The sequence below is a fragment of the Pyrgilauda ruficollis genome, unplaced genomic scaffold (assembly GCF_017590135.1).
Source record: "Pyrgilauda ruficollis isolate IOZ18807 unplaced genomic scaffold, ASM1759013v1 scaffold3, whole genome shotgun sequence".
Lineage (NCBI taxonomy): Eukaryota > Metazoa > Chordata > Aves > Passeriformes > Passeridae > Pyrgilauda > Pyrgilauda ruficollis.
The window spans coordinates 10074903-10135850 of record NW_024524377.1 but is presented as its reverse complement, the minus strand read 5'-3'; the positions used below and the strand labels follow the sequence as shown (position 1 = coordinate 10135850).

General features: G+C 40.4%; 1 protein-coding gene across 5 annotated transcripts; it reads left to right on the top strand.

Moving 5' to 3' along the window:
• The first annotated feature begins 1808 nt into the window (after positions 1-1808).
• On the top strand, positions 1809-45929 carry RALB (RAS like proto-oncogene B). 5 transcript variants are annotated; one of them, XM_041473050.1, is made up of 6 exons: positions 1809-1933; positions 19851-19947; positions 37574-37730; positions 38840-39048; positions 41743-41920; positions 44028-45929. In XM_041473050.1, exons 3-6 carry the CDS (start codon positions 37617-37619, stop codon positions 44145-44147), a joined length of 621 nt encoding a protein of 206 aa, XP_041328984.1. In that variant the 5' UTR covers positions 1809-1933; positions 19851-19947; positions 37574-37616; the 3' UTR covers positions 44148-45929. The 5 variants fall into 5 exon arrangements, with proteins under 5 accessions (XP_041328984.1, XP_041328985.1, XP_041328982.1 ...); XM_041473048.1 differs by lacking the exons at positions 1809-1933; positions 19851-19947 and adding exons at positions 21241-21424; positions 35669-35852; XM_041473049.1 differs by lacking the exons at positions 1809-1933; positions 19851-19947 and adding exons at positions 21241-21424; positions 22079-22156.
• Positions 45930-60948: the final 15019 nt, after the last annotated feature.

The window sequence follows — 60948 nt, the reverse complement described above, 5'->3', positions numbered from 1 at the left end:
AGCAGCAAGCGTTGCTCTGAGGTGGCTCAGTTGTAATAGGTCTCTTAGGCTAGTCCTACTAATGATGAAAACATAGTTTTCTAACTTTGTAATTTTTATTTATTTAAACTTTTCACTGGAAAAGGTAGGAAAGATGAATTAGAAAAGTAATTTTCTTTCATTGGCCATTCAGGATTTTTAAGCTGTTACTTTTAAAATTATCTACAACAGTTTCCTTGTTTTTAGAATAAGTGCATGATATCATATCCTGAGCCCTTCCCTTTTCTTGTAACTTTCTGAGGCACTAGGAGGAGTCCAGCTACAGTCATCCTGTGGATTGGCCTGTAAAACTGCAGTGGAGCTCCTTCTGCCACCTCCTGACTGCCTGATTCATACTCCTTAAGAAACTGCTGCTCTAGGACGAAGGATCCTTTAAGCACAGTGAGTATCAGCTGAGAAAGCAACCAATTTATCCAGCTTGTAAAGTTGCATCAGAGAGCAATCATTGCTCTGTGTATTTACGTTTATGTGCAGTTTGGGACACAAAAGTAACAGGAAAACTTGCTGACAGTATTTGACACTGAAGTGGAGAAGGGAGTTCCCTGGCCCAGCTGGGGTGAGAAAAGGAACAGCAGCGACATGGGAGGCTCTCAGGGTGCAGAGATGGGATTAAGGTGTGGGCTAGGTGTAGAAAAGCTACTTGTATTGTGCCAGGCAACATACCTATTTTTTATGGACAGAGAGACAGGAAAAAACCAGCTGCTAAAATGTATGTACAAGTAGCTGTGCCCAAGCACATGGTATTGTATTAATGCTGGATGACAAGCACCTCTTGTTTATTCTTAATCTGGTTTCATATAAGGAATGTAGTAGTACTAACTAGTAATAAGCAAAATGAAAGCAGAATAAAAGAAATAGTTGTCTTCAGTAATCTTCACTCATCCCTAAAGCATGCAGGCCAAATACACATTCAAAGTGAGTCATTGACTCTTTTTAGTATAACTATAACCTGTGGTGGTGTTACTGCTGCCTTTTTCCATCTTGGTCTGTAGCTCTGAAATGCAGAGCTAAAGGCTCTGCTACCATTGGTGGAGAGACTAAGGTTTTGTCTAGATGTCTCTGGTGTGATAATTTAGTAGAAACTAGTTAAATATATAAATAATAAATTTATGGTCGTGATTTATTATTATATTTAACATACGTATGAGTAAGGTAGTATGATCCATGTTTCACAGCGTAAAAACTGTTATAATGAAAGTAAATAAATGATGTGCATTTATAGCTGCCAAATGAACTTGTAGAACTTTTTATTAACCAAGAAAACTGCTTTTAAAAGAATAGAGCATCTGAATTTTCCTGTGTCTGTTGTTCTCATAGAAGACCAAGCACTAACTTCATTTCGAGGTTGTGAAGGACTTATGACCATGATTTACATAAAGGCCTCGATCTAGGATTAGATGAAACCAACAGAAAGCAGCAATGATATTTCTGTGAATGCTTAAGATAACAATAACTGTCTTCAAAAAAGTCCTTGGTGATGTGAGCAACTATTCAGGAAATGCGTAACCTCTGCATGTGTCATTGATGACATTACTTTGTGTTTTTACTTTGCTCACTGGTTTTGATGAGCTCCTTCACGGGGTCACAGCACAGTGTTAGTAAAAAGCATTGCTTTTTGTTGTCTGCTAAACTGCACTGTGAGGAAAAACTCTTTGGTTAAAAAATTGCTGATGTGTAGTTAGTTTTATGATAGAGCAAACCGGACATTTTCTATAACATGGCTATGATAAGAGTAGCAGGAGGCTAAAGATGTGCTGTGTGCTGCTCAGCCTCATTAGCATGGAGATTGCTGTACCGGAGATGACCATCAGAACACCTCCTCCAGGCTTCTGCCTCCTGCAGTGACCTGATCCAGCTCAGTCCAGAGAGATCAGCTGTCAAACAGGCTTTCCAGGTGATGTTTTTACATGCCTACCAATTAGTACTTTTACATGTCTACCAGTTAATAAATGTTTGTGCCATGCAATGTGAGGGGTTTGTAACTCTTTCATTTAATAGAATATCACAGTGGATGTTTTGTTTCCATACGAATGTTTGTTTCTTGAATTCACTGAGAACTTGGTTCCAACAAAGTTGTGTGGCCATGAGTTGAGTAAAAATTATATTTTAGAAAAACATTATTTCCTTTCTCTGAATTTAAATCACTGCCATTCACTTCCATTAGATGTAAACTTGCTTACACATCATAGAAAAAACTCAACTTAGTATTTCAGTTGTGTGATCTACTGAAGAATAATGATATATTTTTATTCCTACTTAGAGTTTGGTCTGTCTAGTTTGTGGCAATGATTTTTTTTTCCAACTTATAAACTTATTTCAAGGGCTTGACTCATAGCTTTAGAACTGTAGAATATGTGATGTAGTCAGGCCACTAGGTTGGCCACTTGCCCTAGATGAAACCATGCTGAATATCTCAAATCTCCTCCCTGTCCCACATGTCCTTTCCTGATTTCTTACACCTGGGTATTGAGAGCTCTTGCTCTATGGAAAATGTCTAAGTCTGCCAGCTCTGTTTTGTTCCTTTTTCTCTGAGGAGAGTTTATTGGGGGCTCCTTTTGCTAACTCCTTGAAGAGCTGGATTTTTTTTTTCCCTTTACTAGAGCTCAAGGGCCTGACTTTACTCTTCACCTAACCCTTATCCCTGGGGACTGCAAACTCCACTAGTGTGTGATCACGGCAGCCCAGGCTGCTGCCAATATTGAGCTCACCAATTAGCTCACTTGTGTTGCTGACCAACAGGTCCAGTAGTTAATTATTGTGTTGTCATGCTTTAGAAATCCAAAGAAAATAATGAATCAAATGAAAGAGATGTGTATTTTCCTTTACAGAAACTATCTGATTCTGCTCTTGTATCCTGTTTATATATGTCTTCAAAAATAAATTTTCCGGCACCTTGCATTCAAGAAATGTTAGGTACAGAGCAAATGTTTAATTAAGTAATCCCACACAGCACTTGTGAGGCAGGCTCCTTCATTTTACAGGTGAGACAGAGTGTGACAGTAAATTAAGTGGCTTGCTTAATATCACACAGTGAGTCAGTGCTAATGCTGAAAATAGACTTTGTCTTCTGGTTCTTTTCCCTGTATTTAATCATCAAAGTAGACTTAACTCTAAAGTTGAACGAACTCCTTAGTCTACTAAAATAATTGTTCTAAATTTCATGTTGCAGTTAGTATGTTTTAATCACCTAAACGATACTGAAATATTTACAAAAGTTTTCCATGCTTAGGACCCTTTTGTCTTTCTTGTTCAGGTTTTGCTTCAGGTTATCAGCTCAATATGTTTTGTTTATAGTGATCCTGAACTTCAAAAACATAATCAAGCAGATCTCCACAAAAAAAAAAAAAAAAAAAAAAAAAAAAAAAAAAAAAAAAAAAAAGGCACTTTGAAAATGCACTTAGAGCAATCAGAGCAATCTCCTTGAGTCAATGTTACTTTTTTCATACTCTCATGAGTTTAGGGCTGTTCCACTTAATAATACCCATAGTTTTAATTAATGGAGCACGCTAAAGTTACTGGCCCACAGAAAGCGAAAGATAGACTGCTGGTTATGCTGTCATGACTAAATGAAAATGTATCCTGAAGCAAAAAAGAGCAAGAGCATGTTAAGAAATATGAGCTTAGAAGTGTAGAACTGAACTACATGCTGGGTCATCTCTGAATAAACTGGTAGAGAAAGAGATGCCATCCTTGCAGACCTGTTTAAGTGAACAGTACCTGTGTTCAGGCTAATGAAATGCTCCAGCAGCTTTAGAGCTTTCCTGAGCACTGTCCACAGATTTGTTTATACTGATAGGACATATATAAATTTTTCCAATCCTTGCCGTGTTACCTGTTTAATAGTGTTCTTCAGTATAGGATAGAGTAAATGGCCCAGAAAATATGTACATAGACATAAGACTTAAAGAGGCTCAGGAAAGAGGAATGAGGGAATAATATTACTGTGGCTTGCTCCCTATCAAACCTGAGTACAGACATAGCTGTCTGTTACACAGCCTTATACAATACTTTGTATCATACAATATTTTTAGTGTGGGTGAGACAATCAGCAAAGGCTGTGGTCAGCTCCAAGATTTTTGTAAAGACTTTTGCCACATGTAATGAATTTACATTTTACATTGTGATGTAGACAGCTGTACAACTTAATTGAAATTTGACAACAAAATACCTCAAAAATTCAACTGCTTCATTGCTGAATGCAAATAAAGCTTCTTGGTGGCAGAATCAGTCAGTAAGCATTGGCATGCTATATTTATAGAAACAACTCTGAAGTAATTTAACCTGTTGTACTTGTAAAGAAGATTGTCACATCTTGCCTACTGAATTACAGGCTAGACAGAATGTTTCAGGTAAGATGACAAGGAGAGATATTCCAGGACATTCTGCTTCCTCTTTGAGGTCAATACATCCAGTTTACCATGTAGTTTTCCTTTGGGGTTTATCTTCTTCTTAAAATGTTAACTATGAGCATATTTTGCACTTTGCCACTTGGACTGTGTAATCAGTGATTTGCAAGACAGCGCTGTGTCTGTGTACCACTATCAGGGACAGAGATGCTGCCTTTCAAAGGCTTTTTGAAAAGCAGGCCAGAGTTGTTCAGTACAAATTGGGTAAAGACAGTTTTGTGACTTTTATAGACTTTGAAACCAAACCCAAGAAAGCAATGCAAATAACTGACTTTTTTTGGTAGCTCTTCATTTATGTCTCCTTTTATCTGTAGGTCCTATTATTAACCTGTTAAGTGAAATGGTAATAGTGTTTGAGAAGTTGAAAACTTTAATCAAACATTAGACAATATTTTTAAGAATCAGAGTTCAAAATAAAATGCCCAGGTGTTCTCTTCCTGATTGGGAATAGGGAAAAAGTCTGGTCTGTGTGTCTGACCAAAACTAGCCAAACCAGTAGAAATTAAATACATGAACATTCAGTTCATGGGTAGAGATTCATTTTCATTAACAATTCAGCTAATAAGTATGAAGAATGAGTCAGCTTGAGAAAAGCAGAAATTACTTGTGGACAATCTGAATGAGAATGGGGGATGCATAATACGTTATCACGTTTGAGAGGAGTTCTGACAAAATAGGGGCCTTGAATTTTGGATGCAGAGAGTTATACTTGCTTAATCTGTTACTGAAGAGAATAGATACAAGCCAGCTCCAATGATTAAGTAGATACGGTGCTTTTTTACATAATTAACATTATTTAAGTTCTTACTTTCAGAGAAGACCTCACTGTGTCCTGCCTATCTTAAGTACTTGGATTATTGGTCACTGGTTCCTGGCAGGTCTATTGCAGCCTTGTTCTGTTGATTCAGCGCAGAAAGAAAACATTTGAAGGATGTCAGTTCTTCAAGTAGTGGGGATTATAGGCATGGGAACAGTACGTGTTTGTGAAAGGTATAGGCTGTCAGACTTCATTTCCCATGATGGCAAGAGGGAAACTGAGGTACAGCCACAGTGCGGCTCTGAAGAGTTGATATAGTTAATATAGTTAATGTGTTATTATTTAGATTTGATTCACAGAATTGAGAAAGCACTTGTGGTAATATGGTGCTTAGACATAAGAGCCAGAAAATGAAAGGGAAAAGAAAGTGAAAAGAAATGCCTAATGAGGGAGTTGGCCAGTTTATTTTCCAAGCTCTTTCACAGGCCAAAGCACAGTGAAAGGGGCAAAGCTAGGCAATACAATTTAAGAAAAAAATCCAATATGAGTTATCTTAAACTCTATTAATTATAAAATATGCCATTAGCAATGCAGACAAGGTAGATTTTTTCTAACATTCCTTATTATGTGTTAACATGGTACCATAAAGGTCCAAGAACCTTGGATCAATCAACAATCACAATACCCTGTTTCTTGCTGGAACTAGGTACGGCGAGACAAGTACAAGCCGAACTTGTAAATATGCAGAAAACCTTCTCTGTTCAATAAAACAGGTGGTTTCTGCTGAAACTAGTTTTGCTTGAGGACTAATTTGTAGTTCCAAGTGTCTTTCAGTGCTGACAGCTGAAGAAGGGAGCTTGGGGCCAGATTGTAATAATGTTCACTCCTTGATCTAATGGGCGGATGTGTTTAATTAACCTTTGTTTCTGCAGAAGCAAACATTCTGGCAAGCTGTAGGAATGCTAAAGAAGGGAAATCTAAACTGCAATGAACCTAGGCATATTCTATATATCTAGTACTAGATAAAGAATGTTAATGTAGATAAATACCGTTTCCTAGGAGATAGATATGTATAAGCAATTTCTGTAAGAAATTTAACATGGATCCCCCTGTAGGACTACCCCTCATTAATTTCACAATTTCCAGCTATGATCCCCTGCCCTTGGGACACTTGTCTCTTGTGTCTGGCACAGTTCTTCAATAGGTGGTTACAAAAGCACATATTTAAAGTGAAAATATTCTGCTTAGTATCTCTTGGATAGAGTTAGACCTGACGGTTGCTTGTTCCATGTCCTCCAGTGACTTTTCCAGATACCAGAGCTTGGACTGACCCTTCCCAGAGCTTCCTGTAAAGTGCAGATCTTAAGGTTTATAGCTAATTCTTCAGAAGGCTTATGGCAAGTCTAATGCAAAGCAGATATCCTTTGCATTAAATTGCTGAAGGCACTGTTTTTTGCTTGAAAAACTAAAGCACTGTAGATTACAATCATACAAGCACAGCAAACTCCCTGGCCACAATGTCCCTAATCTTACACTAAAAAATCACCAGCTTTGTATGAGTATTTGGAAAGAATGCAAATCAGAGCTTATTGTCTCTGACCTTCATCAGCTCTGCTGCCACAATAGCATCATTGTTTCCTATCTCCTCCCCTTAATAAGCAACACCCTCCATTCCTCTCACTTCCTTTCCATCCTAAATCTTTCCATCTGAGAGGCTTTTTAAAGCTCTGCTCTGTCATCTGGTTTTGCTACTACTGTGATCTAAATGCCAAGCATCTTCAGTCCATCTTAGTCTCAGTCAGCCAAGTCTCTGTTTTCACTTAAAAGGCATCTTATGAGCTTTAATGTTGGAAATTCCTTCTACTCCTGTAGTCTAACAAACAAGGTATATTCCAGCTGAAAGAAACATTTATGTTGCAGCATTATTCTTACTAAAACTATGCTGCAGCAACACAGTATTAACCACAATCATAAACAGTGCTTTTCCCACCTCAGCACTGTGACACAACTCTTTCCTTCATAATACTGTGCAAAAATCTCTACATTGTCACAGTACATAAGGACGAGTGCTAAGGGTGCAGTTAAATTACTAATTTACTAATCCCATGCTTTATCCACTGGGTTTCTGTTCCAGAATGAAGTGTTGTGACAACAAATGAGGTAACCAAGGAAAAATCAAACTGGCTACAATTGTCAGGATTATGAGTTCAATATAATTCTTCAGCCTGTTCATACTGGTCTCTGTTTGTTTGTTTCTAGTAAGGACTGATGACTTCAAAAGCCACAAACTGTGTGTGAAGTTCTTGGGTGATGACAATTTCCATTGTAATGTTGCCCAGTGTCTGAGACTATCCTGGTAGGACTGAGAACCCTGCTTGTGAGCAGTGTCCTATTGCAAAGAGAAGGTTTGCACTAAGACTGAGGATGGAGTAAGAGTCTTTATGTCTAGATATAAAGAGTGATCTCCAAAAGCTCTTAACACTGAGCATGGTCAGTGGATGCAGTCAGGCTGACACAGATGAATTTTGGAGATTCTTGACCAGTATGGTTCAAAATGCAGCCCTCTGGCCCAGTCTGGTCTGCAGGATCTTCTGTCTTGTTTGAAACACCTCTTCTATGGAAATTCCAGCTAGAAAGCTGCTGCCTCTCCCAAAGAGAAGGAAAGGAGTGAGGATTATTCTCAGGATGAGGTGCTGCCTACCTCAAAGAGAAAGAAAGAAGTGAGGATTATTCTCAGGATGAGCTGCTGTCTCATCCCAAAGAGAAGGAATTGTGGGAAAGGATAGCACCCTAATACAGAGAAGTTGTTGCTGCAATTCTGTCTGAATAATTTTGAGTGCTTGGACATGCAAAAGAAACACTCCTAGATAGCCTGCTGCCTTATCTCTTTGCTGAGCAGGTAAGAACAGCAGCACCTCTCCACCACTACTGTTCTCATTTGCTATTTGTTGGGGAGTGGGGAGGAGGGATGGGACACAGAGTAGGGAGCAAGGGACAGTAATTTTCTCCTGCAGCCTGTCATTCCACCCAGCCTTCCCCTCAAGCCTGATTTACTGCCCAAGTATGACAGTGTCAATGGTAGGAGGTATGAAATCACAGTCCCGAACTGCTATTCATTGTCATCTCAGTCAAGCTAGCAGGGTACCTCTCCAGATTTTGATCAATGGCAGTTAATTATTTTTCCTCTTTGGAAGTGATATACACTTCTTTCTTTTGTTAGCATGTCTGATAATGACAGGGGATTTTTCTGAAGGTAATCTTGGAACAAAACAGCAGCTCCAGGCACTCTGTAAGAAGCCAAATACAAGGGAAGGGTGGAGCAAAGTTGCTATTTGATAATAAGAATAATCTACAAGAAAGTTTCCTTATCTCTCTTCAATGCTTGTTTTTCAGAAAGTAACTGTGATGAAAAGGCAGCAACTATTCTTCTCTGAATGTAAAATCTTTTCTGATAAGATTTCTGGAAGAACTTGCATTCAAAGCTATCTTCATTCAAATCCTTCCTAAGATGCATTTCTTCCATAACATGTTTCTATGCTAATCCACTAGGCGTTGCTATTTACATCTTTAAAAGAAACACAGGACTTAATCTGGACCAATTGTAGAGTAAGAATGACTAAGTGCATGCACGTCCCATAGGAAAACAGTCTCTGGAAAGAATCTATTGCCTCCTGGCAGTAGTTTTTTATATTGTGGTTTTATTACTTATTGTTGATTATAATCTCCACAAGGAAGGGGCATTTGTCTTTAAGCATCATTTATGCCTTTTACGGCAACATTTATGTCTGTAACTTTCTGAAATCACAGAATATTCTGAGTTGGAAGGGACCCATAAAGATCACTGAGTCCAACTTTTAAGTGAATGGCCATATGGAGATCAAATCCATGATCTTGTTATTGGCAGCATACTCTGACCAGCTGTGCTAAAAGAAAAGATCAAGAAGGAAACAAGAAGTAATTTTACAATACAAATTAGCTCCATCTTGAATAGCTGTCAAATTTAACTCTGCCATCTCAGTGTATATCCAGATTTGGTGCTAAAGTCACTGGAATGGAATATGGTCATAACTCTTGAAACAGAGAGGACTGAATGGGAGAGGAGACCAGTAATACTGCAGCTAATAGATTCTTTCCCAGTATCTCAGACTATGCAGACATTAAATAAGGCTTAGTCAGCAGGACAAGATGAGTCTGTGCTGCCTCGTGTTGTAGGCTGCTAATATAGCTCAGAAGTGCATATCTGCTATGTAACAGTGTAAAAAGGTTCCCAAACCAGGCACTATTCTAGTGAGGTCACAACATCTTGAAATTACATTTGGTCACATATTTAGGCTAGTATTTATTTGGGGTTGCATTAAATTCTTGCTCTAGCAGAACAGTAGCATTTTTTTCAGTGAAAATTCTGGGAAACTTCTGTGATTTACTCTGTGAAAAATTACATGGAGAGACTATTTCCTCTGAGTCATCACTAGGAAAAATCCATTATTACAGAGGTGAAACATGTAATTGTGATAGCTAGAATTGAAAGAAAATAACTACAACTGTAGGTATTTTGAACATACTCAATTTTTATGTAGGTATATTGAACATACCCAAATCAGTTGATACAGCATATTTCAAACCCAAAGGTGTCAAAACTATTGCTTTCCAAAATTGTAATTATTCTATATGTCCAAAATTTTACATTGCTATAATAATTATCATAATAAAGTTTATCATAATAAAGATTGGTCCTTCACAACCAAAATACTCACTACTAGATAAAATATGGTGGTTATTTATACAGCAGAGGAGAAGAAAGAAATAAGATTACTGCATCCACCAGAAATGTATGGACCTTCTATTTTTTAGCAGCATGTGGATATCTGCTCTGTATTCTGGCAAGGAAGCCCTGACAGAAGTGGCATAGGATGTTGTAGAGTTAGCAAGCTTGGAGCCAGGAAGGAAGGCAATATTTCCTGACACTCGTTAGCAATCTCAGAGGAAGGACAGCATCCTGCCTAGTCATGCTAAATCAGCTAAAGAGGCCCTACTAACACAGCAAATCCTTACCCATCCTTGTTGAAGCAGAAGGATATCCAGATTTGGGTAGGAAAAAGAAGCCATGATTTTGGATGTGACTGTGCAAAGTACCCATTAAACTTTACTCTCCTACACTGTGACTTTTTAATTTGCTCAAGGGAGCTATGAAATGAACAGCATGAGGGCTTACCTGTCTTTGGTTTGTCTCCCTTTATCAAGCTTTAACAAGCACACTTGGTCAGGTTTCCCCTTTTTGTGCTATACCTTGGCTTAAATATTCATGCCATGTCCCATTCAAATTCTCAGCAGAGAACTTTCATTCTTTCAGCAGCACAGCTACTACAGGCCATCTGATAATTTGTGAAATTCAAATATGTTTAGTGTGACTAAGTAGCAGAGTTTGAATAACAATGGTTTGTCTTTATACACAGAACTTCCATATCCTCTAAGCCAAGGTGAGTCCTCAGAGTTCAGCCTCTTGTGCCCTAATAGTCCTTCACTTCTTGTCTAGCAATTGCCAGTTCCACAGCAGTTTTTGTAATATTAATGTTTCAAGAAGCCGCCACAGTCAATCACACAGTTTATTGTTTTAACTGTTTAAAAGTGGATTTGGTTGTCTTTTTAGATAGCTGGTCACAAATGGCAGCTTAAATGGCAGATTTAAAGCTTTCAGCCTCATGAGGTGGTTCCACACAAAGTTATTATTAGCAACTTTAAATTCCAAAAATCTTTGTTAAATAATATAAATTTAAATTGGTATGTACTCAAACCATTGTAAATAACAACTTATACAGACTAGAATACATTTTTTTTAAAAAACTAACACTAAAAAAGCAAAACAAAAACCTTAGGAAAAACACACAAAGAGGAAAGGTGATATTAGGTGATTATATCTAAAATCTCAGACTATGTTTCATTACTATTACCATTTATCAAGGACTTTGAAGCTAGTTCTCATATTTTGTCCCTTTGAATTGGACTGTTACATGCTCAACTGTTGTCTTCTTACCTAAACTATCTCTCTTAAAAGTTTCTTTGTCCACATTATTTCTGGTTGGATTTGAATCAGCAAAGCAGAACATTTCCTGTCCTTGGTGGGATGAACCCACACTGGATATGAGGAGACTGTGTCAGCACTAACAGGATGCAGAGCAGGAAACACTGCATTTTATTAACAGGAACTAGAATAAGAGTGGCAAAGTTCTGGCACAATTAGAATGAAATGGAGCAAGAGCTGGAACTAAAACTTTTTTTATATAACTAAAATAAGGCTGCCAGCAGACTGGTTTGGTAGATTTGGAAAACATCAGAAGCATATGAGAAAAAGGTTCAGCTCAAAACCTAGGGCTTGAATGAGAGCTCTGGCTGCCCAAATAACTGGAGCTATGTCTCTGGCAGGCTGGAAAAGTCTTCTCTAGTGAGTTGAGAATACAAATGAGTTATGTCCTGGAGCAACGAGCCATTGACATTCTCCTGAAAAATGAATAGTCAAAAGTTTGGAATTAACAGAAATGAAGTTAGAATTAATATTAGTCAATAAGAATAAAAACAGACTCAAAATCTCCTCCTGGAACACAAAGCATGCTTCTCAGAGAACTAATAGTGCACATGGACCAAAATACAAATAGGAAATAGCTCTGTGGTGTGGATCTAAAATAAAATCAGGAATAGCCACAAGTGTGGTGCCTTCTGATCTATCATAGCTCTGTCTGCTGCTCAGCACTTTCTAATCTGGACTAGCATGCTTTCACACCTCTTCTAGCAGCAAATTTAGAGTCTCTCCATGATCCAGCCCTGTGGGACAGTTTTGAAATTTGCTAGATGGAGAAGGAACATACATCTTAAAAAGAAGACAGATGTTTTATTGGTCAGCTTTAAAGGCTGGTCTTCCTGCTAATTATGGCTATATACTGAAAGAAGTTTCTAAAGAGAGAGGTGAGCATGGTCCTCCATTAGCTGACTGGAAAAACACAAAAAGTATTTTTTCTTCTGTAGCCAAAAGAAACTTCTATTTAGCTTGAGGGAGATGGAAACAATCTTTTTAGAGAAATAAATTTTACAGCCTTTTTCATTGTTGATTTGTGACCTTGAGATCTGTAAAATCAGGCAGTATCCTCCTTTATGACAGCTGCTTTTATAACAACTGACATGGTAAGAGGGCAACCCTTTTATTAAAAGGCCTTTTATTTTAGAAGAGAGAAGGTAAAAGTTGCTGCTGAAGTTGCTTGATGCTGTAGATGTGGCAACCAAGGACAAATCATGGCAATCGCACCTTGTTTTTACACTTATGGCTTTTGGGAACTGACAGGAAAGATTATTTTTGATTTATACCCATTTCTGAGAAGCAGACATGATAATTATCAGGTAGTTCACCTGAGTCGTGCAGCAGCTATGTCAGAAGCCAACAGGTAAATTACATGTCATAAGGATCTTGTGTGTGGAGTCACCTCATGAGGACAGCTTTAAACCAAACTGGAAAATTCTGGTGATCAGATAGAGTGTTTCCCACACTGTCATCAAGCTGTTGAATAAATCTCATTTGCTTTTAACTGGAATGGACTCCTGGGTCTGAGGTCTCCTAAGGCCCTCTGGAATTGTATTATGATGATTCCTAACTTTTAATGGTGATAATCAATTCTTCTAGCACAGGTAAAATTCTAAGTGAACCTTTTACTTCTGTTTGAAAAATAGTTCTCCATCAGAAGTTTTGATTTTCTTTCATGCTGAAATCTTTACCTGCTTCTACTGTTTAATTGCCTTGTTTGCATGACAAGAACTAAGAAATTAAACTTCCATAAGATATGTAGAACCTTAATGGCAGAAAAGCTAACTATGGATTAGTAAAACTGAAAACTTTTGTAAAATCACAGCTCCCTCTGGGCAAGAAATTATAAGAATTGTAAAGATGAGCTCAATTTAATGAAGTATTAAAGATGAGTCCTGAAGTTTAAGGATATTTTAACTGCAAGCAGAATAGTGCTGCAACTCTTTCTTCCATGTTTCAAACTGTATTTAGAAATGGTAGCTTAGACCTATCTTCATTGATATACAACAAAGCAAGAAAGTGGAAAAGGAATTGAGCTTTACCATCTTTTCCGGAATGAAAGTTTTCTAAGTTATCCCAAGAAAACCCTTGGAGAGGTATAAGAAAAGCCACAAGAAAACTGTTTCTGAGCTAAGAAGTCAAAGAAGCCCAGCTGATCCAAACAAAGGATTCTTTACATGCTAAAGAGAGGGATTCAGCAGGTGGTCACATTGCTTAGGCTCTGTGAAAGGAAACTGAAAAGGCAGAACTACATCAAGCTGAATCTAGCATGGACGTGACATGACTGTTGCATTTTGCATCTGACATGATGGATATCTGCAGCCACAATGGCCAAATCCATGGCACTTTTGCTTTCCAAAGAGCATGAAGGACTGTTTTTTTTTGGAAAGAACTGAAGGAAGATTCCACATTAATTTTAATGCAGTGTGCACTGCTTCTAGAGAATGGAAAAATAAAATTATGGGCCATCTCTCCACATTATGTGACCATTTCTCTAGTGATTAAATCTCTATCAATTGACATTTAGCATTTTGCAGGTGTTTTCACAGACAGGAATTAGGGGAAAACAGGCCTTGTATATCTTATGACCTGGTTATCATTCCATTTAAAATGTTAGTGAACTATTGCATAGAAAATGGAAAGCCTAAAAAAATTGCAAGAGTTATAAAAGGAATAACTGTAGTTATGTGAGCCAGATCAAACCCATTCATTTTCTGCTACTGAAAATCTAATCATGAAAAACAGACTAAAGGTCTGTTGTTGCCCTTCAAGAAATCCAGCTTAAAGATGAAATTCATGCCTGAGTGCAGCGAATCAATTTTGAAAAGTCAGAGTTTGATTTATTGTTCTCTGAAAGGTTGTGTAAAGCTTCTTACTAGAGATCTCAAAGTTACACAAAGGTGTTTTGTATGATTAAAGGCAATCACAGTTCTCAAGGACTTTTAGAAGATGCAGATATAGGTTTATTTTTTACTGTAAGTTTTAGGTTTTCTTTCTGAATAGATGGAACTTTTTTGCATTAATTTGTTCAGCATTTGCATTACAGACACACTGATTCAGCAGTAGTACAGGTGCAGATTTGCAGTAAATTATATACACAGATTCTGCTCTCATCTATTAAAATATCAAAACAAGAAAACAAGATTTGAGAAAGCCAAGATATGACACTATTCAACAAACTGTAGTTATCAAAAATGTCTGAAGAAGCCATTCTTTGGCCATTCTGCTCTAGGCAAATCTGTAACACAACTTGCAAGGTCTTAAAACATGGTCCTGCAATGGAAGGGGAAAGCCAGACTAAATTAAAGCAAATATTCACTGTTTCCCAGTAAACAGCTCCTTTTAGGCTGCAAATATGAGATGAATTTGGGATTTCAGATATTTATTTTGAGGAGATTAGCCTAGGTAGAAGAGTGGGTGGATTTGCTTGTGACTACATAATGCAGTTCTCTTGTGCTACAAATCCAGTGTAGCTTCAATGAATTTTGGGCACAAACAGTATTTCTGACCCTTAAACACTATTTTAGTTTTGCAAAATCACAACAGCTTCAACTTTTAAATTAGAAATGTATATATACCCACATAGATATGCATCCTCCTCCTTCCTCCTTATATTTCCCCTTTGCTTGCTCACATTATACACAGTATCAGAAGTCTCAACTCAGAACTTCCTGGCTCTTGGCAATTTTTTTAGCCTTCATTTTACTGCAGTGCTCCTGTTTTATTTTTTATAGTATTCCAGAAATAAATCATAATGAAATAACAAAACTTGAGGATTGAAGAGAAGCTTATGCCATGGTTGTGAACTGAGAGAGTCCAGTACTTATTTTTTTGGCCAAGGTACATTACTTTTGTAGACTGAGGACCCCACAAACCAGCACAGCTCCTCCCAAGCATTTCCAAAGGAACAGGAGATTTACTATAAGTTGTATCAGAAGACAGAATGTAGGGTTGGGGTTTTTTTCGTCTTTTATTAATTACAATGTATTTATTAATGAGTTAGCAAACTGAATATTCATTGAACCTATTAATATATTGAATCACAATTTGCTACTAATGACATAATTAGCTTCTAGCAAATAGTTTTTTCTAAACAGTTAATCTCTGACTCTTCTGACAGATCCTAAGTGTGTGTTACTGTTCACTGAAAAGATAAAAAACAATTCAAAAGCCCAAATGTTGCAGCACACAATGCATGCTTATTTTGAAATTGCTTTCCTTAATCCTCTGATGTAAAGCATATTGTACTCTTACCAATTTAACACTGAGAAAAAGGAGGGGCTCTTTGTAGACTGTATTAGTAGGCTTTGTGGACTGTAGACTTATCAACCACAAGTAACATGTCTTTTCTAGAAAAGACTGCTGTATAAACTAACACATGAACACTCAGCTCAGTAGTGAAAATTTCTCAAATGCAGCAACATTATCATATGACTGTATAATGTGCTGAACAAGCTCTCTAATTGAGGACAATGTAATGCTATAACAATACAATACTTACATTTATGTATTCATAGCTACACAAGCTTCCTCATAAACTTCACTGGTGGAATAAGTTCCTACAGGTTTACTATCCAGTTTACCCACTTTTTAAAGGCTTTCATATCTGTGTTTCAATACAGGAACTAACAAACAGTGAAGTGTTATATGGTGTTAATTTAGGGAGTAGTATCTGTAGCAAAGTGCAGCTGAAGAGGAATTTTTGTAGACAAAATTTGTAGCCACTTGTTTCACCATCCAAACCACTTCATGCAGAACTTCCAGAAGATATTTCCCATTCAAGTTCCCATTTAGACCTTCTTTAATTAGACATTTCCCAGCACAACAGTGCAAAGTGACATTGTAGGTGCAAGAAAAGTCTGATGATTTTTAGTCAAGTTGTATCAGAGTTTATTCTAGTAGTGCCATTCTCGAATAGGTAAAATACTGTCACAACAAAAAACAGTGTTACAAAATTCAGTTGCCAGGGTCTCTCTGCTAAGCTGTGAGATTGCTTTAGAAAAAAAAATTATATTGCCACTTAAATGGTGAAGGGGTATCAAAGCTTCCAAATATTTGCAAAAGATGTTGTGATTAAACATGGAATAGGGAAAACTGCACTCATAGTAATGAAGATAGTAGACTAAAAATTAAGGGCTCTCATGGTCAGAATATTTTTACATTAAACAGTCTGGTTTAATTATCTGGTTTAATTTTCAGAAAGACATTTAACCTCATTCTAAGTTACATTAAGTTAATTAGAGATTATAGACAGAAGTAAGTTCTTAAAAATAATATAATTTCACTTGAAAATTCTTTTTCTTTCTGAAGTATTGCTCCCACACTGCTAGAATGCTGGCTGTTATAAAAGCCAGTAATTTTCATTATTAATGTAATATATTTGTCAATATTTTAATCTGAAAAATTTGATTTAAAAGTAAGGGGGACAAGATCTGTTACCACAAATTTTTTTCAAGTATGCTCAAACTACCTTCCAACAATGGCTGTTCAACAAGGTAGTACTGTTCAACTCAGGGAGGTAAATCCTCAACTGTGTTAGCTGCTTATTATTCTAAAAAAAATCTCCTGCCTTATCCATTTTTGTAATACTTCATGTTTTTACCAAACTGGCTTCAGTGTGATCTGTAAGACACTAAGGCACACTTTCTACTCTACATTTAACAGGCAAAGCTTCATTTAATGTATCAGCAGTACACTTCAGGAAACATTGGCCAGCTGGAGAGAGCCCAAAGGGGAAGGAGAGTGACTGGCAGTTAGGAAATGTGACCTACAAAAAACAACTGCAAAATCAGGTGTTATTTGAAAGAGGAAAAGAACTAGAAAGAGTGAAACAAGTAATGATTTTTGAATATTTATCATACATGTGCAAAAAAGGGGAAAACAATAATCTCATGGCTATGTCCAGTATGGAACTAATTAATATGCTTAATCTGCAGAACGTGACAGGTAAGGTAAATGTTGTTGGGTTTTTTCTTATGATAAAGTAGTTCAGTACTTTAAACAAACTGCTAAGATAATACCACAATCTTAGCTGCATTTTAAAAAATGGCATGCCAAAAATTATATATGTGTAACTGATCTTGGCTTTGGGCCATGGAATGACCTCTTCTAACTCTTTGTAGACCCTTTATTTTCTTTTGATTCTTGGCTATCAAGTTATTTACAATAAACTTAGCTCCTTCTGTAAAAGTTCCAAGATCAGGCCCTAAATCTGTCATGGTGTTGATAATCATGACGATCAGAAGTGTAACACTTGTAAAACTGGAATGTGAAATCCCTTACCTCACAAAATGTCAGTGAGAATCTCCTTAAAAATGACCTTGTGATATGATCCTGACAAATCCCAGCTGTATCTGAAATGGAAAGGTTATTTGACAGTGAACTTTATTTTAGTGTGGTGACTTCCGGCTGTTTGTAACAAAAATAAAGTGAATGGTACAGTCAAAACACCATAATCTCATACAAGAACAAAACCAGAGTCATATTTCATTGCTTGTTTCAGATATATTTTAGTTTATTGCTTTGTGGTTTTTGAATGCTGAAGTTCATAAATCATGGTGAGGTCAGCTGCATTCTCTTAAGTATACAAATAATCTGTAAAATGTACTTCTTGTTAGGCTATCCATGCCCAAATAGGAAATCATCTTTGACTACATTATTTTTAATATAGAACAAACTCTCTCTGAGGGCACACTATGTACATGTACCTCTTCTTACAAGTTATCTGAGCCTGGACTAACCCTGGCAGCTCAAGTCTGCACGTACCAAAAAACTGTGTGTTTTGGGAACAAATGGGAGATACGGCATTCTAGATAATACAGTGGGGGGTGGTGTTTCTGTTCCCCAAGCATTCTTCTGTTTCTCCTATGGATACTATCAAAGAATAACCAGGTGTGCAAATAGTGTAGGAAAAGAGCTAAATATCTGGGATTTACATTTTTCCCATCACCAGTTTCTGGAACTGACTTCAGCTAATTTCTATTTAGAACTGCTCAAAAGGGAAGCATGAGTCCTAATCTTTGCAAAGAAAAAATATTTACTGTTCAGTCATCCCACCACACTTACTGTTGTTTATGACTCTGTCAGTGACACGCAGTGCCCTCTTACATTCTTAGTGGATTAGAAACTAAATATATGCATAAAAAATACTGTCCCCATCTCCAGGAATTTGCAGTTTAAAAGATGTTACAGCCGGAGACAAATTTTCCATCTCTAGTGAAATTTTACTGTTGTTTAGGAAGTGAAAGCAAATAGAATAAAATAAATGCAATATATATGACAATGAAAAGGAATTTTCTGCCCTACATTGTTCTATAGAATTTTTCTTCCTAAAGTGCTGAAGCAAAAAATATATCTGTAACCATGGAGATTATACCAGGCAACATGCATAATAATTCAAAATGTGGCATCACACAAATGTTCTTTGTCATGAGTGGATTACTGCAAAGAAGTAGGTTTCCCCTAAACAATTTTCAGAAGCAGGGTAGATGTGGTTAATTTCTTAACCCTCTTTTATGCAAAGGGAAAGTGGAAGTGTCAGCATTGTGGTATGTGCAGGAGAGTTGTATTGCATTCAGTTTGAAAAGACTCAGCTTCCCAGGTTCTTGGCAGTTTTTAATCATAGATACAATTTGCTGAAAATATTTATCTTCTGTGAATGGTCACATCAGAGCAATGAATCCACCACAATGCCCACATGGCATGAAAGATGTCTATGGAGACAAAGTTACAGGATAAATAGTAAACTGTGCCAATTAATTTTTGCTTGGGTCTTCTTGGGTTTGTTCATTTGTTTTTAGGACCACATACAAATGTCCAGAATTGATATTAAAAACCATTCCTGTTTAATCCTAAAAATACCACAAATTGGCTAGTTTAAGTGTTAGCTGTAAAACAGGATTCCTTCACATTTGGCAATATTTTTTTCTCTGTTTATTCTTTCATTGCGTGGATGATAGCAAATAGCTCTCAGTCTGCCAGCTTCTAGTGGAGGATGAATATTGGTGCGGTTCTGATACAATCTAAAAGGCAGAGGGAAAGAATTGCTGTAATCAGGACCTTTTATAATAACTTAATTTCATAATTTCACTTTTCCTCACAAGGAGTTAACTAAAATCTGGTGGATTGAATTTTGAGTTAGGAAGAGAAACTGATGATGATATAAAATGATGTAAATCCTGTTTACTTACAAACAACAGAGAAAATGTTGTTTCCTTGAAAAGAGGAAAAATTCAGAAGATACTTCCTTTTTATGCAGTCCTGAAGTACTCAGCTGTTTCTCAGAGCCACACAACTAGTTTTTTTACTGCCTTTGCAACTTCTTTTTTCCAATTCCTGGCATTTTTTCCCAACTCTGAAATTACAGATTTTAGTAAATCTCTTTCAAATTCCTCCTCCATGTTATTTAGCTTTGGCAATAGGCCATTGTTTCACCTATCACTTTTTTAAAGATGAAATTTTTTTTGCATTTATTTTAAGTGACAGGCCTTTTTTATGTTCTCCAACTTGAAAATGCAATTTCACCCAGCCATCAGTGGATAGAGCTAGAAAGTAATTAATTCTTTCCCTTTCTCTTCTGCAGGAGGCCACACAGAAGCCCAGTGTGAAAGCAGGAGTTAACACAGTTATTTAACATATTACTTCTGTCCCAGAGGAGCTGAACCCTTCAGAGATCAGTGGTAAGCATAATTTCCATCATTTTCCAAAGTGGGTGTTATCATGCAAAGCATGTTTTTCCAGAAGAAATAATTTTACCCAACATATTCACTCATAAATTTAGTGAGTGGAATTCAAATAGGTCAACCATGAAGCCTAGAAAAATTAAGCAAATTAAAGCAATGAGAAAAGGTATGTTTTCTTTTGTAACTGGCAAGATAGAATCACACAGCTGACCGTGTGATTAGTAACATTGAAATGGCCAGAGAATTTGGATTTGAGAACTGATAAAGATTTGAAGAAATAATCACAGTAAACACAGCAATAGCCATTACTTTCTTTTCCTGTGCAGTGAAAACTACTCTGTGCTGCACACACATGACAGTATTGCAGCTCAATGAGTTAATAAAGCTCTCAGCACTCCCAACCCATATGAGCCAAATCAGGGACTCTTCCATTCCTTTGCATTCTGACTTCAAACTTAATTTTTGCATCTCTTGGTAGAATTTGCACTAAAATATGTGATGTATTTAAGACAGAGCCCTTCCTAACTTCTTCTCTTGCCCCTGCACTCAGCACTGGTGAGGCCACACCTCAAATCCTGTGTCCCGTTCAGGGAGGACATTGAGGTGCTGGAGTGAAGCCAGAGAAGGGAAACAAGGCTGGTGAAGGGTCTGGAGCACAAGTCCTGTGAGGAGTGGCTGAGGGAGCTGGGGGTGTTTAGCCTGGAGAAAAGGAGGCTCAAGGGGAACCTTCTCACTTTCTACAACTCCCTGGTAGGAGGCTGCAGCCATGTGGGGGTCGGGCTCTTCTCCCAGGCAACCAGGGACAGCATGAGGAGGACACAGCCCCAGGTGCACCAGGTGAGGTTCGGGCGGCACATCAGGACGAAATGCTTTACGGAAAGGGTGAATAGACACTGGAATGGGCTGCCCAGGGAGGTGGTGAACTCACCGTCTCTGGAGGTGTCTAGGGAGACTGGACGTGGTACTCAGTGCCATGGTCTAATTGACATAGTGGTGCTTAGTCATAGATCGGACTCGATGATCTCAAAGGTCTTTTCCAACCTAAATGATTGTGATTCTTTTGGATCAAACCGAGCCTGCGAGGCTTACAGGCTCAGCCGCCGGGCGGGGCTCTGCACAGAGCTCGGGGGGACACAGACGGAGGCAGCCGTGGGGCAGCAGCGACTCGCGGCCGCGGCATTGGCAGGACCGGCCCCTCACACGGCGGGGACCGCCCCTCACGGCCCCCGCCGGCCCCGCCCCAAAGCTGATTGGTTCATGAGCTCCACGTGACCCGCGGGCGGGCGCGCGCTCGCGGGGAGCCGGGCCCGGCGGGAGCGGCGCCGGCGAGGGCGGAAGTGCGCGGCGGGGGCGCGCGGGCGGCGGCGCTGCCCCCTCAATGAGAGCCGGGGCGCGGCGGCAGCGGGGCCGGGGGACACAGCCCAGACAGGAGCCGGGCTGGAGCCGCCGTGCGGAACTGGGCCTTAGCCCCCAGGTGAGAGCGAGCAGCGACCTCGGGATCCCCCCGCCCCAACCCGCTGGTGGGGGCCTCAGCCGTCCCGGCCCCGCGCTCTCGGTGAAGGCAGGCGGGAGTCTGGGGAGGGCTGCAGCCTGGGGATGTGGCTGAGCCCGCCCGTGTCCGCTCTGCGGAGAGGGAGGGAAGGTGTCACCGTCGGTGCGGGGCAGCCCCTCTCTTCGGGGTTTGTCGGGCGAGGAGAGCCCCGCGGCTTCTACCCGGGGGTTCCTCGGCCGTGGGAGAGCACCGGGCGTGGGCGAGGGGAGAGCGGGGCCAGCCGGTGACCGTGGGGCCTGCGCGGGAGCCGCAGTGCGAGGCGAGAGGCCCCGCTCGTGGATTCGGCCGCTCCTGCGGCTCCCGGTGGCGCCGGGCTGAGGTGGAGCCGGGGATCCCCATGCTCCTGTCTACAAGTGGGACGTGGGGGAGGGAAAGGGCGAGGAGGAGCTGGCCTTGAGCGTTAGTGCAGGCTGCCCTGCCTGCTCTTGGTGCCGTCGGATAAGTGATAACGTTTCGTCTGCGGGAGATAAACAGAGGGTTTGGGATGCTGGTGGTCTCAGCTGAGCCAGAAGTTCCTGGGGAGTGTTGTTTTATCTGGCTGTGTTCTCTCTCTGCCCGTCTTTATCCTCCCTGCAGCCTTACCGGTGCAGATCTTGTAGGAAGAGAAGGGTGGTGCCTGAGTGTGACCTTACCTGGAGAAGGGCAGGGAGTGAGGTGAGGCAAAGCAGCGCAGTCATGTTTCCTGAACAGCTGGTGGGGGCCTGACTCGGTCATTCTGCTGGAGCCCTGTTGAATCGATTCTGTCCTGAGAGCAGGAGACTTAGCCTTGACTATGCCTGGGTATTTTCATGGTGGAAGGGACCAAGGAGACTGCACCTGCACAGGGAGCGGCCTTGCCATTTTCAAAGCTGAAGTGTGCAGTCTGATTACTTTTGGGTTTTGCTTTTTTTAAGCTGTTCTAACATTACTTCTCTGGTTCCAAGATCCTTGTGACTTTTCTGAGGGACAGGGAGGTGCCTGTCCTCATCCTCAGAGGTACATGATTTTCAAGAAAAGATGTCTTTTTTTCTTAATGTCTTAAATGCTCCCTGCCCCGACCCTACCCCTCCCACCCCGCAATTAAAGTTGTTAAAGTGAGAGTAGGAACTAACAAATCAGAACCAGACTTGTGGTTCTTGGATTTGCTTGAAGGCTGAAAATAATTTTATTATAGAGAATTTAATAGTAACAGTTCAATTTTCCTTGACAATAGCATCTTTGCACTTATTCATGCGTAGCAGACTTGCAAGAATAGTTTTAACTACTTGGATTTTTGCTTATGATCAGATGATACCAACTTACCATGGTGAAATATTTTGCATTTATTTCCTCTATTAATAAATGCTTCATTTAAGAATAAAATAGCCTTCAGACTAGTCCTGTAAACAGGTTTCCTGTGTTAGACTTTTAGGAGTAAATTGTTTATTTTCACTTCTTTTGGAGTAAGCCAACTTGTTTCTGTTTTGCATGCCTGAAAGAAAGTGAAACTGACCTATTTTTGCTAGTGTTATGTACATACTGCAGAGGAATTTCTAGTCTAAAGATTTAGGTGGAATGCATTACAAAAGCTCTTAACTGAAAGCTTAATTTGACCAGACAATATCCTTTCTTGGCTGTCCTTTAAAACTCTCAAACTTGTCTCTAATTGTCAGTGCAGTGGTACTGGAAATCTGGGTAGAAGAGCAGTTGAGGCATTTTCTTCAAATCAAGTCAGTAATGATGGGACACTGCCTGGACCACTTGGATGTGTACACTGGAATCCTGGATAGTTTATAGTTTCTGTGATCTAATGCCTCATTTAGACTCAAATTTTTTTCAGCTGCTTAATTGATTTTGCACCTACTGTTATTTGACTAAATGCTGGATTAAATTACTTGCTTCTCTGGGAAGTGTTGGGGTGCATGCTTCACATGGAACAAAACTGTGCTCTGAATGGAGCAGAAATGGCCACATGAAACAGCAGAACAAGCTCTAGCATCATAATTTGGGAATCTGGTTCTTAGTTTGTTCTTGTCCTGTAAACCTGTTCACTTTCCACGCAGTGGATAATTGCACAGTAACTCAATCATTTCCTACTAACTAGATTCAAGCTCCACGTGACTGATTAAATGAATTGCTTTCTATTACACAACGGATTCATGTGAATTAATAGCCTCTCTTAGCAGGGGCACTGAGGGAGCCTGTTTCTCATGACAGCTGTGCAGGCACTAAGCACCCATGGGAGGGCAAGTACACAGTGGTATCAGGACAAACATTCCCTGAGGTCAGGAGGTGTCTTGTGCCTGTTGCTGTACCAAGCAACTTGGGATGGCAGTAGTGGTGTCCAGGGGTTTGAGTGAAAGGCAGTGGCTGGGGAGGCCACAGAAGCAGAGAAATGTAGTGTTTGATGCTTTTCACTCCCTGGGTGCCTGACTTCAAGAAATTTTGCATGGCTCACTTAGGAGATGTGCTGATCCTAATTATCAGCCAGGTTATGTAGCAACTTATATTCTCAAACTCATTCTGTCTTGAGTTGGAAATATTATCCTACTGATAAAAACCTGCAGATTTTAGGTTTTCTCTCTTTATCCACCTTCAAGCCCCATGTCTCTGCTAACTGTTCTGCATCACTGTCAAGCAGTGGTGATAAGATTCCATTGCTTGTTGCCTGCTATTGCTTGGAGCAGCAGGATCAGCAGACTGTCTTGGTTGTTTTACTCTCCTAGTGGTAATAGTCAATTTTGTGGCTTTTTTTTGTATGATGCAGTTGATGCTTGCTTCTTGATAAGAGGTTCAGAACATGTATTTTAAAAATCCTTGCTAAAAGCTGCTATGGAGCAATCATTTTGTTGGTAGCTCTTTTAGCTCATTAAACAGAACTAACCAACCTCCTCCATGCTTGCCCCAGAAATATCAAGTTGTCTTGTCATTTAAGCAAGATAAGTCTGTATAACTCATGCTTTATCTCTTCATGTTCTCCCAAATATTTATTTAATAGTAATATTAGAGGATCTGTTTTGTCTCTTGTGCTTGAGATGTGCAAATGTGTTTTTCAAGACCTGTCAAAATGAAAGTCATGGAGTCTTGTAATGTGAGAATGTTATTTAGGCTGATGTGTAAGTAGCTACTTGATTCTTTATGGTAACAAAGTGCTTGCTTAGAGCTTCAACTGTTTTCTGTGGAACCTTGAGCGCATAGCCCTCCTTGCTGAAGCTGTTGACAAAGGAATAATGGTTGATTACACGAATATGAGACTTAATGAAAATGCAGTCCTGACTAGGAATGTTTCCTGGATCACAAGTTGAAGACTGAAAAAATCAGTTCTGGGATTATAAGCATTTGTTAAAGTCTTAATCCTGTCAGCCGTTACTTTGTGAATTAGTGTTGCTGTCAGTTGAAGTGATTAGTGTGAAATGTTTTAGGCCACTAATAATGCAGCGAAACTGGAGTTTTTAATATGTTCTTCTTAAATTTGGAATGTGTCAAAACTAATCTGAAGGCAAAGCGTAGAACTGGAAAGCTGGGAACATGCTGAGTTAAGCAGATGCTGTGATTCCTCTGGTTTCTAGCTCTTTCTGTGTATATTTTTACCTGTAGTGAAAGATTATTTTTCAGAAGAGTACTGGAGACCTAGACTTAGCCCCTATTTTGGGCATGCTAGATGGATATATTAAAGAATGTTTCCAGCTTGGATTTAATATTGATGACTTTTTTTTTTAAGTAGGTGTTTTATAAGGTTGGTGCTACCCTGCTCCAGGGGATGCTGTCTTGGGTACCAGTCTAAAGCAGACATTTAACAAGTGAAGTAGTTTTAGATCAAGTTGCATGTCGGTTGCTTCCGCTTTCCAGAAAAGAGGTGGTTTTACTAATTGGGGAAGCTGCTCCCTGATTAAAATGAATTAATTGTAAAATATGTAGTGATCTGTGATATAGCCTTTCCTCTAAACTGCTCTCCATGATGGTACTCTTCTGCTATTTAGTGTTCTTGGCTTACTTGAGATCTCATTTTGGGTAGGTAAGGAATTCTCATTGGTGTACTCACCAAGAAGTCTCACTAACTGACTTTTATGGCAGCTTTCTGCTTTTATCTACCATGTCATAAAACAGAATAGCCAAGAAATTTAAAGAAATGGTGTCTCAAAACACAGCCCCAGTTCCAAGTACGCATTCCAATCTTTCCTTGCACTTTATCATGTCTTAAAACACAGTTTAAGAATCAATTTTTTAAACAATTCTGCAGGTGTTGGAAATGTAGTTTTAAGTTTGTCTTATAAGGCAAACCAAATTTTTTTTTTTCTTTTTTCCAAGCTGGTGGTTTGAATCACAGGTTTAACAGAGGAAAGAATCCCACTTTATGGACAAGATTGTTATAGAGTACTGTATTACAGTTTTATACTGAACATGATAAAGCACTTTAAAAGATTATTTGTAGGAACTACCTGAACGCTGGACTTCTTGTTGCAGAACACACACCAAAGTGGCTTTTTTTTTTTTAAGTAGGTGTTTTATAAGGTTGGTGCTACCCTGCTCCAGGGGATGCTGTCTTGGGTACCAGTCTAAAGCAGACATTTAACAAGTGAAGTAGTTTTAGATCAAGTTGCATGTCGGTTGCTTCCGCTTTCCAGAAAAGAGGTGGTTTTACTAATTGGGGAAGCTGCTCCCTGATTAAAATGAATTAATTGTAAAATATGTAGTGATCTGTGATATAGCCTTTCCTCTAAACTGCTCTCCATGATGGTACTCTTCTGCTATTTAGTGTTCTTGGCTTACTTGAGATCTCATTTTGGGTAGGTAAGGAATTCTCATTGGTGTACTCACCAAGAAGTCTCACTAACTGACTTTTATGGCAGCTTTCTGCTTTTATCTACCATGTCATAAAACAGAATAGCCAAGAAATTTAAAGAAATGGTGTCTCAAAACACAGCCCCAGTTCCAAGTACGCATTCCAATCTTTCCTTGCACTTTATCATGTCTTAAAACACAGTTTAAGAATCAATTTTTTAAACAATTCTGCAGGTGTTGGAAATGTAGTTTTAAGTTTGTCTTATAAGGCAAACCAAATTCAAAGTAGGCTTTATTGGTTGAATCTGTTCTGAAGTTTTAATGGAAGGAAACTAATTAGAAAATTATTAGGCATACCAGTTGGTGGTAATACTGCACATCTTTATAGTATTAGATAACGTTTCTAATAAAAGTGTTAGTCATGATGGATTGGCTTTAAGTTTTCTAGCTCTGCTGTACTACTTGTGCAAGTTGAAAAATGGGCCTTCCCATAGATAAGATTTGCAGCAACTGCATTGCTGGGCACAGACTTGACTTAAAATTGCTTGAGGCTGGAAGACACTTGTGGAGACTGCCTGGTCCAGTCCTCCTGCTGACTGCTGCTCCTGACCCATAAGCTGGCAGAGCTTTGTGCACTCCAGCTTTTCTCATGGGAAAGAAACTCTCCTGCCTTGCCAGTCTGTCCTAAAGAGCCTGTAGCCATCCACACAGCAGCACTGTAGCCATGAGAGCTATCCCAGCTCATCTCTGTGGTCCCAATGAGGTTCTAACCCCTGCAGCTACACACAGACCACCAGCGTCTCCAGCTCATTCCCTGTACTGCATGCATTAGTGTGTAGAAGCACCCTGATTTCCCAGGAAAGGCATGAGCTCTGAGCTGAGCTGGCTGTGTGTGAGAACAGTAGTTTTTTTATTCTGGTTAAGTGCTCTGCAGATATAGGAAATGTCTCTAGGAGCACACAAGAATAAATGCACAGTTTACATTCTCCACTAGTTCTGTATGTTCATGTGACCTGTCATTTGCTAGGTCGTAAAGGGAAGTGTCCTGAGCTAAATGTGTCCTAATTCTCTGTGTTGAAGTCAAGTGGTTCTGAGTTAATAGTCTGCCACCCAAACCCAGAGTTACCAAGCATGTTATATTGTGCCACTCTTAATTCTATAGCACTCTGGAGGCTGTGTTGAAGAGCACACATTTGACTGTAAATGTTTTTATAGTGGTAGGCACAGCACACTATGAGGGAGACCAAGGATAGCACTTCTGCCATAAGTAAAGCTCTCCACAACTATAGGGCTGCTGAAATTGCATAAGACCCCTGTACTGGTGTCATAATCCAGTTCCCATTTGAAGATAGAAATACTGCTTTTGTCTTTGATGTAAAGTGTGTGAACACAGTAGTCTGGAGGACTGTCTGTTATTGAAAACATCTGCTCCTAGTTGAGTAGAAAGGCAGCTTCTTGCATGTGCAGAATACCTTGGTATGATGTTCTATACCTCATTGGGGAAACTGGAGTAAAGAAATGTGTTTAAAGGTGACATAACACAGCAGCTGAATTATGGGCACTAAATGTCACTATTGTTGTTTTGTGTGATGTAAATGCATTGATTGAAAGATGGAGAGAAAGGGTTCAGTGCTTGACACTTGTGTGATGTTGCCTCATTGAGGGAACTTAGTGACTCACTGTATGCATCTGTGAACCCTGCAGTGAAGTCAGTGAAGTGCTTAAAATAGTGGGAGTACCTTCATAGGCTATAGGAAGGTGATCCCTGAGTGCTCCTAGGGAGCTGGGATTCTATGGTTAAGAGTGAGCTCAGAATGGGGGATTATTGCTTGCCTATCAGCATCAAATGTGGTCTCAACAGTGACTTCCATTTCCCCGTATGGAGATGTGAGCATGAGATATTAACTTCAGTTTGTGAGCAAGGAATGTAATTGTATGGGCAGAGACAGTTGCATCTGCGGGTGTTACCTGAATAATGTTTGGACTTGTGACTTACCCCAGATGTCCAGTTCACTATGGAAGCATGACCTAGTGAGATACATCCTTTGGGGAAGCAACAGTAGCAGCTTGTGGCCTGTCTGCAGTGTCTGGTGCCTTGTTTGTGAGACCAATGGACCCGGTCTGGTAGCCCCAGGACTGGGTAACAGTAGTGAGAGCTCCTGCAACTCTGTAGCACACTTCTCAGTTGAATGGGCATTTGTTGGAGTTTGTGAAATCAGTGGTAGTGTTGACTTTCTTGTGGATTATATAGCTGCAGCTTTTTCCCTGAAGTAACTGAAACCATGTTGTAACCTCATACTGAGGTAAGATTTTGGTTATTTTGAGCTCTAGAGTGCCACTTAAGACACTGATTGTGTGATCTGACGTGTTTGACTTGGCTGTTATATTTGTTAGGCTCTTGGAGATCCAGTTAAAAATTGGTATGAGATTAACTATCTGAAGCATGTCACCACTGTCTCTTGGTGGCTTGGTGGACTTCGTGTATGCTGTGTATCAAAGATGGACATGTTTCTGCATGGGTGAACTTTCAAAGGAAGTGTAGTTGAAATACACTTTGCGAGTCAGTGGGAGTGAGGCTGTTGAGCAAGTCTGTTGCCTGAGTGTCACTTTTCTGGTATGAGCCAAATTACCTAGTGTGAACTGTGCTGTCATAATTCACCCTAAGTAATTAGGCAACTAGACTGTTATCACCACAGTGACAAACTCTTAGCATAATAATACTGATTAATGGTATTAACTCAGTCCTTGTGCTTATAGAAGAATTCTGTCAGGTTTTCTAGCAACATCTTGCAGGCTAAGAGCAACATGGTAGATCCCTCTCTGCTGTCGTCTGTCTGCAATATGTCTTCTGAGTTAGACTTGGAGGCTTTCTGAAAGTATTTGGAGAGGTCTGGCTAGATATCTCCCTACTGAAGAAGTGGTTTTAGCTGTAATAGCACTGCTGTCTGATGACTTTCACTCCAGGTAATACTTTCTTGCTGAAATGAAGAGTATATTCTCTCTGGTGCTACATATGCCCTACTAGCTGCTCTGTACTGAGTAATATGGAAAATAATGTGAAGAGTGGTTTCTTACTTATTTCCCCATAAAACTGACTCTGTGCAACTATGATGCTTGCATGCTATCTGTGCAACAGTGAGGCAGTTATTGTAACTGTACTGCCTACATGCAATGACAATCTCTCGATACTGTGGGTACCTGGCTATTAAGAGCATTAGCTTTGTAGCATGAAACCTTATTTACTTATATATAGATGTATGTGATTTTTTTGGGGTGGGGGGAGGGTGTGCTCCAGCGCCTTAAAAGCACTGTTGGAGGGAAGTAATTTTTCTTCTCTGCTCAAAAACAAGTTACTTGGCTGTTTTTCTTTCACTCTGATGGAATTCTAAAAATAAACAGTCAATCAAAACCAAGCAACAAAACAAAAAAATCCCTGAAAAAAAACCCCGAACAAACAAATTCACATATTAAAGTTCCTTAGGAACAGGGATATATGTTTGCTTATATTTAACTTCAGCATAAGATCTGAGTTTTAAAGGGTTGCTTTGAAGTGTTACTCTTCTGAGCAATGAATCAGACTGATTCTTTCCTGTGACTAAATCTTTGAAGGTTGTAACCTTGCTACAGACTTGGACAGGATGTAGTTCCAGTTTTTCTTAGATATCAAGATTATTCTTAGCAAGATTATTGGCTTGAGATTACTGCTGATGTGTAAGGTAATATCTGTCTATTTGTAATGAGTAATCTAGAATGGTTCTGTACTGAATTATGTGAGAGGGCATATATTTAAGAATTTTATCTAGTAAGTAAATGTAAGTTAAATGCTGTCAGATTTGCTTTCCAAGCTGCATGGATGCATCTCTGAAAACCTGTAAGAAGAGTTAAGCTGTGCTTGGCAAGGATGGAGAGGAGTGTGGGGAATGTGAGTATATACAGGTATTTTGTGCTTAAAATCGATCACTGTTGTGGTGGTCCAGATCTGAACAGAGCCTTAAAACATGGAATTAACCAAGTCTAGCTATAACCCATTGGAAAGAGCAGCGTGCTAGGCTTTGTAGGTTGCAAGGACAATGACCAGTCAAAGGAGGAATGCACCTGGGAGTCTCTTGTTCTTCCCGTTCTACATAACTGTAGGTGCCAAAAAATATTTTGTATACTAATCACTCTTCTCAAAATCACTTGATTTTGTTAAACTTTTTTAGTCTAAGTGAAGAGCTGGAGATAACTTTGCGTGCAAATGTGTGGAACAGTGAAAAGTAAGATACAGTATGGAGACCCAGGTCACTAGTAGAGATTCTTAATCCTAATTGGCTGGTATCCACTGATTGGATGTCTGATGCTATTAATACTATTGGAATATTTTAGTATATAGTGATATCTGCGTCCTCTTCATGCATGCAGAGAGGGCTCCTGATCACAACTATATTAAAAATACTGTTTTTATACTCCCTGTGATATTTTCCAGATGAGCAAGTCTTAGGGACTCTCCTGCAGTACAAGTTCATCTCACAGTCTGCAGTCTTTCTTATTATGAAAGCCAATACTCCAGTCTGATTCTTTTGATGAAAAACAATTCTGAATTGAAATGGTTCTTCAATCTGTGCCTGTCATTTCCCCAGCCTTGTAGGAGATGGAGAATAATGACCTGGCTTCAGGTTTTGGTTTAACCTTTAACTGCTGTAACAAAGTGAACTTGCTAGTCCTGGTCTTGCTTCATGTGTTAGTTAGTTAGCAGTGTATGTGTAGCTCCTGCTAGAGCATATTTGTAGCAGCCAATATCTGTAAGTTTACACACATTCTGGGAGATTTAGGCAGGACTAGTAACTAATAATAATTGTCTGAAACTGGTGTAATGTAACTTTCAGTGTATTAAGTACATGTATTTATTCTGAGTTTTTTCCTGTAACATTTAGGGATGTAGTTGTTGCCACTTTGAACAAGAATCTAGCCTATATAAAGAGGTTAGATCCCTTAATGTGTACAGAGTAAAGCAGTTCCTTGCTTTAAATTCTTACTTTTCATCCTGCTATTATAAAGTATTAAGTTTTCAAAATCTGTTTTGAGTTTCTTTTGCAGTGCCCTTGTTGTGGCAACTGCAAGTCTACTAGTAGGTCTTACGGAGAGAAAATGCCTGATTACCAAAAGCAAATCTGAGTTTTGGGTTTCACTCCAGTGCTCAGCCTGGCCACTGAGGACAGGGGGGTGGCTGCCCCTTGTCTAAGGAGTGAATCGTGAACATTGCTGCCTGGTTTCTGCAGCAATATAAGTAACTGCATGGCTGCTAAACCTTCTTTGGCCTGAGCTGTACAAACTCCCTTCACATCAGCACTGAGGCGTGTGTGGCCTTGCAGATGTGACTGGCAGCCCCAGTGGGCTGTGCTGAATGGCTCTGCTGAAGGAGGAGATGGGCTGGAACAGCCAGGGGCAAGAAAGAGGGGACTGAGGGACAGAGGATGGTTATGGCAGCATTGGGTGATATAAATGGGGACTGCAAAACTACCCCATTGTGCTCTGGGAGTCATCTCAAGATGAATGAATTCTTTGACCCAATTAAACGTGGCTCAGAAAAATCTATAAGCACAACTGAGACGGTAGAAACGTCCAGCATTACATGGGGATGAGGATATCCCAAGCAGGAATTTCTACCAAACACATCATGATCTCTGTTTAGCTTGGAAACCATTAACTGGGTATATGCTAAGAGGTAAGATATTAGCACAGCAAAAGAGGACAGAGTAGCATTTGTAATTTTTCAGCCTGCATATCCTAAAATTTTCAGTGGCATTAAATATGCCACTTAATCTCAAATGGATTTTTTTAGTTGAATTACCAGTTGGAGCATTTACAGTCCATTGAAAGCTAATGGAGTTTCAGTACTTAAATATTTTCTGGGTAACCTCAGAATGGCTGAGGAGCTCTTACAGTTCATAGCTCAGTGAGATTGTTAATTAGTTTTGTGATCCAGGGAATTTCTGTGACTACATTCTTATGGGCATATCACAGAACCAAACACTTCAAAGCCTCTAATTCATATTCTGATAAATGAGGATCACTAAAATACCATTGCAAAACCTTGCTCTTTCTGTGCTGGCTTTTGATGACATCATATTTAAGTCTTTATAATAGGTTGAATACCCAGATTTTCCTTTAAAAGTAGGTATCTGAAGGGTTTAACAAAGCTCCTCTGTCAAGCTATTGGGCTAAGGGTTTCTAGAATCCTGTTTTAAAATCCAAAGAATGGCTGCTTTCAGTGGCAGGATAGCAGTGAAAAGAAATGTCCAAAGATATCAGCTGCACAGCAAGAGAACAAGGGCTGATCTCAGCAATTTTGAGCTTAGAGCTTTATTTCAGTTTTAAATCTCAAACTGAATGGAAGAACTAGCAGCAATTCCAATTAAAGCCTTTGGAGGGTCTCAGATTCTTTTATTATAGCAACAGAATATTTATTGAAAACCAGGTAGACTTAGTGAAGTTTCTGTTCTTTTTTTTTTTTTTTTCTCTCATGTACTTGGATGAACTGTAGCAAAGTTTCATTCTTGTGAAGTGACGAGAGTGTTTTTCTTTAAGTGTTCTGCAGCTGTGGTCGTCCTAATTCACGTGAAATAAACAGGGATGTGAAAGTGTGGTCTGGTTTGAAATACATATAATTATTCAGTCATAGTCTTTGAGTCTTGGTATTAGGTAAACCAGTCCTGTTTATAATCTGTGTTCTGAGCAGTTTTACTGTTTAGGTTGAGGAGAGGGTGGAGAAAAAGCAGTTTACTAAGATGTTTGTAAACAATTGCCTTGAAGTGCTCAGTTTCAAGGTACCAGCCAAGAATGACACAACATTGTTCAGGGGGCTGTAGTTAAGCTGCAGGAATTGTAATCTAAACAGATAAGGGAAGGCTGAAATAGCTGGTGAGTTTAGGTTTAGATATCTTACATTGAAGGTGGCATGGTTTGATTAGTCCTGTGGCCAAGTAGAGATCTTCAGAAGTCTAAATCAAAACAGCTGATTAGTAACTCCTATGGTTTGAATTGTAGATTCTGTGCTTCATGTGGGCAGCCTGTGGGCTGGTGTAACCTTCCTTCCTTCATCTGAAGAGCATCTTTCACCAGCCTCACAAAGCTCCCATTGTGCATAAGGCTGTGTGTTACCTATTATAGAATAAATGCAGAGTTATCAAGTCAGTGGCTTAATCCTTATCTTTGAAAACATATGAAACAGGTAATTACTTCTATTTTCTTGAAGAAGAAAGACTGCTAGAAAAAGTTTATTCTCTGACATGGCATCTGTCTAGCAGTTTATTTCAAAGCAGGGTGATTGGTAACCAGAAGGAACCACCTCCCCTGCCTCACTCCCCCCAAATAAACTTTCAGAAGGCTTGGGGTGTGGTGGGTTTTTTTGTTTGGTTGGCTGTTTTTTGTGGTTTGTTTTTGGGTTTTTTTGGGGTTTTTTTTGTTTGTTTTGTTTTGGTTTTTTTTTTTTTGGTTTTTTTTTGGTTTTTTTTTTACAGCTTATGACACTTAGCATATGAAGTTCAACATGGTGTCATTAAACCTGAGGGTAAAGTGACAGATGGAAATTAAATAGATTGACTGACTGCCCAATGGATTGCTTCTTGTCCTGTCAGAGGAGGGTGAATCTTGCTGGAAAGTAAACTGTGCCCAAAGAAGTAAAGAGCAGTAGGGGAGAGGAGGCATCTTACCACAGCTTTGGGTGTCTTGTCTGGACACCTACTCAGAGTGTGCTCTTCAGCATATGCAATAATACCCTTTGTCTTAAATCTATGCTCCTTAAACTGAAGGGACTTAAGTAATGTTTTAAAGCAATTGCAGTTGTCACAGTTGTTCTAGACACTGCTCCTTTTTTTGAGAAGTGGTTGGATTTCCCAAGACTTGTTTTTCTGTGAACAGATGAGTTAATGTCAGTGTCTTGACTGCCTCAAGGATGCCTAATGTACAGAATAGGAAGAAAATTCATCCTTGCCTACTCAGAGATAGCAGAGGAGAGAGCTTCCACTTGTGTTAATAGATTTTGGGGCTTTTTTTACTTTTTTTAACCTCAAGTAGCTGTTAGATGTGAGCTTTGAACCATGTTGTGTAAACTGTTTCTTGGGCTGAAGAAGTGGAGATAAAAATAAACAAACAGTTGGCTCCAATGCCTTCTCTTGTTGTTTCATTAGAATATTCCTATTATAATCTCACCATGCCCCTTTCTGAAGCAGTGATGTGCTGTCAGCCTGTTGTTCTGTAAGCACTGGCACTTCTGCACTGATACTGTGTTAATCCTGTGTCACACTGCTTCAGCCTTGCCTTGTCCTCTGTTCTTGCCTCCTCACTGCTCGGCTCTTCTGGGCTGGAGGGGGCCATGCTCTCCCTCTGATGCCACCAAAGAAGAGCTGCTTTGTGTGCAGTTTCTGGGACCTCACTGAGTGCACACTGCACAGGGTCTGTGTTGTGAGCATACTGCTGCATTCACGGGGTCCCTGTAGTCCTAATCCTCTGAAATATTTGAGTGGCACTTGGAACAGCTCTGCAGGGAAGATCGAGTACCTTGGCTATGGAGAGCTTTAGATGCAAACTGTCAATTTTTATGCTATTTCGGTGGGTTTTGCTTTGATTATGAATCAGGTAATAGTGTAAGGCTGACCTTGCAGTTTCGACACGGCTGTTGTTTGGGTGGAATAGAGAAGGAAGGATTTAAGTATTCCCTCCACTTACCATTATGATGAACTCAAGCTTGTCAGTATTTTTGCTAAAATAGAACTATTAATTTGCCATAACCATATAAAGATGTGGTATTTGTATTGACAGAAAGGAAAGTCTTATCTCTTGGCTATTAGTACATTGAGCCTTTATTGCTGTTGCATAGCACAGTGGACTTAGTGCTGGTGCCTATTACATATTCCTAAGTTTGTGATGCCAGAAAATTGTCTAATTTGAAAACTTTGTATTAAATAACACAACAGTTACAACAATGTTAGGATGTCTGATAAAAGAATACTCACAGGTTAAAACCAGTCACAATTATATGAAAAGTAGCTAAGGGTCACACTCTAGAAAGCAGCTTATCTACTACTGTGAAAGCCAGACTACTCTTGAATTATGACAAAACAGCATTCTCTACAATTTAAGAGCAGGCTGTGTTATTTCTAGAACACTTAAAGTCCCTGAATTATCTCGTTGTGTGGCCAATCTGTAGCTCTTGTTTCTTGGGTGTTTATGTCCAAGCAAGCTGAATTCCAGTTTACCATTTGTAGACTATGTGGACGATAGGCAAAACAACTTCGAGTTCGGGTGCTACCTGTTGTGTTTTTTCACGTTCCCTTGGTAGGGAAATGTTCTCTTCCTCTCTTGCCTCTCCAGTGACTGAGTTAAAATCAATCTCTGTGGTAATTGCTGAATTCACTATCCCAACAAATATATGTTTGTGCTGTACAGGGAGAACCTATGGAGAAGTAGGAATTGTCACGCCTCATTTCTGTACTAAGGAGTGTCCTGGATGAGGGAGCTGATGTATAACATAATAGAGAAGATTACCAGAGGAAAATATCTGTCTTCACTTACCAGTGTTTATCCCAGAATGAGCACTTAAAGATGATTAATTTGCATTGCTGTACTAAATGTATGTAGCAAACAGGTGTGAGTAAAAAACTGCATGGAAAAATACTGCTGCTCAGATGTTTGACAGTGCTGTCCTGAGGGCACTTCTTGATTGTTGGCATGTTTGTTCTTGTATGCATGAGTCAATGAGAACTTAGTTTGATTTGTTGCTTTTCAGAACATCAAGTCATGACAAGGGGAAAAAAATAGTTACTATCAGTGTACTCTAAGGGCAGTTGTCCAGACTGGTCATGGAATTGTCAGTCTCAGAATGCAGGGCACATAAACTGGATTGCTTGGAGCAAACTGCTTTCAGGAAGAGGGTTGTACTGGACAGTATCCAAAGGTCCCTTTCCAAGCTAAATAATCCTATGGCATGTTTGTAGGCTGATGATCCCTTAGTCTCTTGTTAATTTTGTTTAAGCCAGCCGGTTGTCCTGAAGCTTTTTCCAATATACTACTCAGTAACTTCTACTGTTGGCCTTGTGTTTCCGTACAGTTGCACTTGCTGATGTGGCAGTTGCAGTGTTTTTCTAAGAGTAATTGTGTCCAGGTAAATTTGAAACTCCTGGAAGGTCCATTGCTTCTGGAATAAAGTGTGCTGCTATAAATCAAGGCTGGTACAGCCACTTCCTGTAGCAGTGTTTTCTGAATGGTCTGCTGGTCTCCTTACAGCTCTCTGCCAGGATATGAACAGCTGGGGTCCTTTGTGGTGCTCCAAGGACACAAGAATGTCTATCCTGCCATCTACCATATACTCATCATGTGTCTGAAATACTAATATTTTGGTTTTTTTCTGTGTGGGAATCCTGACTGGTGACACATCTTTGTTTCATTTATTTCTGCTTTTATCTTCAATGTGCTGTCCTTAGAGATGCTGCTCTGTGCTAGTCAGCATGGCAGCTGCTGTTACAACTACTGTGTCCAACTACGCTTTAAAAAACCCAACCAACCAAAAAAGAGGCAGTATTATTTTTAAGGAGCCTCCAGTATTTAATTACTAGGCTCACATAACACACAAACAGAGGCTTGTTAGCTAGGGCTTGTTTATTGAAGCTTACTCCTTTATGGCTTAGCAACATCAGGAGGAGAATAGGAACTGAGATTTTTTTGCAGTAAAGCAGGAATGGGTTTTTTTCTAAGCAAATTAGATTTGCAGCATCAAAAGGCAGGAAGAGTGTAAAATAAATGGTAATACCATGTCATGAGACTTTCTGCTAGAAGCTTTTGCAACTTGTTCCTGCCAATTTACTGTGTATCTCTGCTGTTTTCTTAGCCTACGCAGGGAGAAGATCAAAAGCCAGATTTCTGCCTATGAGCAGATCTAAGGTATAGCTGTATCAACATTAAAGAAATATTTTAGAAAGGTGTAATGCCTTATGACAAGAACAATAAAAACCACTTAATTTCATATCTTTTGAGAGAGAGTGGGTTTTTCTTTAGAAACTCCTCTAGACACTAGTCTTGTAGGCTGGGTTTACAAATTAAGAGTAGCTTGTTAGAAACCTTTGGCACTTTTATTGGTCATACTGTTGTCACAAATAGAAGGCATTTGTTTTAATACCTTGTCCTACTCATACCTTAGGCATGGTTTGCATGCCAATGCATTGGAGTGGCCCATTCTTTAGGCTTTCAGGGCAGGGTTTTAATCTGGTCTTTCAGCACTTGTGAGACGCTTTACCTGCATGCTACCCTGATGTCACCAATGTTGTGGATGGGTGACTGTGCTCCTTCTCTCTGCAGATCTGATTGGTTGCCTGGCACTTCATCTGTGGCAAGCAGGACAATGGCTGCCAGCAAGAGCAAGAACCAGAGTTCCTTGGCCCTCCATAAAGTAATTATGGTTGGCAGTGGAGGTGTGGGTAAATCTGCCCTCACACTTCAGTTTATGTATGATGAGGTAAGTAACTTCAGTTCAGCTTCTCTAAAGCACAAATTCATATGGCTTGCTAGGCTTTTTTTTTTTTTTTTTTTGTGGGACAGGAGAAGTAAATGTGATGAGCAAAAGACCTGATGACCCAACTGGGCAGGAGCAGGATGTAGAAAGCTGGGAGATGTGTCCTCTGGGAACATCTCTGGCTCAAGGTGACAAAATTGATGCTTATTTGTGAAAGAACTGTCTTCAGAAGTCATACATAATGTATGGGTGCTTGTGTACAGAAGCTGTTACTACTTGGAGTTGAACTTTAATTTTGTAATTTAGGTCAGTTAAGGCTGAAGTCAGAAGTAAACACTCTAGCTCATTCTGAGCTGAGTGATGAAGTAGGCATGTTCATAGCATGAATTCTTCCATGCTGGTATACTGGAAGCTAGATTAGGCAGCCCACACTAGTTATGTGAAGGAATACATGATCCTGTAGTTCAAAAGTTAGTATTTATCTATAGTTTGTCCACACATACTATAGTAGTGTAAGTATCTGAACAGGTGATGTAGTCATTAATGAAAGCCAGCCAGCTTAATTGGGCTTAATTGTTGTGTTCTGAGGCTGAGAGGCTCTTTACCTCTCTACTTCTCTGCTGGATGCGTGCTGTTGAACTGGCAGTGGCTTTGTGGATCTGATCAATACTGAATGGACTAAAGTATGTGCCTGTGTAATTATGGAACAGGCTTTCATGTTCAGCAGCTGGATGCTCTCATCTACACCTGTTAAAAGTTCAGATACCTGTTCCTGAAGTACATTCAAATGCATTTTCTAAAAGTGGGAGATCCAGATAAGGCCAGCACATTGCTTAACTTATACTGCAAGTCTGTTCTTAAATTCTGCTGAAGCTGCTGACAGTGTTTTGTGTAGCAAAACCTGACTAGGCAAATTGGCTCTTTGATGTATTAAGGGCTTAAATAATTTGCTTTTAATAGTAACACTAAAAAAAAAAAGTGGTGGAACTTAGTGGCTGACTGAATTATGAGAAGGTTTTGGGGAATTTAAATGTCACTGAAGTGAAAGAAGGAAGATAGAATTACTGTCAAAGTCTCAGTATTTGTCTAAACACTGATCCCTTTCTTGTCAGTTTGTAGAAGACTATGAACCTACCAAGGCTGACAGCTACAGAAAGAAAGTAGTTCTGGATGGTGAAGAAGTTCAAATAGACATTCTGGACACAGCAGGACAGGAGGATTATGCAGCTATCAGAGACAACTATTTCCGCAGTGGGGAAGGGTTTCTTCTTGTCTTTTCAATAACAGAGCACGAATCCTTCACAGCAACAGCAGAGTTTCGGTGAGTAGTTTCTCTCCTAGGCAGGGGAAGTTATCCAGTTCCTGTGTTGCTCTGACAACTCTGCCTAAAAGCTACAGCTCTTTATTCTTTGTCTGTTATCATTTGATCAATGAAAGTGACACCTGACCATTTTGCTCTCAGTAACTGATAATCTAAACCACAGTATTCAGCCTCTGGCTTTAGTCATCTTCGTGCCTGCAACTTACGAGTACACTATGCCAGCAGCAACTTCAGGCAAGTAACAGATTCTTGGACTCTTAAAAAAGGCATATTCCAGCCAATTTTCAGTCTTCATGGATGTGAAGTTTAATTATCTTAGAACAGTACTTCTGGAATTAAGTCTGTCTTTTGGCCAGGTTTCAGACACAGTATTGCTTACTGCTAGAAGCAGGTGCTCTAAGGAAGGGAAGGATTAGCCTCCACTCTCAGGTATGGATTGGTGCCAAACAAGGGTTGGCAGCCAGGCATTGCTATTGTAGGCAGACGTATTCCTAGAAAGACGCAGGGTAGTAGTAAGCACTTCCATTTTTCTTCTTGGGATTAGCAGTTCTGATGTAAAAATTGGCACCAGATTGACCACAGAAACTGCTTGTGTAGTGTGGGGAGTAAGTAGAAAAGGATTTAAACCACCTCTCTGGTTTTAGAATCCATGTGGCCACATTCTTCAGGGCAAGGGTTCTAACTGTTCTTGATAATACCTATTGCCTCAGTAGGAGGTAAATCAGAGATTGCCTGGAATAGCTGTATAACTTGAAGGAAAACTTCCCAAAGCATAGGGAAATTTTAGGAGTTCTATGCTTGTCAGAATAAAAGCTCTTTATCAGTCTGCCTTATGTTCCCTTTGCTTCAGTGGTACGAGGTTAACAGATACTAACTGGTAATGGAAATGCTGTAGCTGAGGACACTTATTTCTAGGTTTTTCTTAAAGCTAAGGCAATCTTCCTTGCACTCCAGAACTTACTATCCTCTTTCAACAGTACTGGATGACCACAAAATCTTTCATGAGGTATAAAAATACTGATCCTTTGTCACGTAATACTTCTGTGACTTTGTTCTGCTTCAGAAAGCTGACAGTAATGGGACATACAAGCAGAGCTCAGTTTGCTCTAACTGCAGCTCTGAAAGGAGCCAACAGTTCAACTGTTACAGGACTGCAAAACTGAGTACTAGGACTCTTCCTAATGTAAGATGGAGGAAAAGGTCAGGTAACACTCAAAGAACACAAAGTAAATGAGACAAGTGGAAGCACTTCGTTTTGGCTTATACGCCTAAGTGAAATATAATGTTAAATCCAAAGTTAAAGGCTTTGAATGAAAGAGAGTAGGAGTATTTGTCTTGGCAGTTTGGTTTTTTTGCCAGACTTCTGTAACTAGGTAGTGGTGTGTTGGTTCAAGATTCCAGCACAGGAAAACAATGAAAAAGCAATGCTAGCCCTGAAGATGGGCAAGAAGGCCTAAGAGCTTTGTGATGCAGAATCTCCTACTTTTCAATGGTTCAGAAGTAAAACAAATAGTGAAATTAGTTAAATGGAATATTTAGGCTGACATGCAAGAACCAGCTCCTTGGTCCAGGAAGGAGTGTGGAATGGGTAGTATGAGTCACCAGCATCCCAAGCCAAACTGCAGAGTGGTATTATTTACTGCAGATCAAAAGATTCCGGAATCCTAACGTTACAAAAAAGTTGAATACTGAACAAATGATAGGCTTGTCTTCAAACCCTAGCTCTCCTGCTGATGCTATGCATTCAGTGTTTTCTTTCATCTGAAAATGTGTGAAGATGCAGTTAAATGCAACAGCAGATTGTCTGCTTCAGTGTTAATGCTATTTTAGAGTCTCATGTACTCTCCATACATTGTTATTTTGTAGATGGAAAATGCAGGCATCTGAAGTAGTGTGGTAACTCGGTGAGATGAGAGGGTGTAGCACTGTGCTCATGCCTTGTTTAGCTCTTCTTCATAACCATTTAAAAATAGTTTAGAGTGGTAGAGTTCTTCCAGCATCCTAGATGGACAGCAGCATGTGTCAGTCTGGTTTCAGCTTTGTGTTTTACCCCAGTAAAGAGCAGACTGAGACTGGTATGCAACATCACTCCATCTCCTTTCCTGGATGCCAGTACATCCTCAGAGCATGACAGGTTAATGCTGGCAGTTTGAATATCTTCCTGGAGTCTGTGAAGGGGGAAGGTTGCTAGCATTTTAGTTCAGAATTGTGTAGTAACTCTCCCCTTTGGGTAAAGTTTAGGTAGCCATTAGGAATGATCTCTGCCAGCTACTGTTGCCTTGGCAAAGACTTCATGTTGCCCAGACCTATATAGAGACTGTGAATTAAAGATGGTGACTGAATGCCAAGGTGGAACTTGGCAAACATGGCACTTGTACTCTTTTCCTCATTCAAATGTGAACTCCTGCTGCCAGTTGCTCTTCTGCCATAGTCATCTTCTTTCCTAGAGCCTGATTACTCAGTAACTAAATGGTAGAACTGCCTTCCTGGAAGTGTGAGGCTTTCAGTAGTGTAAAGCCCATAGCATTACTATGCTAATCTTGGAATAATTTTAAAGTGTGTGTCCAACTGTTGGGAAATAACCAGTTGTAAGCACTGATAATGTGCAGACCACTTGATCCACTCCACATAAGCGTGAGAGTTTTGTTGCTACTACTGACAAGATATTTTTATTTTGAATACCTCATGCATTAGGGAACAGATCCTGCGTGTGAAGGCTGAAGAGGACAAAATCCCTTTACTGGTAGTGGGAAACAAATCTGACCTGGAGGAGCGCAGACAAGTGCCTGTAGAAGAGGCTCGAAGTAAGGCAGAAGAATGGGGGGTGCAGTACGTAGAAACCTCAGCCAAAACTCGAGCGAATGTAGATAAGGTAAGAGAAATGACATCTGCTCAATTAGATCATCACTACTTGTTTAGTAGCTGACTCTTGCTGGGACAAAAGCAAGTCCACAGTTTGGTTTCTGAAAGCCTAGTTTATTTAAAACAAAAAACAATGCACTTACTGGAAGGTGTGCACTTAAGCACATACCTAGCTTAAGGTAACCTGAGATCTGGAACAAGTTAATGCTATTGTCTTGTTTTAACTGTTTGGACCTGAACCAATAGTTTTTCAGTAGTACTTTGGGTAATTGGTTCTAAGGATTCCCTAAGTATGTTATTTTGCTTGTAGGGTGTGTCCTTATAACACCAATCAATAACAAGCTATGGACAATTAGAAATTGTTCCTCCTTCCCTGTGAAGCTACATGTAGTGTGGTTAATCTTAAGCATTTTATTCTTGTTTTCTGCCAAGACTACTTTGAATTGTGAGAAGAACTTGTTGCTGTGTCCCTGTCCTGTTGTGACTTGTCCTTGGTGGTATAGGACAGTTATTCTCATGTTATTCTGCTGATGGTTTCTTGTATAAACAGTGGTGGTGGAATATTCTGGAAGAGGAATGAATTATGACTGTAGAATGTTTGTCCTGTATAGAGGACAAATAAATTTCAGTCATACCCTTAATTTTGTTTGTAGTGAGGAATTCTTGAAGAAAAGGGTGCCTTTTTACTTCACCAATTCATGGAAGATGACATGAAATTACTGTTTGCACCCTAAGGGCTCCAAATGTGTCTTACTAATATGCATCTGTTTAAAGATTACAAATTTTAAGCAGTTTTCTCTTTGGATAAAGAACACTTGCAGCTAGCTGTACTCTTCTAGACTGCTTCCTGTTCTTCTATACTAGTTCACTAGTGGAAATGCTGGTGGTGCACAAGTTACTGGCAGGAACTCCTTCTCTCATTAAAACTACAGTATATGAAACTCCTGAATTGAGACCTCATGATTTCAGTTTGGTGAAGTCACCGTCAGTTGCATAAACTGGGTGATGTAGTGAAACATGAATATTTAGACTTGCTTTTTCCTATAAGCATCTCATATTACTAATGAATGGCTAGCCTATTTTATATGTAGACTAGTTTTTCTGATCAGTTGGGATTAACAGCAGTGGAGCTGTGTGTCTGGGGTGTACTAGCATGGTGATCTAGATTTGCTGTTACAGGGCTTCACTGGCTAGCTCATGTGGCATACTGGTTATCCTCTGTATTAGCACTGTTAGGTGTATTGTACAACAAGATATTTCTCTTTGTGGTGATTGTGTGTTAGTACTGTAGCAGAATAAAAAAAACCAAAAACCTTTAGAGGGTTTTGAATTTCAAACTAATCTACTTTTGATCAGTAGCATGGTCTTGTTTCCAAGTATCAAAGGCTTGGGAGTTCCCTGTTTGGAAAAAACTGCACTTTAGCTCTACAGAGCGATGCTAAACTCTTGTTCTGTAATCATAAAAATAATTTCAAATAATAAAATAAAATTATTTTAAAATAATCCTAAATATAAATACCCAATGACTGTACAGCAAAACGGCTCTTGCATCTTAAGTGGTATGTACCTAGACATCAGGAACAATCAGGGGTGAAATTGCCTAAGTTTTGGATAAAAAAAATGAGAGACATGAAAGGAAGCATGACTTTCTCTGAATTTTTCTTAGAACATTATTTTGAGAATTTTTTGTGCCCTGTCACTTGAATGCTGCACCTTTGTAGTTATAGACCAAGCAGAATAGTAACTGCATGGAAAAGGCTGGAGTAACTGCTTTCCATAGTTAACAGCACTGGAGATGTTGGCTAGGCACAGACAAATGTTCTCATGAGCTCTGAATGCTGCTTTTGTTCAAGAATGGTTTTTAATAAAAAATCTCTTAAAACAGGGCTGTTGAATTTTTTGATAGCCAGGTAAGATTGTGCAGCTTTTTGTCACTGCTTAACACACTACGTGATTCTGATGTTGAGTTTGTCACAGGAATCTTTGCCTAGCATTACTTCTACTGTATTGAGTACAGTGTGGTTCTACATCTTTATTTGCTGCTGCTGAATACAGTAGTTTTTATCTGCTTTCTGGTGGCTGATGTTGTTTAATCTTTCTTTATTTTTCCCTTCTAGGTGTTCTTTGATTTAATGAGAGAAATAAGAGCAAAGAAAATGTCAGAAAACAAAGACAAGAATGGCAAGAAAAGTGGCAAGAACAAGAAAAGCTTTAAAGAAAGATGTTGCTTACTGTGATGCTTTGGAACTGTAAATATCCATCTACAGGTGGCATGGATAAAATACCACTAAGGATATAGGGCTGGATTCATGAAAGGAAGTCTGTATTGACTCCCTTATCTTTTGCTTTGCATATCACACCTCCAAAATGTGAAAACAACTTTGCAACCATTTCCAGTATCCAACAAAACCTTTGCCTCCTTAAACTGAAATGGGCTCCATCTTCCAACTTTCAAAACTAGAAATAGTTTCAGAACTACAATCCTTCTGCTTGGTTAGACAATGTACTTTTGTATTAACTTCCTTCTAATGTTTCTGTGTGTTTCTCTTGAACCTCTATTGGCCTTAACCAGCACAGCTGTTCAGGTTCAAACACTTTTTCCTGCTGTTGCTGCCCTCCTTGATGGTGCAAACTGCAGAGAGGCTAGATGACACCTAGTAAAGGGTTTGAGTCTCCATCTTCTCTTAGTTGTCACTGATATTTCTTACACTGAAATCTGCTGACTTCCTCCCCACGCTCCATGTAAGAAATAGCAACCGACAGCTGAGAGTCAACTCAAAACAAACTTTCTTCTGTGTTCTGTTTAGTCAATACAGCATTCATGAATCAAGCCTAAGGACTCAATTCATACTTATTTAGGAAATGAAAAAATTGATATTTAAATACAGGCTAGATGCATTCCCTGCTGGGGTCTGTCTTCTCATCCTTAAATTAGTGATATGGGGTGAGAAAATGACTGTAAGCCTTTCTTCAAAAGGAATAGTATTATCACCATCTCCCTGAAATGCTCTCCTGAGTTTCTTCCATGTATTGTCTTGACTCAATTACACTCTACATCTATCATCCTTCCCTTCCCTTGTACTGGAATAGTGGAAATAGGTGTTGATTTAATCAGTTATGTTTATATTGGAACACTTGTGATGATAGTGTTGGAAAGTGAGAACATCTGCATCTGTCTCCTGTCTTGCTGAAGATGAAAATGCTGAATAAGTGTGGGTCCCATCACACAATCATGACCTGGAATAGGTGAGGCATATATGTTACCTCTCAATGATTAGCTGGCTAGTGAGCTGTATGGTGTCAAAAAGCAAATGAAGTTAAGCAGTTGCCACATCTATTACTCACTGTTAATTTTATATGTACTGTTTCTGATGCACAGCAACCTAGTACATGATGAGTTTTGCTGTCACTTACGCAATGGTGGTCATGTCAGTTCAACAAAACCAGTCTAGAAGTGGAAAAGTCAGTACTTAGCAGGTTCTGTTGTCAGCTGAATAAAATGAACTTTCTGATGCAGTTTAAATGAAGTGCAGTTGCCAAAAATCACTTCTGTCACTGTGGAAAAGAACTCTCTTCTGGTTGTGGAGTTACTGAATGAATTATGGCTATCTTCTGCCTAAGGAGTGGAGAAACTTGAAGAGTAACTGTATCTTGCTCCTAACTGGATGCTTAAAACAGTTGCTTGGTGAAACTAATTTAAGTGATTGTTCAATGAAGCTCACTGCAGCACTAAATTAACTAATGGTGTTTCTTCCTGAAATGGAGTAGTGAATACTGTTCAGTACTTAGTATTGTCATTTGAGGTTGAAAAATATTTTTTCACGTGTACTAGATTGCTTGTGTGCATTCCCTCTCTGAACATTGAAAAAAGTAAGATGTGATCTATATCAGAACCTCTGTTGACCTGAGGTTTTACAGGGACTTATCACAAACTCATTGTCTTCCATAACTAGTTCATCTTGTCAGGCAACTCATTGAATTGGGGAAACTGTACTAAATAAAAGGTGCTGTAATCTTCATTCTTGTCAAATTAAATTCCTTCTTTGTTACTCTTATCTTGTATGGGCAGAAAGAAAGGTTAACCAGCTCTGGAAGTTATTCTCTGTGAACAGTATAATTAATTGTGAAGTTGGCTTTGTAATGCCCAATAGTGTTTTGAAGCGGAAGCTGGAAACCTGCTGGCTTACAGAACTTGTCACTTGAGCTGTGTCACCTGTATCTAAAGCCTAAGCACTGAATAGGACACTGGGAGCTGTAACACATCTAACAAAGTTTCCTATTGAACTTCCATGGATAAAAGTCCCTTTCTGACTGTATATTGTCCATACAGCAAATGAATGTCCTCTTCTGGAGGAAGGCAACTCAGGTTTGGTTTTAGTTGAGACTTAAAGGTTAAGTCCTTAATTAACCTAAAGAGTAAACAACAGTTGAGTTCACATTACAAGCTTATCAAGGTCAAGCCCCTCTGAGGCGGGCTGTAAAATGTGTATAACAAAATTGAATAAACTGTCCTTGCTGTATGAATAATGAATTCAGCAAAGCTCACAATGAGCAGCTCAGCAACGTTGGCTCAAGAGACTTGCATGCCTTGACCTTTGATCTCTATAGTCTTAAAGCACCTGACAGTATTTGACAGGACAGATCAATTTCTTCTCAGAACAGTGAGTCTCTCACTGGTGTTCTTACAGTCCATGTGCTGTTTTCACTCAGGTTATTTTTTTTCTCCAGCTGATAAAGCTATGCCAATGAGGTGGACTTACTTGGAAGAAGGTGCTTGCTGTTTCATGGCTTCCTGCTGCATTTCTTCAGTGTTCTGTTCTTGTCACCTGCTCCAGAAAGACTAGGCCTGGAGACTAAATAAAGCAGCTTTTCAGTTTTCCTCTTTTGCACTTGCGACAAACTCAGTTTAACTTGCCAGTTACAGCTGAAAACACAATAAACAAAGCAGCTACATTGCCTACTTTGGAACAGTGGGCAGCAAGCTTTGACTTGTACCAGAAAGGCAATAAAACTGGTCCCCTGGACTGAAATCCCGTTGTCTCCACCTTATGGTGGAAGTGCCTGAACATATGCCCTTGTGAATAGAGGCAATATGATTTGGGGGTTCTTGAATGGCTTTCAGGTGTGCTTCACTGGACATCAATGGATATCACCATCAGGTGGGTTGAGTGGAGAGAATATAACATGGCACAGCATCCTGTAAGCAGTGTGAATGGAGCTTGGAGTAAGTGGGGGTCAGGTACATCAAATAAGGGATGACTTTGGCAGCAGGGGGTTCGTGGCTGCCTGCTGGTCCTGCTGTGTAGCTGAGGAGACTGAAGGCTGGATTGAAGCTGACGTATTCTATCAGCCTTTGCACGTTGGGTAATTAAAAACCACTGCTTCTCTTTGTTGGTATAATATGCTCTTAAATCATTCTGGAGCATGGCTGTAGGCAGGTAACTGGATATTTGCAGCTGGAGGTCATGCAAGACTTGACTATGCACTTGCACTTAAGCATTCTAGTATTATTCTTGCGCAATGGCTTAACATGAAGTCAGGGAACTGTTTACTGCTATGTGCAATCTTCCATATGTGGCTTAGCTTTGAGTACTCCAGTTTTCCTTCTGGTTTGAGCAGAACAAACAATCCGCTGTTATAACAAGGGCTAAGTCATTATATGAAAAAAAAAAAAAGCAGGACTCCAGGACTGCAAAGGCAGACTTGACTCTTGTAGAGGAGCATGTCTCCAGGTGGGAGTACAGATGTAGCATGAAGTGTGTTTTCAATGACTTGTGCCATATGTGTTCTTATACAGACTGATACACCTCTGCTGCAATTTCTAGGGGAACACTTGGCTTGATGAGGAGAAAGATGTATGCATATATTTACTGGGCATTAAACTTCAGTACGATGTTGATAACCATCTGAAGTTCCAGTTGAGTCCTATCTGGCTTAAGTATAATGCTCAAGAATACTTCAGGTCCAAGGTACAAAACTACCATCTGGAATGCAGTAAGAGGCATGTAAGGGGGATATGCATCTAACTAAATGCTCACCCAGATCTGTTTTTAAAGCTTTTCAAAGCATTAACCCAGTTCTTAGGCCTGACAGGTCTATCAATTCTTGCTCAGAAAGAGGATACTGTTATCAGTTCAGTTCTGTTATGTAGACAGAAGCTTTCCTTAATTGCTATAAGCATATGTTGCAGTGTTCACCTCCTGTTGACTTTATAGTTGGGAGAAGGAGGGAAGAGGAACAAATAAAAAAGCTATGATTTTCCCGTAATCTCCACACTTCATGGAAATGGCAGGTGTTCCTCTTGGGAGGGGAAGGTGTTATCTCTAACACCAAGTGAGAAGTTTAGTGTAGAGGAAGTGATTGTGATTGCAAGACTTAATGAAACTGCCTCTAAACTATGTATGCTATACTATACAATGTAAATTCTTATTTTTTTCCTTACATAGCTTCAGAGCTTTGTCTCTAACTTGCACAAACATTTTTAATGTCTGTAAAACTGGTCACTTTTCATTATCATGCTAATACAACTGATTTGTATTACTATTGATAATAAAAAGAAAAAATGAGCTTCATATTTGTTTGTTATTAATTTTTACAGCATTCTAAAAGCCTACCTAATCCCCAAATTCTTGAATGAGCCAGCCACTGCTTTTCAGTGTTGGAAACTAACCTTTCTATCAAATATGTAACAAGATTATATTGCAGACTATGGGAGGGGAGGAAGAGGTGACTGAGACACTCATCATTGGCTTTCTGGAAATGGTATGCATGTTTTTCAGGACTGAATTGACATAGTAGTTTGGTTCATTCACAGCTGATTTTCCAGAACTTAATTGGATAGACATATAGCTTGTATATGAATGACAGAGTTGCTTTGTCTTTTCTTCAGACAATCTTGTGCCTTTGAATAACAGAATAAGCAACACTGTGTGGAAAAAGTAGTCCTTAGTCTTTTGAGTATGCCAGACTCCATTCTCTGTGTAGGTTTGTGGTGAATGAACTGCAGGAGAGAAGCTGAGATGCTTCTGAGGCAGGATGGGATGGCTCAGGACAGACTCATTGCTCTCTAATGCCACTTAATTTGGAGTGGCAGAACAATGGGTTTCAAAGTAAACTTTCAGGCAGTTTCTGTCACCGCTGCTGTATAAGTTGGAAGTGGAACATTCTCTAGCTGATGACTTCTGGCCAAGGACTACAGCAATTTACATAATCTTGTTTACATGGTGCTTGCCTGGTGTTTGCCCTGTGTTTCTGATTGCCACGGTGCTCTCCTTCTCTGTGAAGTAACTTTTAAAATACTCTGTGGCAGAGAAAGGGTAGCATGAAAGTGTCGTGTAGGAGGCAGGAGAGGGTTCTGAGCACACTTGTGTTACACTGCTATACCCAAACCCAGATTGGCACCTTTTTCTTCAGATAGTCTGCAGAGGCTTGTGAGGAGCAGGCTTGCCTTTGGTTGCAGCAGGATAAAACAGGAGGGTGATGACTCGTACATAGCTTGGCTCCTGCCTTTTTCTGTTTGCCTGTATTCTGCCCCAACCAGAACATTTTAGTGTGGTTCTGTGAGCTAAGTGCTGACATTCCTGGGATGGTACAGGCACCTCTTCCTGAGAACTGCTGGCTCCATCTTGTGGATTTAGGAGTTAGAAGCTCTGCTGTGGAGAGGGGCTGTTCTTCATGCTCAGACGAGCAGACAAGTTGCTGCTATTTATCTGCCACCTGAATTACATGTAGAAATCCACACTAGCTAGATTCTTCTGGTCTTGTTGCTTGGCTGTATTATTCTCTCATGTGGTATGAGACTTTGTTCTAAAATTAAATTTTCCTTTTGCATGCAAATGCTAATGTTAAATCTTGCCTAAACATTCTTCCGTGCAGCAGAACACCCAATTTCTCATGAGGATGGCGGATTTACGTTTTTTCTGGCATTAAACCAGTTTGCCTTGCAAGTGTAAGTTTGTTCTGCTTGCTGAGCACTGATTTGCATGCCTGAAAGAATACTTATTGTTCCCTGAGACTGTGCAGTACTTCACTAAATGTTTTGTTTCTATGGGTGACTAAAGATGCTGGGCTTTCTTTGAAATATAAAGCCTTAATTTGGGGGTGGGGCAGAGAATATTCTATGGTTTTTTTTTCCCTGGCCCATGGTCTTTCCTCCCACAAACTACTCAGTGTCTGTTATGGGAATAGGATCTACTAGGGATATAGCAGCAAATGGCCCCTTAAGCATTGTAACTCCAAGGGAGTTGGAACTAAAAAGTTGGGGTGAGACTGGGATCACATGCTCTGTACTTGCCTTCCTGATAGAGTTGATTAATCTCCAGAGTTTACAGTAAGTTCCCTTCAATGAGCTTTGTTACTTGGCTTTGAGGCAGAATCATGTTTTTGATATAATCACAGTTTATGGAGTTTGTTTTTAAAGCCTAGCGTTTGGAGTATCGGAGGCTTTATGCATGTTAGCTTCATAGGCCAAATACCAGAATTCAAGGACAAACTTGTGCACACATGTAGCATTGAGAGACAAGGAAAGTTACTCCCTACTGTTTAATAATGCTGTGTTTTTGTTCTAGAAAGGAAAACACATACAACAAACTGAACCTGCTGTTTGGATGAGTGTTTCAACCTGTGGTCTGTACGAGTGCTCTGTAACATGATTACTCTCCCACAAAACGATGGCATTACAATTCTATACTTGTAAACAAGGAAAACAACTGTGGACTGTGGGGAGGAGTAATTATCTGAAAAAATAGCCAAATTCTTCCTTGCTTCTAAATGAAAACCATCATGGTACCATTGCCCAAGATACCCTGCAGTTTTACTCCTAGAAGTTTGGCTCTTCAGTTTTAAAAAGGCTGCTGAGAACCAGAGAGACATGGTCCTGGTGAGACACAGACCTCCCTGACAGAAGTGTCCTTTCCCAGAATGACAGGCTTCAGAAATCAGATATTAAAACTGTTTCTTGCTTGGAAGTTGGTGCTATGAAAACCCAAATCTATTTGGTTGCTGAAAAAATGCCTGCAGGAGGGACTAGGTGTTTAGTTTTAATTTTCTAGTTTGTGCCCTGGGCATTGGTGTGGAAGAGCCTCTTTCACTCGGGGGTCTCTGCTTTCATTTCTCTATAGCCTGCTTGAGGGGTCCAAAGGGTTTCCTAGGTCTGCTTGGGTTCAGGCAGCTTCATAAAATATAAGCCCTTCTTTTCCTTTCACTCCTGGTGATTGCACCCCAATTAGGTGCTGAGCAGTGCCACTGTGTGACAGGTACTTGCATCCCCAGCTGTGGTTGGCTGCCTCATTCCAGCTCTGAAGACTGTAGGACAACAGAATGAATCGCTCTATGGGAAGAACAACTACTCACAGAGAAGGATTATGAGCACTAGGAGAGCTGGATGCTTCAGACTTTGCTAATGAAAGCTGCTTCCTACCTGAAGAGCAGCAGCAGAATATGTGATTCACCTACCTCTCCAGTCAGGTTAGAACTTTCTAATGTGGTACCTTGAGTAAATCTGCTTGAATGATGACAGCAGTGCACTAAACACTTGTGGAGCAGAGGGAAAGACTGTGCCTTCTTGAATTGTTTTGATTTGCCTTTTTTCCCCCCTTTTCCCTCCTTGAACAGTACAGAGGGAGGAGGGCAGGCAGAGCTTCTCCTGCGTGGGAATAAAGGCCACATTTGCAGCTTTGCCTCAGGAGCTTGAAAAACCGTAAGTCAGGCCTCCAAAACTGCATTTGGTTTAGAAATAATGAGATGCTTTAGAAAATGAACTTGGAGTTCTCTTTCACAGTCTTTTTGTTTCCAAGCATTTTGAGTACCCTTGCTTCATGTTTGCAAGCTTGCTTGCTTCAACAATGATGGCAGAAGTACTTTTTTCAATGAAAACAAAGATGTTCTTATGCTTGCTGATTCCAGCACCTGGGGCATAAATTTTAAAATATTGTGGCATTTGGAGAGAACTGGAGGCAGGACACGCAAACCACTCAACTTTAAGCCCCATTTCTGCTGGGTCACCATCCTTTCCAGTAGGAATCTGAAGGATTGCAAAAGCCAGAACATAAGGATCCCCTGTTGGTGGTCCCAGTGTCTGTCTTGGCAGCTTGCCAGGAGCCCAAGGGATGCACTTAATTTTCTTTATTCATTAGCATATTTTTAATCAAATCCATCAAACCACAATGTTTCCACATGTCTCTCCCATGGCAGATGAACAAAAATAGGTCAGTGCCCAAATGTACCTTTAACACACTGCAGTTCACTCCCCTCCTATAGTTGCAGCTGGAGGACAGCAAATGACTTGTACTCTGCACCTGGTGAAAACTTGTGATGAAAACTTTGCTTCTGTCCTGAAAGAGGTGAGCACATGGAGTTTGTCCATGACACAAACTGCTTTCCATCCGCTGCCCAGTCAGAGGGCAGAAAGAGCTGTGTCTGAATCCTCTCCAACTTGCAACTAAGTTTACAGCCATTTGTTTAATAGTGAATAATCAAGCAGGTGCAATGTCCAGGGCTGAATTCCCTGGCCTTAATGAAGTTCCAAGACTGCTTACACCTAGTTTAATAACAGGCTTTTACATTCTTGTCACCTGTAACCTACCTTCATATACCTCATGCTGCCAACCCATCTCTAGCCAGGCAAGGAAAATGTTGCAGTGTTGAGATCATGTTCACACTTGCAGCTGAGACGTGTCTTGCCTTGTTTCTTATCTCTGAATTGTTCATAACAAGAGCTAAGTAAAAATTACTCTTCATGTTTTTTACATGAGCTTTCAAAGTTGGTTCTGGGTGGGGTGAATATTGCATCAACACCAAGTTAAAACTTATCTTTTGTTCTTCTTTTTTGGAAAGAAATGGGGATATAGATTCCAGGGAAACAGTCTTCCCTATGAGACATAAATCGGGTAAAGTCAGAGGTATTAAATAGGTTTGGAGTTTTTGAAATACAAGTGTATGACAAAGGGATGTGTGCTTTACTTTGTTTTCTTTCTCTTTTCCTAAGAAGCCTTTCCCAGGACTTCAAATTTAAAAAGTTGATGAACACATATCCTAAATGCAGAAATTGGCATGGACTTGTAGCCTATTCCTAGCTGCAGAAAAGCTAGGGAAGTGAAAGGTGAAAAGCTCTGCAGCCCCACCTCTCCTGGTAACCCCTTCCTGCTGACAGCACCATCACCCCAGACAGGCTGCAGCAAGTGACGCATGCACAGAGGAAACTCTGCTGCTGGCAGAGTCTCTCTTTCAGTCATCACAGGCTCCTTTGCGGTTCCTCTTGTTTTGGGAAATAACCAAGGGGTGAGGGTAGGAAAGGTGTCTTAGCAAGACTGTTAATTTTGTCTTCCCAGTTAAAGGATTTGGGCACTTCCTGCTGGGAAGGCCTTTTGCATGTATTTGTGTCAGAAGGCCGAAAACAGAGTATAACCTCTAAAGGCTGAAAGTCCATAGTGAGAAGATGAAGTTTTCTCTGATGTGCACCAGGTGGTCCCAGCTAAACAACAAAGCTCCACCAGTTGTGGGGCTGGGGAGCTGTTTACTCCTGCCGTGTTGCATGCCTGTAATCGTTCACAGCAGCAGTCCCATGTTACGGGCAAATACTCTACCAATTTATTGTTCTATTCATTTGGCTCTTCCACTTCTGCTCTAAGTACTGTCTTCCTTGACAGCTACCAACCACTTGGTTACTTTCAAGTCTTAATACAGACAGTTAATGGTTTGCCTTGTCTAAATGACTTACCCCTGTATTCTTTTATTGTCCTTTAACCATTACTGTTAAACAAGCTCAGCCTTGCTACCTAGACAGAAAATAAGTTCCAGCAGGACTAATTTTCCTACAGGATTAATCCTGCAAGTTCATGACTTGTCACTTTGAGAGGGAAGAGAGTCACTTGGCACATTTACCTCACGATCTCTCTGCTCTCCTGTAGTTTTGTGGGCAGACCTGGGTCTGCACAGAATTTATTGTGCAGGGCTTGGACTCTGGGGGAGCTGCCTCTGCTTTTGCTTTGTGGAGTGCTAGCATGGCAACAACAGCGATGTTTTAGTTTGGGGGAAGCAGGCTTAGAAAAGGACTTGGGCATCACTGGGGAGTGTTGCAATGCCAGTTCTTGGCAGCCGCTGCAAATCTTTGCCTTTTGAAGTGATGCTTCCTGAGCCATGCTCTACCTCAAAATGGCAGCCACCAAAACCAAGAGGCTGCTCCTCTGCCTGAGCAAGCCATAGGCAACACAGCCTCTTAAATTTACCTTGCTTGGGGGCTGAGGATCCCTTGGGCTTCACAATTTAGGCTCTCTCTTGGCTTTTTTCCAGGAACACAGCGTGGGTCCGTTCATGCAAGGGAAAGGCAGGGTGGTTGGCAGCACAGCAGTGTTTTGTATACACTGTGCTCGGCACTCAAAAGGCTAGTGCTGAACATGGGGAATTTCACATGGCTCAATTCCCTTCTGCCCCGGGGAATGTGTATGCCTCCTCTCCCAGCAGAGTGCGCTTACCAGGGTATGCTTGGTGCCACGGAGGGGACTGCCTCCATCCTCTTAAAGCTGGTCTCATGTGAATTAGCTAGTTCCAAATGTTTTGGCTAGCAGGGTGAGAAGAAGGGAGGCATGGGCTTGTGGCTCCTGAACTGTCTGTTTACAGAGTTGTGGGTTCCTGCTCCCTTTGGTCATGCACTGACTCAATGGAGGCTTGGAGAGTGCTTCTGTCCCAGCACCACCCCATGGCCTTCTCCTTCTGAGAACACCTGAGCTGCCTCTCATGCTCCCTGGGATTCCTGTCAGGCAGAAAAGAAGACTGAGCCCAGCTCTTCTTCATGAACTGTTGGACTACTGACTAAATTAAGGTATGAATAAAAATAGCCTACGCCCATATCCTCCACCCACCTTGGGCTCTTTTAGAAACAGAAAAGAAAAAAAAAATTGCATTTATTGCTGCATTTTTGGACACCTGATCTGGAAGGTGGGCTGACTGAAAACACCTGCTGCACTGAGTCCTTAGGGAAGAAAGTCAGAGATGTTCATCTAGTCATTGTAAGGGACTTAGTCTGAGATGGACGCTGCCAGCTTTGCAAGGCTTGGAGGCCTTTGGTTTGCCACTAAAGCCAGCAACAGGCACCTGGGCATCTTAAATATATCATTATGGAAGTCACTACCACATCAGATGCTCAAGGTTTCTTTGCATTTGCTATGACACAAGTGATTTTAACATAGAAAGTCAATTAATAAGGGTAGCAATTCAGCAGCGGCTAAAACCAAATGTTTCACAAATTTCAAGTTGCTCTAGCAGAAGTTGAATAAGTGTCTTCTGTCTCCTTGAACTTTGTCCTGACCTGCATGCACAATATGATTTGTACTGGGAGTGACAGGGAGTGGACATCCAGCAAATATTTCCCCAAAGTGAAATCTGTGCCTTATTTCTCATGATATTTGTTCCAGTAGTTCATCAGGCTGTGGTCAATTTACTTAGCTGCTGTCCAGGAAATACAGGCAAATAGTGTGCAATCATACTGATGATATAAAGCACCTTTCCAGTGTGACTGCACATCACTGGCAGCTTGAGTGCACATTTTGAGGTGGGGAAATGCCTATGACCTGAGGCGCACCTGAAGCTGAATGAAGCAAGCAGCCTTAGAAATGCAGTCCAAGCCATCACAGCTAATGCTCAGTTTTTATGTCGTTATGAAGAGACTATCTTTAACACACATACACACAAAATATAGGGTACTGTGATGCCTAAATAACTGGTTATCTTAAAATTTTCTCTAACCCTGACATCTGGAAAAAGCTGTGGCTGTACAAAATACCATCTATTGCTAATTCTTTATGCAGCTCTAGCACCTTTCACCCTGAAGGACCAGACCCCTTGAACTCTGGCCCATGACTACCTTCCCATTCGCCCCGAAAGACCACAGTAAATGAGGTCATCTTAGAGAAGTCCAGCTGTGTGATAGCAGCTGCTGCCTTATGCTCCCTTAAAGGGAAAGTGGGGCCTGTTTTGGGGTGTGTTGGGACCAACTGGATGCAGGCCTTGCATTTTCTCTCAGTGCCCTTCACTGTTCTTGTAGAGGTGGCCCTGCAGAAGAGGGTCCCAAAGGATGCAGCAGCCAAGTACAGCATCTGATGGAGTGAAAATTTGTGCACAATTCAGAGCAAGTACCAGTTCACAATAACCTCTAGTAAAGAGGAATTGTGGAGAATAAAACAACTAATTGGGTCTGTGTCAAGGTGCTTTAGTACCAACAATAAAATTTGGCCAAAGAAATGAAGCTCACACCTTTCTGTTGCACACAAATAAACCAATATTTCCTAGGGATCTTTCACAACCAGTATTGGTGAGGATTTATCACACATAATGTCCAAACCTGAATGCACCTGGCCCCGGTATGGGATCCTTAGTGATTGTTTTTTGGGGTTTGGGTGGTTTTTTTAATATTCCATTTTCAGCTGGAAATTACTGATGTGACCAAAGTCCGATTCCTTTCAGCAGTTTCTCCCTTCCTCCCCCCACCTTTTCGCACTCCCTGAGGTCTGACCATCTGGAAATCCTCCTCCACCTCTTCATCATGTGTGAATTTCCACCTAGGGCTGAAAGTGTCACTGTACTAAAGTGTGATGCATTAACACATTGAGGCAGAAAGCAGAGGGGAGTTGGGGATTATAACACTTCATGACCCACTCCGCAGTTGCTCTATGATTTAATCATCTTTATCAGCTTGTATCCTTTTCTTTGTATCCCATATTTTCCCTGTATCTTTTATTTAAAAATTTCCATAATTAAAAAAACCCCAATGCTGTACATAAACACGTAGAGTGTAGAAACTTATATTGAGACTAGGATCAACTGAAAAAGGCAAACATGCCTTACTCAAGCAATCTGGGGGACCTAGATCCCTCTTTCACAACGAAGCTGAATAATTATCCATATCTCCTGTTGCAAACTTGGGTTTCTTCCTCCCAACTCTCATGCATATGATCTGAAAAATATATACTTATACCTAAAATGTAAGTAGTAAAAATGTTATCTTGTATAGAAATGAAACAAACTCTAGAAACCAGGTGCCATGTTGGTTTATACTTTAGGTAGACTGGAATGGAAAATTCACTAATTTGGAAGTCAGTTAGTTGCCTAGCCTTCTTCTAACTAAATACTGAGGCTTATTATGCTTCAAATAAATATATATATGTATTTTGTGGCTTGGTTGCTGTAATCATCTTGGATGTAATAATGTTACTAGCCTCAGGGCTATATTTATTAAGATTTTAATTTAAAATCTTTCTGTCCTTCAGCATTTAAACAGAGGAAAACCCCATGTGGAGTAGCCAAAAAAAAAAAAAAGTTCATCCTTTTCTTTTTTATGCATTCCCCTCCCCTAGGCCCTCTCTCTCATCTTTTAAGCAAAAAACCCTAGAACAACACACTTTCCTGTTGCAACTCTGCACCCTGCTAAGACTTCAGTACCTGTGTATGTTTGTAAGACCCAATGTCTGCTTAACATGATCTGTGTGCTTCTGCTCTTGCCATCTCTCAAGCAGTGGTTTATTTTCTTATCCTGGTATAATGGTATCAGTATATTTCACAGTAATATTTCCACATATTATAATTTATTCTTAATAATGTTCTTGGTAAGGATCTCAACCACAGCTGTAAACACTGAGGGGGTAAGATTATTACTTAGAAGTGGCAAAGGGCTGTGGAGAAGTTTGAGGGTTATTCTTTGTTAATAAGCTCTCCCACCTCTGGTAAGATCATGGTAGGGAAATAGCAGAACAAGAAGACCTGTTTGTAGGCTGGAGAGTGAAAAAGCTGTCACAGTGTAAGCTTTTTCATGTGTTTTGGAAGAAATAGCAGAGGTTACATCCAAGTCATACAGCGTTTGCAACCCATTTTGTTTCAGTCCTGCAGCATACTCAGGCACTGACTTATGGCTGATAGATACTAAGCAGGGCAGAAGGTGATTCAGAAATATTTGTTAATAACCTTCTCCTGTGATTTAGTGTGGTAGCAGAGGACCTTGCTTGAAGCCAATGTCCATGCAGCAAACGTGGTGGGTGAGGCAGTGTGAACATTCTAGCCAGAGGCCTGCAGTGGCTAAACAGCACTGGGCAGATGAGCGTGAGTCGTGTGGGGCAGCTCTCAGCGGGGCTGAATCTATAGAGCTCCACTAACTGCGACACTGCTGCTGCTCTGCCCCAGTGGGAGAGCCTCCCTGCTTGAACTGGGGCACTCTGGTGCTCTTACAGGAGCGCCTTGATCCTGGCCCTAGCAGAGAGTCAACCATGTCACAATCATCTTTCAAATCTCACTCCGACGTTCTCTTGCAAACAGCCGAACTGCACAACAGTTTTCGTTTAATATAAGAAGATTCATGGAAACAAAACTGTGCAATTTAACTATGAACAGATTGAAAAATTACTTTTGACATATAGTACCAAGGCCATGCTGTTTGTGTCAAGCTCCATGGAAAAGATGAATTCTTGTATGCCTCTTTTCTTCATTTCAAAGCAACTTACAGAGGACTGAATGCTGTCATCCTAACTCACAGCTAGTGAAAATGGGGTAAAGAGAGAGAAACTCAGGCCTAAGCCCAGGACTTCTGGCTGCAGCCTGTCAACAGGAAGTAGGTGTAGACACTTCCTCTACATTGTGCTACTTGCTTGTGGGGAAAAAAAAAAAAAAAAGCTTATGTTCAAGTACTCATGGAGTGCTACTGATTGTCCTTTGTGACATGACTCAAATACTTAATTTCTCTTATGGCATTGCAAAGCTACCAGCCATTTTTTGATTCTGAGCTTCATTTAAAATTTGAGGGAAACATCTCCATCTTGTCACCACTCCCTGATAACCACTGCTTTTCTCAGGACAGCTGATTTTAACATTGCTCCGTCCTAAAGTTCATTTTCTGGATCTGTCGAATACATCAGTCATGGGTGGATGACAAAAGAAAAGCACCCATGGACTTCTAAATGCGCTGCCTCAGTAAGTAGCATTCAAATTACAAAAAGTCAAGTTTTAAGTATTTTGTTTACCACTTAAATGCAGATTTTATTTTTACCCACTTTGCTACTTTGCAAGCCTTTTGGTGTGAACTTAAACAAACATGAAAATCATGTTCTTTACAGCATGCTAAAAGTGCTTATATGTTAAAAGTGCTCACCACAAAGCAGACACTTCTTTGTTGGGCAACCAGCACAGCTTTTTCATGTTCTCTGTGTGTCCTCACCCGCCCCAACCTATTTAGGTCAATACAAGCAACTTCAGAGGAAGTCACTGCCTGGTTATAAGGCTATGGCTTTGGACTGCAGAGGACAGACTGTGCGAGGAAAACAAGAACACTCTGGGCCACCAACAAGCAGAGGACAGCTCCTGAATATCACACGGGACATCCACCCGATGGCATCTGGTCCCTTTACTCTGGAGACTGGAGCAGATCCCTGAAGTCAGCCCTTTTGGCAAAGGGACGCTGCTGTGCACAGAGACCTGCCTGAGGCAGGGACCTGACTGCACTGCACCGCGGGCACGAGATTCAGCCACGCTTCATTCCCCACTGTGAACCTGGGCTCGGCTGCAAACCTTCCCAGAGCATGGAGGGCTCATTGAAGAGGATCAGCCAGCCAACACATCACCCATGAAGCACAGCCAGGTAGCTGAGATGAGGGGAGTGGGACTCCAGCCACGCTGAAGCAGTTGCAGTGGGAGCAGGAGGCTGAGGCTGTGAGTATACCCCTGCCACCCTGTCCTGCTGTCTCCCCCATATCCCCCATCCTGCCTGACACTTGTGCTGAAAGCTGGCATTCAATAGGTGCTCTTCAAAACCTGTTGAGGGATCTACTGTATTTCACTGTGACTCAGATTCTCGTTGTACCTGCTTTAGATGAAGAGTTCCCAGTTTTGTCAGGTCTTTTGTTTCTGTCTGCTAAACCTCTGTTCTTCCAAACTCTGTTCAGAGTAGGATTCTTTCTTTTAGAGAACAAATCTCTGTTAACAAACATTTTTCAATTAAAGAAGCACGGGCAGGAGCAAAGAAACCAGACTAACCTCTTAGTGTTTTTATTTTTTAATGAGTTAGGTCTATCTTTGACAGTTCGGAAAATGTCTAGGTCATTCAGAATGGCACTTACCTACCTGATTTTCAATTGGACTTTTCTTTTATACAGAATTATGCTGCTTTTGAAACATCCACTGTCTTTGTCACACTTATTCAAGAAGTAATTTTGTGTAGCGAGGAGTGAGTCTGATTACAGATACATAATTTCATCTGAGGCTAAAGAATGTAATGAACACAAATTCCAGATAGAGAAGAGCACTCCCAGCCTACCCCTGTGTGTCTCAGCTTTTCTGTATTTCCTGCAAGATGACAATAGCCACTTTGTAAAAAGCTCTTTCAGATATGAGGCAGAAGTATATACTTCAAGGTCTAGCCTTGAAACTTCTGTGGGATAGCAATGCTCTTCTGAAGTGCCATTTAAAACAGATTGCGTTTCACTACGTGCAAAAATCCCCCATATAGATGCAGCTATATGAGCAAAAAAAAAAGTGCTTTTGCCAGTATAGCCTATTTTATTTGGGAAACGCTTGCAGAAAAAGATGCTTGTGCTGGTAAAACTTGCATTTGCTAGTTATCAAAGGAGAAGCATTTCTAGTGCAAACCAGGCCTCTCGTATGTGAAGCTTTTATTCAGTTCAGCCATCAGTACAGTAGAGAAAATCCTACCTCAAAGGGATTAGTAAGGTTACCTAATAGATATTATTAATGGTTTAAGTGCATAAAAAGTGCTTTAGCTAAAGGTGAAGGGCTAGACCCTTCACTAATGTAAATTGTTCATGGTCCCACTGAGGGCATGGTGGAAACACAGTGCACTGAGGGAGCTTCCTTGTGCCATCGCCTCCTGCTCAGCTTCTAGCTCAGGGCTGCACTGAATGGCCTCTCCAAGAGTGACTTCTGCATCCTTACCCCTGAGAAAAATGTGTATAAGCAAATATCTAGGTTATAAAGGAAGAGTTGTATCTAGGAAGACCCTGTTTGGGCAGGGAGGTTGGATCTGATGACCCCACGGGTGGTCCCTTC

Bases quoted from the DNA above. Each gene is read 5' to 3' on its own strand.
- RALB (XM_041473050.1), top strand. From the start codon at position 37,617: ATGGCTGCCAGCAAGAGCAAGAACCAGAGTTCCTTGGCCCTCCATAAA. The intron at 39,049-41,742 runs GTGAGTAGTTTC...CTCATGCATTAG, and splicing joins ACAGCAACAGCAGAGTTTCG to GGAACAGATCCTGCGTGTGA. The intron at 41,921-44,027 runs GTAAGAGAAATG...TTTCCCTTCTAG, and splicing joins CTCGAGCGAATGTAGATAAG to GTGTTCTTTGATTTAATGAG.